Source organism: Rattus norvegicus, chromosome 3 (assembly GCF_021556685.1).
Source record: "Rattus norvegicus strain SHRSP/BbbUtx chromosome 3, alternate assembly SHRSP_T2T, whole genome shotgun sequence".
NCBI classification, from domain to species: domain Eukaryota; kingdom Metazoa; phylum Chordata; class Mammalia; order Rodentia; family Muridae; genus Rattus; species Rattus norvegicus.
Window position 1 is genome coordinate 113,595,285 of NC_141536.1, and position 72,089 is coordinate 113,667,373.

The following is a 72,089-nucleotide window of genomic DNA, read 5'->3' on the forward strand; positions in this document are numbered from 1 at the left end:
ACACCAGGGAGAGTGAATGTAGGCATATATTGTAGAAGTTATTAAGGTTAAAGAAAAATCTGTGGCTCCGGGTAGAGAGCTTAACAGATGGATATATTTTGGGCTAAAGTCCCGAGTTTTAAGTTGTTTGTTGGTTTTAGAATTGATAGGTGTTTAAATTTGTTTTAAGGAGAGTAAAGAGATTACCCGAATCATGTGGTGATTTTCATCTATGGTTCGGAACTTAGGGAAAAATTAGTCACTACCTCCAAGTAGATAGTTGTGATGAAATGTCTGTAACACCAGGGAGAGTGCAGGCATATATTATAGAAGTTATTAAAGTTAAGTAAAAGTCTGTGGCTCCGGGTAGAGAGCTTAACAGATTGAGATATTTTGAGCAAAAGTCCTGGTTTGATATGTTGCTTATTGATACTGGAATTGATAAAAGGTGTTTAGTTTGTTTTATGAATTACCCTGCTAAAGGCCATATGGCTCGTTGATACCGTCTAGTGAGGGTTTGTGGTTACTTTTGATATTTACCACAACAAGAAACTCGAATTCTCTTAACATGGGCTCCACAGGAATTTTGGGTTAATTTCCTGATATCACAGAGTACAAAAGCCTATCATGCTCATTGTTAACTTACTTTCTTTTTAAAAAATTGTTTAGTCTTCATGATGGGTGTGACTTTGAGTTTTATGGTTATATTGTTACTCTGGGAGAGAGTGCAAGATACAAGCTTTTCTGGTTACAGACTAAGGAACACAGTATTTTGGGAGAAAGATTTTGTCTTTGTGCTTTTAAAAAATGTGATTAGGCTCTGGAAACCTCACAGAGTCATACTGATCAGATTTAATAGAGGTAGACCACCTGAAAAATTTATTCAAGAGAATCAAACAAAAAGATACCTTGATTCTAAACTTTTGTTTTGAGAGTTGTATTTTACAGAGTGTGCCTACTTGGAATCCTGGTCTCAAGGACCTCAGCTGGGTCTAGCCAGGACACATCGGCTACAGCATTTGCTTCGTTCTTCCTAATCCCTACCCCCAAGGATAGCTCAACACCCATGTACAGCTTGAAGAAGTTATGGAAGAGTCGTCGCCCCAATTCCCTGGACTTTGGGGGGCTGAAGGTGGTTATTCTAAAGTTGTTTTTATGAGGAATTTAGAAATGGTAATTTAACAGGGAGGAATTAGCTAGATTGAATTGTGCAGTCGTAATCTCATTTGGTAACTAAGCTTAAATCATATCTTTGTTTTGGTATAGAATTTATTTGTCAAAAGAGTTTAAAAGTACAAGGTTTAGAGCCAGTCCTTCTATTGTTGTCATTACAAACTTCTGAGTTGATTACACCTGTGAGTTAAGATTCAAATAGCAAAGTCATGGCTCTGAGTTTGTGAGAGTACTTTCTTTTCTTTTCTTTTCTTTTTTTTCCGGAGCTGGGGACTGAACCCAGGGCCTTTCGCTTGCTAGGCAAGCGCTCTACCACTGAGCTAAATCCCCAGCCCGAGAGTACTTTCAAGATAAAATTTAGGATATGGAGACAACAGTCCAGATTGCCTTATATAGATAGATGGTTTTTAAAAACGTCAGAAATCCACAAAATTTGAGATTTAAAGTTATTTATCTTTTGTTGAGACATATCTGCTCCTAACAGTTCCCTTTGGTGGATTTAATGAAGAATTTCAACATCTCTACCTCCAGGTGAGGCAATACTTTGTGGCTAGGCAGCCACTGGACAAAACTGCCTATTTCATCTGCACACTAATACTGTCCAGAAAAGGGCAAATTATGCAGAATAGTTGACTGATAAACCCTGCCAAGACAGGGTGCTCAGCCCTTCAAAATCTGCATTTCAAGAGTCTGTCAGTTGATTTTGGGCCAGAAGGCTGAAGACTTGCGCTCACATGTTGCTAACAGGGGACTGTGCTAGTGGAGATTTGTCTCAACAACCTCTCAGTTATGGAAGCCGTGTTAGGCTTCCTATGTGTATAAATATTTGGTCATTCCCAGATTTCTGACGGGGTTGAAGACTGATTATAGTCTCATAGCCTATCAGGCTGTATAACTCTGAATATACATTTTTTATTGGATAATTATCAGATAGTATACAAGCTAGCCAAGATATAATATAGATTTTAAGCCTTTCTTAAGCTAGAATGAATAACTAAACATTCTATTTAACTGATATAGTGATGGACTGGGTGTTGAGTATATCATATGCTTTATAAATTGTAGAATGGTAATAATTGTACTCAATTTATATATAAGTGAAAAGGCTTTTTAACTGGACAAAAAGGGGGAAATGTTGTGGTTTGTCCTGAAGTTATCTGTATTTTGATGCTAATTCCACTGCCCCAAGGACAGCTGCCTAGTCGGGTACTCAGGAATCAGGTGACTTCACCAGAACCTTGCCATTGAATTTGTAAAGTGCAGGTGAGGGGCAGGTACAGGATAGAAGGAGGCCTGTCATTGGAGGAGAAGGAAGGATGGGTGGGAGAGAAGTTTGAAGGAGAAGAGGAGAGGGGAGAGAGGGGAGGGAGAGAGGAGCTGAGAAGCCATGGCAGGTGATGTTAAGATTCTGCTCTGTGTATTTACAGGTTGTTATCGATGTTCCTAAGGGATGGATGGTACCGGGCTTTGTATGTTTAAGTGGGCAATTATGTCTTATCAATTGGGTCAAAGATTACTGTGTTGTGTGTTCTTTTATGTGAGGGTTTGAGTGTAGGAAAGTGTGTGGTTGGGATGTGTTTCCACCAAGATATCTAGCAGATATCTTGGGCACCGCTGTGTGGATCTAGCGGGATAAAAGACAACTATACTCTTTTATTTTTTATATTTTTACAACAGAAGGCTGACAATAAAGTTCTTAACTTGCACATACAAAAACCTGAATTTGATCCAGAACCTACATTTAAAAAGTCAAGCGTGGTGGCTGGAGAGAAGGCTCCATGGTTGAGAGCATTTGCTACTTTTCCAGAGGACCTGGGTTCAGTTCCCAGAACTGACACAGCAGCTCACAACAGCCTATATAACTCCAGTTCCAGGTGATTCCATGCCCTCTTCTGGCCTCTCTGGGCAATGCATGCATTTACACACAGAGGCAAAACAGCCATACATGTAAAATGAAAATAAACTTAAAAAATTTAAAACCTAAAAAACCACGTGTGGGCCTGCAAGGTGACTCAAAGAGTGAGAACCCTTGCTACCAAACTTGATGATCGGAGATTCTATATGGTGGGAGAGAGGCAACTTCAGCAAGTTGTCCTCTGACCTCTACACACATACAGTGGCATGAGCATGGACATAGAAGCTTGTGTACACACACACACACACACAGAAGCAGAGGGCCAGGCAGTCTGGCCCACCCTTACCAGTTCCGGGCCAGTGTGTTTAAAAAAAGGAGGGTACACTCTGACCGAGGAATGACACCTGGAATTGTCCTCTGGCCTTTACACATGTGCGCACACACACACACACACACACACACACACACACACACACACACACAAGCCAGTGGAAAGTAAGAACTTGACTAATCTGCCATTTATTCCCAGAAAATGAACGTAAAAAAGCAAGTCGTGTGAACCAAAGTCTACCAACACCATAGGTCTTTAGAAAATGTAAGACATTAATAAAGTTATGGATGAGAATAGCAGTTGGGAAGCAGTCCCTGCAGATGATATTCCTCCAATGAGACTTTCTGAAAGCACACAGACTAACCCTAGACATCCAAACACTAGAGATGTTCTGAAGCCAAGCGTGGTGGGGCACATGGAGGCTCAAGCTGCAGTCACATGCGTCCCCCGGCCCACCCCAACACACACACAGCAAAAAAGCCAGGTCTGATGGTGTGCGCCTGAATCCCACCTGGAAGCAGGAAGCCAGGCTCAACAGCATGTGCGTGTATGTGAGTGTGTGTTCAGTATCTAGAGAATTAAAAAAACATTCTGGGTACACAGCGAAAAATGGAAATAAAGCGAAGAAGTCATTAAACCCTGAAGTTAATGGCTTCATTTTCTACGAGACTCCGGTACAGAAAGGCTGGTCTTGGGCACTTGTTTACACACACATGGACACAGCCAGGGTGTGGCAACTAGACAGCTGCTAATTGCAAACCCAACACTGTGGGCTGAAACCAATTGTAGATTACTCAACATTTTCATTCCATATTTCATCAGTTATTTCAGTTCTCGGTAAGGAACAGCACTGTTAGGAGATGATAAACGAGGGGTGGGGAACCTCATCTTCATTTGATTCCTGTCTAAGGATCGCTTTCTCGACACAGTGAGTCAGATGGAGATTTTAGAGACAACGCTGCCCAGCATGGCTCTGGAGACAATAAACATCTCAAAGCTTCCGGAATATTTGTTACACCACACCCAGTTGTTTTCTTGCATCACTTGGCTTGCTGCTTATCACTGGAGATCACCATCACATCCTGTGCCGCATGGTCTCCAGCAGAACCGATGACCGGAACACCGGAGCGTGGAGCGGCTTTCTCCATTACCACCCTGAGGAGCTAACCTGGTCTGAGAACAAACTGTACTGGCTGCTCCCTGGAGTGAACGGTGGCGCCTCAGTCCCAACGCTGCCCAAGGCATTAAATGCACTCCAGTGTCCTGTTTAATGTCAATCACAGCACAAACCCCAATCACATGCTCTCAGCTACCCGGAGGATCCAATGAATTCAAAAGTTCAAGACTAGCTAGGTCAACACAGCGAGAGATTCCCTGTTTACCAGGTGCTTATTTATGGCCCCAGAACTACCAAGGCTGCAGTGTCAAGGTCACTGGAATTCATGACTTGGGAGACCAGACTGGTAAACAGTGAGGCTGCATTTCAGTGAATGAATTTTAATGTCAAATTTGTGAAAACTGAAAGGAATTCTCTTGTTTGTTTTTCTTTTGTTTTTCTTTTAATATTTGTAGTAGAGCAGAGGTTCTCAACCTGTGGGCCACAACCCCTTGGGGGTCATATACTCTTTCATAGGGGTCATATATCAGATATCCTAGATATCAGATATTTATATAACAATTTATAACGGTTGCAAAGTTACAGTTCTGAAGTAGCAACAAAAGTATTTTCCTACAGCTCCTCACTACATGAACTGTTCTAGAGTTGCAGCCTTAGGAAGTCTGAGAAGCACTGTAGAGGCTTCCTGTGGTCTCCAGAAAGCCAGCTGAGGGCAGGCTAAGGCACAGAACCTTTAATACACTAACCCCTGTAAAGATACTCCAGGGTAAGAACCAGCACAGTCTGAAGGAGTCATGCTGGGGTCCTCACGGCATAAGGAGTCGATGCTTTCCTATGGCAGAACAAGGCTCAGATTATGTGTGCGACAGGATTTGAAGCAGAGTCTCAAGTGTCAAGGACCCGAGTGCTCCACCCCTGAGCTCTGTCATCCACATTTTTATGTGTGAAGATCGTGCAGTCAAATCAGAGTCTGTACCGAGCTATGTGGAAAGTTATTTAATTGTAAAATAGAAAATGAGGCCAGAGTACAGTCTCGAGGGTAACTGGTTCTTTATACAGAGAAGCTAGAAGAGCCTGGGGGTTGGGTGGGGGTAAACATTTCCAAAAAGCAATAAAACAAAACAAAATAATAAAGAGTTCAAAGTTACATTTTACAAAAGAGAGTGGAATAGTCTGTCAAATGTCCATACATTTCGGAACTGACAATATTGTGAGTCGCAGCACAAGCCCGGAGCGTTCACAGGGAACAGCGAAAGTTATGTTATACATACCCATAGCATCACCGAGTACAAAAGGTCCTGCTCTACATACAAAAGCAATTTTCCATAAGAATAATTTCTTAGGGGGAGGGGAGTAAGTCCATGAAATATTTCAGAAACCCAAATGCACTGAGTTTGCTAAAAACATTATCTTAAGATCCAGCGCCTCAAAGTGCTTGTGTGGAAGTCATGATGGAAGGAAGGCACAGAGCAGTCTCACGTCCTCACACTGCAATTGCCAGAAAAGCAATACAAGTGCAGATTGAGTTCTCTTGCAAGCTGCTCCAAGAACATCGTCATGGTCGCCAGTAAAACCAGTCGCGAGCTTACTCACTTTCAATGACCGACAAAATGACAGCGGTGCCTTTGTTTTTCTTGGTAACTTTCATCGTCTTTGTGGGAAACATACCTAAGCAAGTGATGCGTTTTAATATCATAAAACATGCAGACTATGTACAAACAAAATTTTAAAAATATTGGCTTCATATACATGTAAATCTTGTATACTTGCGTGTAGCTGAAATTGAACAAATATAAAATTTCTGCTCCCTAAAAAATGTCTTCAGAGAACCTGAGACAACCTAAAAGCTGTACAAAGTTCCTGGGAGAAATCTCTCTGCAGAGTCTTTCCAGCATCAGTCACCATAATTGTCACACATTTGGTCTAATCGACAACGATCACGCTTAAAACTTCTGTTTCTGAGAAGTTGAGTCTGTACCCAAATCAAAAAGAATTCCCCATAACAGTGGCATACTGTGGTTTTTGGATCTCTGCAACAATCTTTATCAACTCATTTATAACTGTAAAAAAAGAAACAACCAAAAAAACTATTTACAGAATTCAGTTTTAAATACATTTCACAAGTTCTGAAGTTTTATATTACAAGAACTGAGAGCTCATGGCTTAAGTCCCATTATCAATCGGTAGTACTCTTTATCATTTCGTACTCCCAAGGCTGTGTCCTTACTGTGTACAGTTCAAGACTGCATTCTTTCTGGACAAAAGGTAAAAGCAAACAGGTGTTCACGGAGACTAAACGGCTTCTTTGTTGGTCTGGAGGCGTGTCATGGCCTCCAGCTTCTGCCTGTAGGCCTCTGCCTCCTGCTCCTTCTTAAGCAGCTGCTGTCGGTACTTCTGGGCCTCTCGGTTGGCTTCATCCAGCTGTTTCTGAAGCGCTTCTCTCTCCTAATTTAGAAAAGAAAGCCGTGTTTTCAATTTTTGCACAAACACCATCACATAATCATGTGTCCTTCAGAAGAACAGGACTGCTGTGAGCATGGTGGCCCCTCCACGGCACTTTATCCTTCCAATCAGCCCACACCTAAGCCCGCAGTCCTGTTCTCTGAACTATGAGAGGGAGACTATTCATTAATTGCAAGGATGTTTTTCTAATTTAGAAATGTTGATGGTAAACAAGACGTGCACCTGTACTTCTTTATATATTGAGGGAAATCTAGAAGACGCAAAAGGAAACTACGAACACAGCCCTCATCTCTCCTACAGATAAGAACCACACGGCTGGACACCACAGGACTGAGCAACGCCACGACTTGCTTCTCCCGTGCCAGGCTGTGCATGAGAAAAGCGATCCCCAAAGATGATGGATCCTTCCCAAGAGCACCTCGAGGAGTGGGCTAATGGGATTCAAATGTCACTAATTCCAAAATGAGCCCCGCTCCTCTGCATTACCAAGCACAATACGTGAACTCCATCACTAAGGGTGCTGGTCTACACTTGCAAAGTCAAACAGTCGGCAGTCCACAAAAGACTACTCACACAAGCCTCTACCATTAAGTACACAAAGAGGAGATGATCCACAGGGGCCCATTCATTTCCTGCCTCAGGAATGAAGTGATCTCCTCATCCCAAAGACCTATGGTCTCTAGCGAGGTAGGGCCATGAGTCAGAGTATAACGATGAGTTACAGAAAGGCAATGTTTACCCTGAGCAGCACACACATGCCCAGAGGGAGCAAAAGGTAAGGGAGGTCCTAGAGAAGGACCGTCTGGGGTCTCCTACCTAGCCACCGCCTCCTGACACTGATTCATTTTAAATACCTAGAGACTGCCTCTGCTTAGACATGCCTACCAAGAGGAGTACACAGTTCTCCCTCTCTTGCTCCCTCTCCCTCGCCCTCTTCCTCTCTCTTACATACAACACACATACACACCCTTGCCCTAGGATCTCTCTCATTGCCCTATACATTGCTCTTCATTCAGTAGAGAATGAAGTTAAATTTAGTATTTTTCAGATTCCTATGGGTCCACCAAATATAGGAGTGATTGACAAGTCCACTAGAGGAATGGTCTTTATTTCCAGTTTAAGCAATACCCAGGCCCAACCCTAACACCTTATATCCCTGCTGGGCAGTGTGGCCTCTTAGAAACATCCCTACGGCTAGATATACTATCAGCCAGAAAGGTGAAAGTTGGGAACAAGGAAGAACAGGGCCTCGGGGAAGTAATCAAGAGAATTGGCTGTGGCCTTCACAGGCCTCTGGGCCTTCAAGTGATGGAGGGTAGAAGTGAAGTGTAGGATTCTGCAAGGAGGGAGCACAGCCTTTGTAAGTGTCTAAAGTTTACCGAGGTCATGCTCACTTAGACAGCACACACACTAAACCTGGGTGATGCCGAGATTAGCAAGGCTGTTGCACAAGGACGGCATGCAAACTCTTGTTACTCCAGCTCCAACGGGATCTGATACCTGACTTCATCAGGCACAGTACTCCGGATGCACACATACACATAACTAAAAACTAATCAAAGTAACTCTCTTTACGTTTCCATATGTGAAGAAATAAGATCTTTCGGTAGTGAGCGTGTAAATACACATAAACATCTCCCCAGTCACACATGAAGTATTAGAACATACTGCCCGTAAGGGATCATTTAGCATTGGCTACGTATTAACACCTGGCATTTACAAGGGGTTTGCTATCACCGAAGCCAACAGCAAGTGGAGACAAACAGGAAAAGTGAATGGATTACTCCTATCCTCTGTATCTCATGTCAAATACACGTACACACACACACCACCCAACTGGGGAATCAAACACAGAACTCACATATGCTAGACAAGTATTCGACCACTGAGCAGTAAGTAAAGCCCATTCTAATACAATAAAATAACTCTCCTTTTCACCGACTAGGCCAAATAAAGGACTCGTTCCCCTGCATTCACTCTGTCTGAGCGGTAATCTATAAAGACGGAGATACTCAGGATGGGCTGAGTATGTGATTAACACATAAAACCTTTTTGTGTTGTACTTTTGATGTCCCAGAAATACAGGAATACGGAAAAAGAACTTTTTTGCCATCTCACTTTTCAAGTCAAGTAAAACCCTGAAAATGGAAGATGCTAGTATTTTACTTTTGCTTCTGTATCAATGATATACTTCACTCAAGACAGTTTCCGTAAATAACATGTCGCACACTAATGGTATGACAGGCTGACACCTGACATTTTAATTTAAATATAAATGTTAATCCTGTGGATTTAATATTTTGGAGTCAAGTCATACTGGTTGTAATTTTCTGGTTTAATATTTAGTGTGTGTGTGTGTGTGTGTGTGTGTGTGTGTGTGTGTGAGAGAGAGAGAGAGAGAGAGAGAGAGAGAGAGAGAGAGAGAGAGCTCACATGATATGGCACATATGAGCTCAGAGGATAACTTTCTGTGGTCAGTTTTCTTCTTAGACTTGGGGGTCAAATGCAAGACTATAGGCTTGCACAGTGAGCATCTCTATCTGCTGAACCACCTTGTTGGCCCAATTTTGATATATTATTATTATTATTATTATTATTATTATTATTATTATTATTATTATATTTGGGTATTTTATCTGTATTTGTGTCTGTATACCTTCATAGTGTGCAGTGCCCATGGAAGCCAGAAGAGGGCGCCAGATCCCCGGAACTGGAGTTACAGACTATTGTGAGCTTCTATGTAGGTGCTAGGGATTGAACTCTGGAAAAGGAGCCAGTGCTTGGCCTCCGATTCTATGTAGCAATAATCAGTTAAGATGTGAAGCTAAGGTACTGCTCTAGGGGTGCGTTGTGATTGCTCAACAGGCAGGAGCTCAGTGTTCAAGTCCCAGCACCAAAGGAAAAGGAGTTTAACACCAAAGACTTCTAAGAAAACGAAACTCTAGTTAATAATCAAGATCAATGGAGACTAGGCGCGCCAACTATTCTACTAAATTATAATTAACTGAGTCAAGTATCGGGACCATAGGGTAAGGGGTAAGGGGTGACTTCAGCTCCCTTTATTTTCAAAGACGAATCTCTAATTCTGCCTTAAACGCAATGGTGTGGAACAACTTGACCACTTTAATACATGTTTCTAATACTCGACTTTATGTCGTCGTTCTAGCTATTATAAACGGGGGACACAATTACAAAATGTGCTTTAGGTAATCAATCACGTAATAAATAAATTCACTGGGAACTGACTACCTGTTCACCGCTGTACTCGACCTGCATCTGTTCCAACTTCATCTCTTCGTCTTTCGGTCTCACTATGTAGCCCTGGCTGGCCTAGAATCCACCTGTAGACCAGGCTACTCTCAGACTCACAAGAGGGGAGTGAAGACGCCAGGCTTTTCTTTCACTTACTATCAACTGCTGATGTTACTCCTGCTGTTTTGCTGATGGAGAGGCTGTGCCCTGAAAAGTCAAGCTAGCGGGCCCAGGTCATACACTCAAAATATAAGAAAATTCAAACCGACAGCTGGGCCCAGACCCATACTCCTAATGATCAGGAGGTATGCCTTTAAGTTTTCATTATTATTACACTTTATTTTTATTTTTACTATGTGAGTGTCTACAGTGTGTGTATGGGCACATGTGCCATGTATGAGGTCAGAGTACTATGTAGTGGAGCTGATTCCCCCCTTTCACCTGCCTGTGTGTTCCGAGGATCAAACCCAGGTCACCAGGCTTGCAATGGAATCATTACTTGCTGATTCACCATGCTAACCCAACACACACGTGTGCGCGCGCACACACACCCACCTCTTCATGTTTTATTTTTAATTATGTGGTGCTTATGTATCTGTGTAGGGATGTGTGCATGTGGAGTTACAGACAGTTATGAGCTGCTCAACATGGGTGCTGTGAGTAGAATCTGACTGCAACAGCCATGCATGTGCTTAATCCCTGAGCCACCTCTCCCAGCCCCTGGCATAATTTTTTTTATTATTAACTACAGGGGAGACTATTAATACAGTCCCCGACTAACACAACTTATGCCAAGTTTCCCACATTTAAAGGTCAGTACATCCATCCACACTGTAATAGATGAGCCTTGCCCTGGGAAAACCAGATTCATGATCATCTTATGATCATGGTATCTCCCCTAGCAGGTATTAACAATTTATTAAATATTTGTATGTGGTGTGTGTGTGTGTGGTGTGTGGTGTGTATGTGTGTGGTGTGTGTATGTGTGTGTGTGTGGTGTGTGTGTGTGGTGTGTGTATGTGTATGTGTGTGTGGTATGTGTGTGTGTGAGTGGTGTGTGTGTGGTGTGTGTGTGTGGTGTGTGTGTGTATGTGTATGTGGTGTGTGTGGTGTGTGTGGTGTGTGTGTGGTGTGTGTGGTGTGTGGTGTGTGTGTGTATGTGTATGTGGTATGTGTGTGGTGTGTGTGGTGTGTGTGGTGTGTGTGTGGTGTGTGTGTGTGTGGTATGTGTGTGTGTGTGGTGTGTGTGGTGTGTGTGTGGTGTGTGTGTGTAGTGTGTATGTGTGTGTATGTGTGCATGTGTGTTTGTGTGTGTGTGGTGTGTGTATGTGTGTGTGGTGTGTGGTGTGTGTGTGTGTGAGTGGTGTGTGTGTGTGGTGTGTGTGGTGTGTGTGTGTGTGGTGTGTGTGTGTGTGGTGTGTGTGTGTGTGGTGTGTGTGTGTGTGTGTGGTGTGTGTGTGTGTGTGTGTGGTGTGTGTGTGGTGTGTGTGTGTGTGTGTGTGGTGTGTGTGTGTGTGGTGTGTGTGGTGTGTGTGTGTGTGTGGTGTGTGGTCTGTGTGTGTGTGTGGTGTGTGGTCTGTGTGTGTGTGTGGTGTGTGTGTGTGTGTGTGGTGTGTGTGTGTGTGTGTGTGTGTGTGTATGCACCTGCGCGCCTGCATGTACTTGAGTACAGGTTCCTGTGAAGACTAAAAAGGGTCCCAGATCCCCTGGAACTGCAATGACAGCCAGTTGTAAGCTGCCTGTAGGTGCTGAAAAGTGAGTTCAACTCTCTGGAAGAGCAGCCAGTGCTCTTAACTGCTGAGCTGTCTCTTCAGCCTCAAGTCCCAAGATACACTTTTAAAGAAGAAAAGCTAAGCAAGTGTCTGAGCTATTTGCTTGTGCCTGCCTAAACACTATCCAAAGTGATAAATGCTCTAAGTTTTACAAACACAACCACACCCACTCATTTCAAGCTGTCGGTGGCTGCTGTCTCCACCATGACACACTGGGACAGCTACAGAGGAGTCATATGGTCCATAAAGCCAAAATTACCACCATCCAGTCTTTTCCATAAAGATCCCCATTCTTCCCAAACTCTGGAAGAACTTCCTGCTAAAGGACACGTGACTACACAGAACTTTAAATCCTGGCAGAAGCAAGCCAACCCAAGCATAGCTGGAAACTCTGTGATTTCAGCACCTTGGAAGCTGAGGTAGGGAAGACCAATTCAAATTCAAGGCAAGCCTGCGCTACAAAGGTTACTCCCAGACCACCCAGGCCTACACAGCAGAATTCTACCCAAAACAAAACCAAGAAAACAAAATTAAGTAAATAAATAAAAATAATTTTGAAAAATATTTCAAGTAAAACAGTTTAAAATTTACAGAACAATTTTCACTAGAACACTAACCCTAAAGGACCCTTTAGCTCAGACCTAGCTAAATTAAACATATATATACTAATTTACAAAATAAACAACCCTGCTGGGCATCATGATTGTGTACAACTTTGATCCCAGCACTTTGGACACAGAGGCAGACATATCTATTTGAGGCCAGCCTGTTCTATCAAGTGAGGTCTGGGTTAGCCTGATCTACCAAGTGAGGTCTGAGCCAGCTAGAGCTACATAGTGAGGCCCTGTCTCAAAAATCTTAAAAAAAAGAAAAAGCAAAAAGAAAAGAAAAAGAAAGGAAAGGAAAAAGAAGAGGAGGAAGAAGAGGAGGAGGAGGAAGAGAAGGAGGAAGAGGAGGAGGAAGAAGAAGAAGAGGAAGAAAAGGGGGAGGAAGAGGAGGAGAAGGAAGAAGAGGAGCAGGAGGAGGAGGAAAAACAAGGCAGACAGTGAACAGGGGTAGGTAGCTCAGAGGTAGATCTAACACTCACTTAGCATGCACAAGGCTTGTTGTTCTAAGACACCTACCCCCACCTTACACTCCACCCCAAACACACAAAAATCTACTAAAAGAAGTGAGTCTCAAAATAAATAAAACACAAAACTGACTAATGAACAGTCATCCCTAGCTAGAGCTCACATAACTACCTAAGAAGCAGAGACACCTGCTCCCGACATGCTCCTGACAGTCTCCCACATGCACATATTTATTTCCACTGGAACAGGTCAGTGTTGTGTATCCTGGGGAGTATCTGTAAGAGACACACTTCCCCTTAAAGCACCAACAGAGAGCCAGCAAGAAGCAGAAACAGAGTATTATGTGGGAATGCAGCATGGCTGACACCGGGTTTGTTTCTGCCTCTCCAAAAGCGAAGCAAGCTGTCCATTTCCTCCCCATCAACAGACAATCTGCAACATCTACAATTAACCACTGACAACTTAAAGATTGTTTCCAGAGATTACTGGGAAATTTATTACAGACAGCCACTCTAACAAGTGTGGGCACAAATACAGAGAAAGACTTGTAAAAATTGTGCACCAGCTGACTTTTACATCAGTTCATGGGATTTTCTTAATCTAAGCATTATTAGTGTGCAGTGCTGACACTGTGAAATATCCTTTAGGGTCAAAATCTCCCCACTTGAGATCAGTTTTACAAAAACTTTTGGGGTTAAAGTTTGGTCAAAGTGTCATCTAAGCAAACTACAAAAAGGCTTGCTCCGAGGATAATCTGATGGTCATCTAAGAATACACGTGTGTAAGGGACAATGGTCACTTGGTCTGACGTAAACACTTGACATCACATCCTCATCCTGTGACTCCAGCTGCCACACCATGACCTATTCTCTCTGTGGCAAAGTCTCTGTGAAACCATAAGTGGTTCCGGAGTTATTTGCAGTGATGGAAAGTATGACTTCCATTACCAGAAAGTTCTATTGAAAACAAATGTAAAACTCCAGTGTTCTTTTTTTCTTAAGATTTATTTTATGTATATAAGTACACTGTAGCTGTCTTCAGACACACCAGAAGAGGGCATCAGATCCCATTACAGATGGTTGTGAGCCACCATGTGGTTGCTGGGAATTGAACTCAGGACCTCTGGAAGAGCAGTCAGTGCTCTTAACCACTGAGCTATCTCTCCAGCCCTCCACTGTTCTTTACACCAAGCTAAACCTGATCTCCCTAAAGCTTCCTTCTCCTTGGGTCTGCTTAATTACTTAATCTTACTCCTGTGTACTTGAAATCACTTTCCCTCACCTCAGGACGACCAGAAGAGGAATCAGGCTGGACTTTGTAGGAAACAGGCTTACCAGTCATTAATAATAAAAGAATGGACTAAGGTCACTATTGTTTAAAAATTAAAATTATTAAATAAACTTACATTTAATGAAATCCAAATAATAAGTGTTTTATTATATAGTGAAAATAAAGTACTAATTTTTTTCACTTTCTATGCCCTATGCCTATGTCTAGACTACCTGACAATCAGAAAAAGACAATGAAGAGAACCTTATGGGTGGAGAGATGGCTCTGTCAGAAAAGCACTTCCTGCACAACTGTAAGAACCTGAGTTCTGGGGCTGGGGATTTAGCTCAGTGGTAGAGCGCTTACCTAGGAAGCGCAAGGCCCTGGGTTCAGTCCCCAGCTCCGAAAAAAGAACCAAAAAAAAAAAAAAAGAACCTGAGTTTGACTCTCCAGGGCCCATGTAAAAAAGCTGGGCATGTGCATATTACAAGTGCCAGGAGGCAGAGACAGAAGGACCCAAGAGACTTCCTGCTCTCCCCAAGCCACTCCCCCTCTGGCTGCACTTGTAAGTTCCAGGTTCAGTGAGGAACCATGTTTCAAAAACCAAGACGGAGGGCTGGGGGGATGGCTCAGCAGTTAAGTGCACCTGCTCTTACAGAAGATGGGGTTTAGTTTCCAGCACTCACATGGCAGCTCACAACCAGGTTTAACTCCAGTTTCTGGAGATCCAAAGACCCTGGCCTCTGCAGGCACCAGGAACACACATGATACATGCAAGCAAAGAACTCATGCACATAAATTAAAATTAACAGTGAAAACAAGACAGAGGGGTTGAGACGCCCAACATCAACCTCTGGCCTCCACATGCACGCACACACAGGGGTTAAGTGAGGATGTAAATAAGATACTGCTTACTGAAGTAAGTCAGTTTGTAACCCAGAGCTTCAATGTCCTGTAGGTGCCACTTTAAATTTTGAGAAATAAAACATCACACTCAATAGTTAAAACTTAAAATTTTACTAGACATCCTGGTCAAAGCATTAGCCATAGATTTCTTTTGTGGTTTTGTGTGTGTGTGTGTGTGTGCATTCTTAAGACAGGCTTTATTTATATAAGGTCTGGTTAATTAGATTCTGTTTAGTTTAATGCTTGTGATTAAGCCCTAAGATGTACTTGTCTGTTGTTTAAATAAGTATGAGAACATACTCGTCTAATAAGGAATGTGCTGTCATTCATGTAACAAATAGAAACAAACCCCCTTTCTATGACAACCAGCGCCTTTTACAAGAACAGCTAGGCAGTGGTCAACTGTCTCCACATCAGAGGCAGCCAAGACAAAGGCGGGGGGGGGGGGGGGGGGCAAAGGCTTTACCACTCTCATGGAACCCTAACATGAGGTGAGACCCGTCCAATTCCAGCCTGGGAGGAAATGAAATCCAGACTCAGAGAGGCCAAGAGCTCACGGTCTCAGTTCAGAGCGCTTCTACTCCATTTGCCCTTCAACATAATTTAAGAATCATGTTTATAGGAGACGTTACCAATGCAGTAGATGGAGATCATGCTTTGTTACACCAACAAATGAGTGTGGAAGAGGAAGGATACATGTTATCAACAGTCTAAATAAATTCGGTTTCCTCACAAGAAAAGAAGCAGTTATCCTTTTACATTTACAAACACAGCCTGTTTAGGAAACATCAGCTTTCTGTGCAAGAATCCCCAGGCCAATTAAGGAGCAGCACTTTTGATAGAAAAGAATTTTCGGTGACTTGTGAGAATGATATGCGTAAGTTTAACAAAAAATAAAAGATGGAGTTTAAAAACCAAAGACAGACAAAGTGTTACCAAGATAACAAACTTTGTTACAAACAAATTCTTCACTCATTCAATATCATTCATTCAATATTTATTTATTGAGGGCTTGCCATATGTTTAAGGCCAAAAACAAAATGATGACACTATTCACTTTCATTCTTTATCAAAACACGGCCAGTAATAAATATAAATGACAAATTAATAATAATAATAGTAATAATAATAATAACGAAACAAAATTTATTTTGGATGGCTGCGGCAAAACACACCGGGTAAAAGGCTCCTTACTTCAATCTCTGCAGATTCCACCCGGTTCTCAATTATTTCCATACACTGTCTCTTAGCTGGTGGCTCTTCACTGATGACAGTTTCTTCAGCAATGTCTGTGGCTGGCACTGTCAATACTAAAATGAAAAGGAGCCACAGGTTACTCACACACAGTATCAGTCACTTCCAAACACTGCTCCTCTATGATGTCCCTGCTGGTCACCTTCATGTCCTCACTGGTGCCCACTTACTCAAGTGGCTGCGATGACATTCTTACACATAAGATACTCATCCAGACAACTGGAAGGTCAAAGTACTAGCAAAGATGCACATCTTAAGAGTGCCTTGGGCACCTGCTAACAGAATTACTTGTATTAGTTCCTTGTACATTATTCTTATAATAATCTATGTAAAAACAACAAATATGCATGGGAGGCACACATAAGGTACATCCATCCAAGCACATACGTCACTCTGCATCTTCTTTACCATCTCCATCTAGAGTGTCTTTTCTCAGCACACAGCTTTCTACTGCCCCTGAATGCACACAGCTGTGAACACGGTGGGCGTTGTTTATACCTTGGATGTTTTCATATAAACATGAGCATACAGAAGGTACATATGCTTGCTTTGCACAGCAGTGTGGAACATATTTGACAGCCATGAAGAAAACAATTAATCCATGTTTTTAAGTCTCGAGGAAAATCACAGTTGTTTTCTAAGACTACCAAAACGTTTGTCAGCGTGGAGCAGTGGAGCATGGCAGGAGGCAGAGCCAGGCAGACCTCTGTGAGCGCAAAGCCAGCCTGGTCTACACAGGGAGACCCTGTCTCACTCCTTATTAACATGGCCAGCAAGACAGCTCTACAGGTAAGGGCATTTGCTACCAAGCTAGAGCGAGCTCAATACCTGGGATCCATGTGGTAGAAGAAAAGAATTGTCTCTTCCGCATGTCCTCCCAACAAGTAAATAAAGGTATGCACTTTTAAAATTTTGTCAAAACGTTAAAATTTATGTTAGTAGCAAAGTTAACAAATTTTTTTTTTTTCCGGAGTCAAGGACTGAACCCAGGGCCTTGCGCTTGCTAGGCAAGCGCTCTACCACTGAGCTAAATCCTCAACCTAAAGTTAACAACTTTAAGAGTAGTGAAACTTGCATTAATTTAGTACAATGCATGGAAACATGAAACATCAGAAACGGGACTAAGAGGTGGCTCAGCAGTTAAGAGCCCCGGCTGCTCTTCCTGGGGACCTGGCTCAATTCCTAGCATCACATGGCAGCTTCCAACTATCTGTAATTCCAGTTCTGAGCGATATGACACCCTCTTCTGCCCTCCATAGGCACTGCATGCATGTAGTACACATAAATATGCAGGAAGATTGCCATACACATAAAATAAATGTTTAAAATATTAACTATGTCAAGGAAACGTTACTATATTTTATTCATATCACATTATTTATAACAAGAATGGAGAAATCCTCTTCCACTGGATATAATACAGGGCATGGTATACATTTTAAATTATAGAGGCTTTAACAGTCTACTATTTTTCTTTTTCATAGTTTTTCTAATTTTCTGCTCTATCAACTTAGAATCCATTTGACTAGTTACAGAATTAAATCATGTCCCTCTTATCCCCCAATTTGTATATAGAAGTTGTAGTGTTCAGTGACCTAAAATGATTATATTTGGAAATAGGGCCCTTCAATGTAACTAAGGTAAAATCATGAGCTATTCTATCTCTGTGTCCATTTGAAGGAGATGGGTCACAGCTAGAAGGCAGCCATCAACAAGCCTAAGTAAGAAACCTGCTGATACTTGACGGTGGACCTCCAACTTCCAGGACCATAAGAAATTAAGACTATTGTCTAAATTACAATTTCTGATACCGTGTTACTAATGCACTAACATTTTTTAATGACAATTACATTTACTCAGAAAGACTTGAATGTTCCTTGACTTTGAACCTCCCATTCACAAAACATGAGTTGACGTGCATCTGCTCATAAATAAAACTTAGTGCATATAACGTCTGGTCTGAGAGACCGTTTTGTTTAATGCAGTTTGTATGTGTACATGTTCATAATCATGGTACTGTGTGTGGCGCATGTAAATGTTAATGTGGGTGTGTGCATAAGTATGCCTGAACATTTGGAGACAAGAGAGTGACGTCATTTGTCTTTGTTCATTCACCATCTAAAAACTTTAAAAAACGATGTGTGTGGTGGCACATGCCTTTAATCCCAGCAGCCAGGCAGAGGCTGTTGAATCTCTGTGAGTTCCAGACCAGCCTGTGCACATAGAGAGACCCTGTTTCAAAAACAAACGAACGAAATAATAAAGTGGGTGTAGGGGAGGAGGAGGTGTGAGGTGGTGTGTGGAGTTCTATTCTATGGTACATGGAGTGGAGATCAGAGAACAGCTCTGTGGAGCTCCGTGAGGCAGCCAGGCTGGCTGGTCAGTGAGCGTCAGTCAGGGATCCATCTGTCTGTCTCTGTTCCCCAATGTGATGGTTGGTATATGCTCAGCCCAGGGAGTGGCACTGTTGAGAGGTGTGGCCCTGTTGAAGTAGGTGTGGCCTTGTGGGTGTGGGCTTTAATACTCTTGTCCTAGCTGCCTGGGAGCAAGTGTTCTGCTAGCAGCCTTCAGATGAAGATGTAGAGCTCTCAGCTCCTCCTGCACCATGCCTGCCTGGATGCTGCCATGTTCCTGACTTGATGATAATGGACTGAACCTCTGAACTGTAAGCCAGCCTCCAGTTAAATACTGTCCTTATAAGACTTGGCTTGGTCACGGTCTCTGTTCACAGGAGTATAACCCTAAGACACCTGCCCTTACCTGAGCAACAGGATCTCAGATGTATGCTACCAGGTTCAGACCCACACACACCCCTTTTTGGCACAGGGTCTCACTGTGTAGTACTGGCTTGGAACTTGGTATGTAGAACAGGCTAGCCTTGAACAGAGATCTGCCAGCTTCTACCTGAGTGCTGGGACTAAAGGCGTTTGCCACTACACCGGCCCGACAGCACTTGAGAGGAGGAGCTTTCTGCATGCTTGTGTTCAGGCATGCTTTTGGTTACACTAGAGCTGTGCCTGCTGCTTCATCTACCTTGTAAGTGTTTGTGGTTTCCACAGTAGCAGGTAGGGAAAGTGTATGTCCCCGTGAAGCCTCTAATAGTCCTGCTCTACATAAGCCCCGGGTCAGCTTTGGGGATTTTTGTTTTTTGAACTAAAAGGTTAATTTCAGACACCAAGCTAACTGTGAACTTACCAACGCACTAAGGAGCAGTCCCTGAAAGTGAGGCTGATACATTATCAAAGCACCAACTTTTCTACAGCACTATAGGTGAGTGAAAGGTCTGCCCTACACAGAGCAGTTAAGTGATCTGAAGTGAGAAAATCAATACTATTTAAAAACTTAAAGCAAAAAAAATAAATAAAAAAAAAAAATAAAATCCGGCAACTGCTTTTTCAGTCTTTAGGGATCTAAAATAGTCATGAGGGCTCAATCTTTCCTATGCATCTGGGTGTGGTAGTCCTGGTATAGAACTGAACTCAGATATGTGGATGTAGGAAAATCAGTAATTCAAGAGCAGCCTCAGCTACACACTAAGTTTGAGGGCAGACTCAGCTCCATGAGACCCTGTCTCCACGGAGGGAGGCAGTGTCTGCACAAGCCTTCCACAGACCACTAGATGCTGCGTCAGAGGCAGAGACGGAGCAGCCGACTGCTGCGAACCGGCCACTGCGGAACACAGGGATTTATAAACCTAACTCTATTGCTAAGAGCTTATGATACTGAGCTTTTGTTGAATTAACTGACCACATAAAGCCTAAAATGGGAACTTTATCATGACCAATTAAGCACATAATCAATACTTGAATATCTAAGCTCAGTTTCATTTTCAAATTCTTTGTCTGTTGTCATCAGCTTTTAGCTTCCAGGATGCTCTCTACTGACTGATACACCAAAAACCTGTACACTCCATGCAGCTCGGTCTCCACCTGCTATTTACAGATTTTGCCTGATGGCCACTTAAAGCAATGTTAGCAGGATTTGCTTTGTGGTTCTTACACAATTGAATAAAAAAGCCTCTCATAGCTTCTCTCTAATCTATTAAAAAGTAATTTGTATCCCCTACTTGAAAATAGTTGATAGTTATGAATTACCCTCCCCAATCTGCCTCTCAGTGGACACTGCCAGTGCCTGAGGGAGAGGAGGGGACTGGTCCAGCACAGCACCCAGTACCATGAAAAGCACCAACATCAGACAGCTCCTTCATAAGCTCACGACTAAAAACAGATCAATGGAAGATCTGCTTTCAGTGAGTTTTAAAAATGTTTACATCAAGCCTGGGTTAACCAAAGCTACTGCCCCCACACGTACAGCAAACAACTTTCCAAGATAAGGTACTTCAGGCAAAGCCCAAAATCAAATGGCCAAGGTCAACAGCCCAGGTAAGGTGACGGCCGGACATTCCAGTAGGGAAGCAGAAAGGTGTGCTCCAGCACCTCTTTCCTGACACACACTAACACTAACAGGTCTTCACCTGGGTCACCAATGACCACAGGCACTTGCTTTTGTCAGTCTTCCCGGGGAAACCCTGGGTCACAGTCACTGGAAGCATCCATGTCCTAAGAAGTAAAATTCAGTTCTTTTAGCTTCTGGAGAAAGTTTTGCAGATACTGCCCTGCTTCTTCCTCCTCTGTACATAGGAAGGCTTTGTAGCAAGAGTCCAGCAGTACGGCAAAGCCTTGCCTGGCTCATTAAAGCTTGTCACAGCTTCCTTCAGCAACTTTGCACAGTACTGGTATGATTTTGCCACCATTGCTCTCCAAAGTGAATCTCACCTTTCCTAGCGAGGCTGTGGATCATGGAGACAATCTAGTTCAACAGACACACAGGTGCTCACCTCCCAGCTCACTAGATCCAAGGGTCTCAGTGTGTAAAAGAGGCTGCATGGTTCCTCCCTACTGGACACCAGTTTATTCAACTAGCACTGCTAACTGCTCTCGAGTCTCACTGCACGCTCAGGCCTGTGGCATGTATTCCTCCTGGGTGCCATCAGCATCCAACTGGATCAGCTGCTGTGGCAGCTCACTCTCTTGCAGTTCTGCTGCTCTCACTTGCACTCTTGATGTCTGGTGGACCTGCTGGCATAGCTTCCACACACTACTCACCAGTTCTGTACTAGGCTTGTGATTGTCTTGTTCAGTCAGGTGCTTCCCGTAACTGAAGCACTGACTCATGCTTGAGTGCTGCCCTCATTCTTCATCTCCCCTCTATGCAGGTGGTTGGTGACCATGATGACAATCTGGACCCTGACAGAGGTCACCTAGGCATCCCAACATTCTAACTGCCTCTGAAGGCTGCCACTGCTGCAGTCAGTCAGTCTGCAACACGTCTAAAAGTACTTCACTCTGATGGCACATGCAACAAGCTTAGACCACGGATAGGGTCAGGTGCTAACAGGTCTGAGTACTTAACCACAATATTCCACAGATGTAACAGACCACACCACAGTCTTCCTCCTTCATAATTATGGGTTCCACACTACCACACATACCTCATACCTGGAAAAGCTGTGCCAGAAGTAGAATCAAGAACTCAAGCAACCTATTAAAGCCAACACTGCCTACAAAGATTAGAAGGCAGAAGAACTCTCTAGGAAGTTTTCCTAGAGCCAGCAAGGCAGGAATCCCCTTCAGAAGCATGGTACACATGTGTGCATGAGCATGCCCAAGGAACAGCATGTACACACAGGATTCCTCCTGTAGCCTATAGAGAACTGTGCTGTCAAATGTGTCCATATCCTGCATGTGCCTCCCTCTACTGTTTGTTCATACTGATCTTGGAGGTGCCAAGGGCAACAGTAGAAGTGCTTTGATTGGTCAATCTATTCCTGAATCCAGATGTGTCCATTTTCCAAAAGGGACACAGACCTTTCCATTATTGCTCAAGGGACAGACATTAGGAGTACTTCCTAGAGCCCAATGGGTTAACAGTGTGGTGCTAGAGCCTCTCACATGCAGGCTGCAGTGGCAGGAAGAGTGCGAGGAGGAAGAGAAGGCTCTGATGATTCCTTCCCTTCCCTTGACTGGGCTGATGGGGTGCATCACTTCATGTGTATGAGACAACTTGTCCCCAACCCTGTCCATGTTCCAACTAAGTCTCCATGTAGCATGCACATATGCTTTGGTGCTCTTGAAGAAATGCTCTAATGTTAAGGCGTTCTTTCTGGGGTTCAGTGCTGGCGAGTAGGAGTCACCGAGCCATGGCTTCCACAGCTGTATAGTGTGCTGACATACCAAGAGCACAGCACCCCGGTCACCCTGTGGTCAGCAGACTGGTGTTTCCAAATGCCTGCCTGTCTCATTTCCTCAGGCTTGGTTTTAATGTTCTTTCTTTTCCATCCTGTTGTCTAGAAATATGACCAGTATTTCCTTCCTGTTTTTTGGAAATTTACATCATCAAAACACGCTTCCTAGTTACCCACCAGTGACCAGCCACATCTTGGCTGCTCCGCAATGTTAACATCTTGGACTAAAATGCCATGTGTGCACCCAAACACGTCTTAAGTTGGAATGTGGTTAATCGTAAGTGCCACTGGGAAGAAAGTACAGCTTACGGAAGCACACCCAGCAGTTCTCTCCAGTTCCACTCAACACTGCGGCTTGGATCTATGTGCAGTGCAGGCTTCTGCTCTTACTGACCAGACCTCTGCCACCTTGGCAGCAAGAGCATCCTCTCGCATTTCTGTCTCCAAACTTCCAGAGCTCTGCCTCCCAGCTCCCGCAGTTCTCAAGCTCTGCACCCTCGACTTGTCCTTTTAGTAGCTTCTCTTACCTGGCATTTTTGAAATTCTCATGATATCTGAATTGCACAAAATATTCTAGAAAATTGCCCACTGCTTATCCTCAATAATTGATGTGTTGTCTGTGGCGATATTTAAAGTTCATTTTTCAAACAGGATCATTGAGGTTAATTCACTAAGTGCTCATAGTAAGCTAATTTTGACTAGCCCAAATAAATAAAATCAGAGAATTATAACCATTGTAAAAGTCTATACAAGTAAAATTCAGCGCATACATAAGTACGTTTTAAATACGGTGTCCTGAGGACTGAATACAAACAGACTCCATGCAGACATCTAGTACTCACCTTGCTGTCCATCGGGCATGGTCACAATGATGGGCTGACCCATCCCACTGGTTGGAATGGAGTGCAGGTTTCCCAGCTGGATTCCATCTGTGACTATCGTGATGACTTGCTGACCCCCTGAGCTAACTACTTGCTGAATTGCACCATCCACAGATTCTGCGGTAACCACTTCCTCTGTGGCCACTACTAGAGGAGGGGAAAAGGTAAAGAAGAAATCACTGAATATGAACAGATATTCATTTTGCTTTGTGTCTGTCAGACAGGACAAGTTTACATGGTTTTAAATGTCACCACCAATGGTAATGTAGACATCTATATAAGTAGCTGATTGCAAGTCTCACAACTTAAAGTTGAGTTCCAGCCATCTTTCTATGACTATATTTTAGTAACCTTTCTTCTTCACTTCTCTGTATCTTCTTTACATGAAGTACAATATAAGATCACTGAAGGTAAAGGTTATATCTACTTAATAAAATTACACAATTCAAACAAGAACTTTATGATTATACTCTAGACATATTTAAGAGCAAACAGGATTCCCTTTTGGACTGAATGACAAGGTCACTTTAGTAAGCAGCAAACAGATCTGGCAATATATAGCAACGTGTAATTCAAATTTGATCTGGCAATATAGGGCAATGTGTAATGCAAAATTTACATAAACCAAGCCCCAAAATATGCTCTCTAAGAGGTACACAGAGAATTCTAACAGTTAAAAACTTTGCTTTTGCGTTGCCTAAGTAAAAAAACCCACAAGTTAATATTGTCAAAAATTCTTTCCACTAAGCAATCCTACACCTATCTCTAAAAAAAAAATGAGTGCATAAAGACATGGTCATTAACATCCTAACAGCTTTACTGTGGCTACTAAAAAGTAAAACTAGAGATAACCAAATACTCATTGGCAGTAAATAAACTGTGGTCATCACACAATGGAATAAAAGTCACTAAAACACCTATGTGTAAAACATGAGTGTAAGTAACAGAACATCTGTAAGCCATGGAAAACACACGCACTGTCTGCCTTCCGCTGTGAACTGAGCAATGACTCCATGAGTGAACATTTCAAAACTCCGTAATAACAACACACCTAAAAGGAATGGAAGGTTTTGCTTACAGAAGAGTGGTACTAATTAACACAGAGGGCGGAAAGACTAAGAAATCATGGTTATAACAGCATCACTAATAGGTGCCATCGCACTGCTGAAATGTTTTGGTGCTCAGGATACTGAAACAAGTACCACAGCAAAGATTGAAGTGAGAGATGTATTTGTCCACTGGTTTTCAAAGCAGATCTGACAAAATGCCTGGCTTCAATCTTGCAACAGTGTTATTTGCTCAAAGGATGACAAAACAAACCGGGGAAAACCCAAAATGCAAATAAACCTTTGAGAGTGTTCTCGTGATTTTGTTTGCCTTAAGCAATAATTATGCTTTGTTGCCAAGCACATCAAGATGATTTCAGAAGCTAGTCACAGAACAAAGTAGAGAGCACAAACTAGCAATACATTCAATAGAATAACTATTAGTGCCTTCAGTGCACTAACTGCTGCTTTGATTATTTTTTAAATATCCATATGAAAAAGGAGCACTCGCTGGTTGAACACTAACTACAAGCACTGCTATTTAAAAGCTGCGGCATACATAAGAGACTTCAGAGATCACACAGTCAAGGCTCAACCCAGGGACTTTCATCTTTGCACTGTTAGCAGTGATGCCATTAGGAGAATAGCTCCTGCCTTTCATCTAAAAAGCGCTTTTAAGTTGTGTGATGGTAAAGTATTTATGAAAAAATTAAAAGGAAGACAATTATAGAAGACAAGCACACATCCCAAACCTAAAGAGCAATCTAATAGCCAAATGTTGAATACGTAAGACAAGAGCAACCTTAAGACTTGAGAAGATGTTGATATGAGTGTGTGCATGTGTGCACCAATGGACTTAATCAAAGGAGCTGTAACCTCATAACTACTCGCTGATGTTGTACAAAGTCAGGCTGGAAGGAGGGAAGCAGACAGTGGCAGTGCCTTTGAGGCTAAATTACCATACGACAAGCTGAAATATGGTTAGGAAGAAAACATTCCTTGTAAAGTACCAAGGCTGAATACGTTCATGTAGAAATATGTACAAGAAACAGAAACTACATTCCAGAAAAACCTACCAGTTTGAAGGTAGAGTCCTATGATCTAACCTGAGATTAAGAACAAAAAAAGCAAAACCAAAAGAGACTCACGTGACCCAGTCACTTATTCCTAAGACTGAAGTCTCATTATCACATTTTGGAACAGACCAAAAATATAATAATGTAAAAGTTCCCTGGTCCAAACCTCACTTTGAGAAACAGAATTTTCTTTTTTTTTTTGGAGCTGAGGACCGAACCCAGGGCCTTGCGCTTGCTAGGCAAGCGCTCTACCACTGAGGAGAAACAGAATTTTCAACCACTACTAGACACTTCATATCTTCCAATACATCTAATAATTTTAAATACAGAAAGAAGGGAAATCATAGATTTCTATTTGATCAAAGTATTCTATAATTGGGCCACAGAGAAGAATACAAGTAAACAAAGAGAAGCTGTAGGTTACAGGCTAGAGCTACAAACTAAAACTCCCTGATAAACTTGTGGGGGTGGTGTGTGCACACTCATATGTCTGCATGCAAAGAAAGAGGCTAAGGCAGGGTGGCAGGGCGTCCACCTTATTGGCTTACAAACAAGATCTTACACTGAACTGAGTTTACCCTTCTGGCTGGACTGGCTGGCAAGCCAGCTCTAGGAATCTATCTATCTCTGCCCTCCCAGTGCTGGGGTGACAGGCACATGCAGCCCTACCTGGCTTTTCATATGGGTGCTGAGGCTTCAAATTCAGGTCCTCATGCTTGCAGAGCAAATGCTGTTACCCAAGGAGGTAGCCCATGAAAAGCTGCTTTTATGTCAAACTCTCGACCTCAGAGAAACTGAGCATGAGCCAACTAAGCCAGAGACTGCATTTCTTTAACTCTTATGCACCTCAGGGACATATCTCCTGAACTTCTGTTTCATACGTGGTACCTCCCCACTGGCAACTCTCCAAATATTTCATTATAATTCCTCTTGCTCATGTAAACCCACAATCTAGCAAGACAGAACAACTGACTAGACTCGGGGAGAGCTAAGCAGTAGATGCACCTTCCCCACTTCACTTTAGGTGAGCACAATTTTAATCCACCTTAGTCCTCTGTTCCTTCCTCGCCTCTGGAAGCACTTGGACCTGCAGTTTCCTTATTTATTCTTAATAAGAATGGGATCAAGACATTGCCTCATACTGGTGGCTGATACAAAAATAAAAATCAGAAATAGCAACTTTAATTAATAAGAAATAATCAAGTAGGGGCTGGGGATTTAGCTCAGTGGTAGAGCGCTTACCTAGGAAGCGCAAGGCCCTGGGTTCGGTCCCCAGCTCCGAAAAAAAGAACCACAAAAAAAAAAAAAAAGAAATAATCAGGTAACATAAAGTGTAGCTAACCAATTCTGAGGGAAACACAAATTATAAATAGGACTCTTGAAGAAAATAAAACATTGCAATAAACTCTGAAGAGATTTCGTAAACAGGAATCAGAAGGACTAACCCCTGTGTCACAGAGTGAAATAGTCAGTGTATAGACCTCACTTGCTTTCTAACCTGGAGTCTCTGAAGAATTGGACAATGGGGCAGATGCTTCCGCTAAGGCAGCTAATGTAGCTAATACTGACGTAGAGGAGTTTCCAAACTGAACAGCAGATACTCCTGTTTCATCTAGGAGAGAAGAAAACAGAATTCATGTTTTAGGGTGCTTAACTCCATGGACCCCACTCACCTCACTAAAATCGTAACTGATACCGGATAGCACCAGTTTGGTAACAGTAATACTGTCATGCACTGTGTAGGACCGCCTTTCTTTAGATTCCTTTACCTTAGAACAATGTTTTTGTAAATAACTAGGAGACCGAGAGGGTGGATATTACTCTTACCCTCATTCTCTAACAGTCCTTCCTTAAACTGATGAATACCGACTGTTTAACATCCTAACCCTATCCTACATGCATCTCAATACCTGTTGCCTTAGATACCACACCTGTAAGGTTCACCACCCCTCCGGGTCCAATGATGAACTGCGGCGTGGCAGCATGTATTGTCACAGTGTCAGGGCTCTCCGGGTTGGTGTTGATTTGGTTCTGCATAGCAATCTAGGGAACAAATTATCACAGCATTTTAAGAATTACAGGCAGCACATCTGGGACAGATTCTCAATGCAGTGTATAAATACACACACGAAGAAACAGTCTCTCAGGAAAGCCACACAGTACAATGGGAAGACTTGATAATCAGGTACTGAGAGTACAGCAGTAGGTACAGGTATGACTTATACCCTAAGGCCTTCTGTGCAGTGACGGCAAACCTTACTGAAATTAGTAGGATAGACTCTTACAGAACACAGAAAAAGGAGGAAATTCAAGATAGTCTCCTGTTCTGTAGAAGTATTTAAATTAGTTCTACCACATTAGGTACTGCATAACATGGCATATTAAAGTATGGCCTTCCCATTTAATTGTTCTCAATCTTTATATCTCACCCCTTAAATCTTATTCCCAGATGCAAAAAGGACAGTCAAGGTAGACTCATTACTTCTCAGCACATAACATTATCTCACAAGAAAGTTGTGAACATTTAATTAAGTCAGGTGATCTTAGAGAGTTCTACTAAGAACAGAACAAGAAGACAAGTGAGAAGAAATTCCGGTTACATAACTATGCCTACAAATAGTTGTTTGTTTTGTTTTTATAGATGATGAAAAAAAGAAAGAAACCAGAATAATAGATTCTATCACTTAGATCACAAAACCTTGGAAAGTTTTGCCACTTTTAGTCACATGTGTCTGCCTTGGTTATCTACTGTTTTTGCCCATGAAGGCTTCAGCTATATTCAAGATGCTGAGGGAAGAGGAGACAGGGTCAGGAGGAGGAGGAGGGGGCTGCCTGGGGAAACTCCCAAAAGTTGCACCACTGGAAAAAGATGAAAGGGAAAAGGTTCATCTTGGCAGGATGGAAACCAAGCTGTCAAATCAGCTTAGGCCTTGAAACAGACTGTTAAAGCTTTGCACTCGCATTCCTGGGCATCAGACACCCAACAAATGAATGTTCTGCTCAGCGAAACACCACTTGCTACATGCCAACTAACACTGTCTAAACTGTGACATGTAAACACACCCGTGTCAAACAAAGTAGGTTTAAAATGAAGAGGGGATTCAGGATAGTCCAGTAGTCAAAAGCGCTTGTCACAGAAGCTTGAAGACCTTAGTTCAGTCCCCAGAACCCACGTGAACATGAAGAGAGAAGTGACTCCACCCAGCTACTCGCTGGCCCACATGCACATGCCGCCCCCACTCCCACACATCATGCACACACACATACAGTAAACTTTAATTAAAAAAAAAAAAAACAACAAAATTTAAAAAACAAACTATCACACATCCAAGGATATTAATTTCTTTATAAAGTAATTTACAATTGTTTTGATAAAACATGATATCCAAATGTGCAACAAAATAATTAAATGTCCAGAAAGGGAGCTCAGAAACTGAAAGCTCTTCCTTAACCTTCTCTAACCATCCAGTGAACAGACAGTAATGAGCAGAGGAAGGAGAAAACATGGCCACTCAAGAGAGCCGAGCCCAGGAGGAAGAGCTAGAAGACAGAGCATCTGGCTGCGAGCTGCCTTTCACGTTTTCTTAAACTCAAAGCCAAGTTACCTGTAATATCTCTGCTAAATCTTCATTTCCATTGTCTATTGAAATATCAAATGCAGTTTTACAAAATTTACTCTGCGTGTGTACATCAGCACCATATTTGATTAAAAGCTCCACCACCTCTTGATGATTATGTTCTGTCGCCCAATGCAGAGCTGTCATCTTTAACATATCCTTTGCATTGACGTCAGCACCATGCTAAAAGATATTTCAAAATCAGTAATATTTCAAGGTAGAAAATATAAAGAATCCCTGATATGAAAATATCAGCCACAATGCTTTTAAGCAAGAAAAAGCACCTTTAATTTTGGGGAGGGGGAGGTATTAAATACATGTTCAGTAATCTTCAGTTATGTGTTCATTAATCAATTTTCTACCATGCTGATTTTTCTAGCTACTTTTCTTCTAAGTTCCTGAAATAAGGGCTGAAGTCTATCAGGTGAAGGGCAACACTGAGTTTTTCTCCAGAGCTCCTTAATGGTTTATGGTGAGTGATCCCTTATAATTAAATATACCCTTTGCTTTCAAAACAAGCTCGAATCAGAAGGCACTGTCTACGGCGCCGTCTCCCAGGGCAGGCTGGGGGGTGGCTATTCAGCAGCCAGTGAGGGTACAGGGGGGCTTTATGTAAATAAGCACTGGGGTTCAATAGAAAACAGAATATGAAGGAGCTCAGTAAGGATTCCTAGTCTGCTCTCATGTTAAGATAAGAATGTTTCAATGCACTGGGCTAATTAAATAGTAACATGAGTTTGTACTTTTCAGTGTGGCTTTAAAACAGCTAGGAGTACGTGTGATGTGTACTCCAGACTTCTGTGCACTTCTTTCACCTGAGGCTAGGACGAAAGGGGTCAAGAATAATGGCTATCACTCTACTTCAGCATCTTCTGTGTGACCTTTTGACATTTAGAGGACTGGAGATTAAACCCACACTTAATTACTTGTTAATCTGTTTGCTAACATCCAACACTAATCTTCCCTGCACAGGGGTTCTGACTGTATTATGGCAAAGCTGTAGTTCTTCACCCACAAGGCTGACTCCCAATGGTTGACTCTTAACTGAGAACACGCCTGTGGAAAACCTTAAGGCAATACTCATTTGACAGACTTACAGGCATCTAAAACAAATGCTCTATCAAAGGTCAAAGAGTGGGCACTTAGCAAAACTCATCTCCTTTCTCATCTTAAAACGTTTTTGTGGGGTTTAGATTTAAAACCTCGGTCCAAAGAGAAAAGACATACCTTAAGCAAAACCTCTACTATACTGGCATGGCCCTCAGAAGCTGCCATGTGCAGTGGTGTCCGGTCCACTTTGGTCCTGGCATCTCTACTTACACCGGCTCGGAGAAGCACCTCTGTGGTAGAGTAATGCCCATACTGTGCGGCCAGATGAAGTGGAGAAGTTCCCAGCTGTAACACAGAGACATGCACACACAGGCGCACACACACACATACACAAAAAGGAAGTCCAGTTTTTTAGCTGCTTTTAATATAATTCTACTATAAACGATTCTATATTTTTAAACAGTGAAAAAATTACATTGTATACAGTCATTCAAACATCAAAAAAAAAAAAAAAAACCTCTTATCTTCACAGAAGTAGGAAAGAAGTCCCATACATGCATTAGCATGGAGAAAGTCAGTGATTCCTGTCATTCAAAATCTCTTCTTGGGGGTTGGGGATTTAGCTCAGTGGTAGAGCGCTTGCCTAGGAAGCGCAAGGCCCTGGGTTCGGTCCCCAGCTCCAAAAAAAAAAAAAAAAAAAAAAAAAAAAAAAAAAAAAAAAAAAAAAAAATCTCTTCTTGCTCCTTTCCCTTCCTCTACTTTTAGACAAGGTGTCAGGCCTCAAACTTGAGATCATACCTCAGCCTCCTAAGTGCTGGGATTATACCATGCCTAACTCTTTGTTACTAACAGAAAAACAACTGGAATTAATTTTCTTTTTTATGTGCCCTAGGCATGAAACAGCTTTGGCCACCAAGCCAGGCACCAAGCTAGGATGAGCAAAGGCCATCTGCCCTGCCCTGACCTATGGAGGAACACCTCCACCACCACCACCAAGGTGTCTCTGCCCATTGCCAGGGGGTGGGAATTAATGTTATTAATAATTAGAGATAATGGAACTGGAGAGATGGCTCAGTGACTAAAATAGGTGTTCTTCCAAAGGACCTGGGTTCAATTCTCAGCACCCACATCCACAACCCCAGTTCCAGAGGATCTGATACACTTACACAGACATGCAAAACACCAATGCACATAAATAATAAATCGTTTAAATAATTAGAAATAATTATGACCTGAAAATAAATAAGTTTGCATCAGAGGCATATATCTAAATGGGTAAAATTTAGCTTACATTATATTATATGGATTAAGAACAAAAAACCCACTAACTGAATGCCAGTCAGTAATGTTAAAAGAGATATTTCACCAGATCATGGTGTTTGTGAATTCAGGCTTCAAATGTACAAGATGTGCTTGTGATTCCAAATTCTCTTCAATAAACCTTCCCCTCTCTCCCTCATTCACATCAAGTCATTTTTTTGCAGGGCCTTACACAAGAGCACAGAGAAGAGGTGGGGAGAGCGCCTAGTATTTAGAGACAGCTGGAAGTGTCCTACAGAGTTAGCCCTGAGGCACTCTGTCTTCAGTACCCCATGCCAGTGAGCGGGGATGCTAACAAAACAATCTACACATGGCAAACTTTTAGAGAACAAATTCTCTGGATCCCAGTTTACATTCGGTGCTCTAGGTTCACTAGTTTTTGGTCAGTTGGTTTAGGGTGTGTGTGTGGAGGGGGGGGTAGTTTTTTAAGACAGGGGTTTCTCTGTATAGCTCTTGCTATCCTGGTATTGCTCTGGAGACCAGGCTGGCCTTGAACTCACTGAGCCCCCACCACTGGGATCAAAGGCGTGCCTCTGCCCTCACTTCCTTAGCTCTGCACTCTGATGAACACTCAAGATCTCCTTGAAATTCTTTACTAAAAGCATCTTATCTGATACAAATGTTGTGCTATTTATAGATGAAATGCCAGTTCCTGGGATTTGCTTTAAAATAATACAAAGAAAGTTCACAGAGGAATAAGATTTACCATGATAAGTTTTCGAAGGTACATGAAAGGCATGTAGGAGTTGATGTATGCATAAAATTCTTTAAAAATTTACATGAAAAAAAAATTTTTTTTTTTTTGTTCTTTTTTTCAGAGCTGGGGACCGAACCCAGGGCCTTGCGCTTCCTAGGCAAGCGCTCTACCACTGAGCTAAATCTCCAACCCCGAAAAATTTAAAAACAAGGAATAAAGCCAAAAAAATAAAAATCAGAAATTTCTGGTGGTGTACACCTTTAATGTCAGTACTTGGAAGGCAGAGGCAGATCTCTAAGTTTGACACAGTCTGGTCTACAGAGCAAGTTCCAGGCCAGCCAAGGCTACACAGAAACCCTGATGGGAGGGGGGTATGTGTGTGTCAGACTTTTGTGTTGTTGTGAGTAGAGAGTGAATGTAGATTCCTAGCCCTCCAAGCTCCTAAGCCCAGCCCTTTTGCTTTACCCCAGGAAATGAACAGGTGTGTCTTATGCCTCGTCCATACTACCTTCTACATTCCTATTGGTTTGGTAATATTTCTTCTCTCCCTGTCTTTTCTTTCTTTGTTTTTGTTTTTGTTTTTTGTTTTTGTGAGACAGAGTCTCACTGTGTAGCCTTGGATGTCCTGAAATTTACTATACAGATCTACCTGCCTCTGTCTCCATGGTCACATTTCTTACAATTTTACAAGTAGCAAACTCTTTTTTTCCCCTTTTTTCAGGAGCAACCTGAGGCTCCATCTTTGTTACTCTGTGAATTATCAAGTCTCTCCCTGGCAACTAGATATTACAATCACACCAAACTAGGAGAGGCCAAAGTCTTTAAAACAAACAACTTGTAGTCATAGAGTACATAATGTCTATCATTAAGAAAATAAAATGATGGGAAGGGGATAAAAAAAGAAAATGAGCCATTAATTAAAAAGACAGCTTAATTAGGGGCTGAATAAATGGCTCAGCATAAATAATGGATAACTAACTTTATCAAGGAGGAAGAGAGGAGCAGAAGAGTAGACACAAAAGCGACCTTACAACATTAAGATCACTCTCACCCAGTCTGTGGTAAAAGGAGCTCCATTTGCCATCAAAATACGGACTTCGTCATCTTGGCCTGCCCGTGCCGCTTCCAAAAGCTTCTTCCCCAAATCTACCAGGGACATCTAAATGAAACACACGAACTGACATCACAATTTCCATTACAAACAGTGACATGACTTCCCCTCATTCGTCCGTCCATTCTCGGTTATCCCTTCAAAAGTGGTACTGTTAATCTAAAACTATTGATCACACAAAGCAATTTATATTTGGATTCCTGAAATGTATTTATTTCTCTTCTCACTAAAATTTTGCCTGGGTAAATTTGGTTTAAACTCTTCACATATGGCCAGCAAAGACAGACGAGGAAAGGAGGCAGGTACCATGAATCTAAGAATGAACATTGGCAACTGTTCTTATTGGAGCCTAATACCATTATCAAAGTAGAATTAAAGCATAAGACACTGTCCTGTCACTGATATAAGCTGCTCTACCATACCCTTCTCTGAAACAGCAAGTGTGCTCAAATTCTGAAACAAATTTCTTCTACCCTTCAAATCTTCCAGAAAGCACAATGCACACTCCATGCAAGCTCTAAAAGGGCGTCGAATGGTCTTATGAATAGTTCATGTGTATCATAAAGAATCTATAAGAGGTTTAATCTCGAATCTAAGAGTTCTGTAAAGACTAATGTCCCAGCCAAGGGTGGGAGGAAGGAGGCAGCGAGGACAATCATGCATGTGTCAGGAGAGACCATGGCAGGACTCTACAGGTGAGCAAAGACCTGAGGTGCTCAGCAGTGCTCAGATTTCAGACACAGTTGTGCTATGGAATAATAAAGTTTCCAAATCCAGAAAGCCTTCGAGCTTGAAGCTCAATCTGTGGTACTGTATAAAAGGAGGACTGCAGGCCTGTAGGGGAGTGAAAACATGGAATCTTTTTGAGATTTAGTAAGAAAAAGATACAGCTAGGATTCAAATTTGTCTAAAAAGGAATGCGCTCACAAGGTTAAAGTCATGAAGGAGGAGTAACTGGTGGACGAGAGTAGCCAAACTCAGGTGAAAGAGCTGTCACTCAAGAAAAGCCAATGAGAAACTGACAGGGCTTGGAAGAGTTATTTCTTCCAGGAAGGAATAAAATATTCTACAAACTTGGAAGAAATGTTAGTAGGTACAAAACTACAAGAGAAAATGCCCACACACCAAGCCCAGGAAGAACCACAGAAAGCCATGAACACTCAGTGGTGCACACACACAGATGAGACTTTGTAAGTGCTATTCTGTGTGTGACAGTAAGAGTCGGTACTGGAGCCTGTGCTCGGGTTTTCATTTGTGTGCTTTGTCTGTCTGAATGTGACACTCATGATATTTCTTTTACCTTTGTCCTTCTGGGAGATTTTCACCTTTCCCTCTCTCCCATTTCCTGTGTAACTCAAGGTCTTTAATCTCTGCAAACACTAAACTTCTGACCTCTGATAAATGTCTTTCCTAGAGATGATGCAAGGCCTTATCAGTAACCATCACACCAAAAGGCAAAAGAACCTTAAACAGTCATTTTCGATTAAAGACTACATAATCTGTAGAAGAAAAGCTGACCCCTCTCCTAAAAGCAGAGCAAAATCCCCGTTCCTGAACTTGTGTCTGTAGAGTAGGCGAGCCAGACGTCACTTACGTGTCTCCAAAGTAAGACACCCTTAGGTAAGAACCTGTAACCGCTGTATACAAAGCAAGCATCTTGCAGTGTTTTAGCCAGGCAAACCCATTTGGCATGTACAGTGCCAGACAGAATCTGGAGAGCCATTACAGAGCGCCAGACTAGGTTTTCTCCTTCTGAAATTAGTCTCTTTTTCCATTTTGATTCATGTACATTCTGGACAGTAGGCCCTTGGCTAAATACAAAATTATCAGGGACTCAGCTTCAAGTCCTGATTTCTTGACTCTCTACCCCATTTTCTTTGATGTCGTGCTATCTTCTATGCACAGGTACACGTTGTTGAAAGTGACTTGTAAAGCATTTAGCATATCTGAAATCTGCCCTCTTCACAGACTCCTACACATATTCCACTTCAGATTAGTGTTGCAAATTATACAGAGGCAGAAAAGCATTTTAATAAGATAAATTTCATTTATAAATGACCTGTATTAGAATATAATAAATCTCTAGTTATAGACAATTACTACCCACACTATACAACAGATACCTTCTATTTTAGCTACTGATTAAAAGAAAGAGGTCTAACTCAAAATAAATATGGGGAGAAAACATAAACAAGAATCTATAGTAGTGGTAAAAGAACATGGTGACCATGTAGTCTTCAAAATGAAAGAACAGCTGACTATCACCAGCAGATGTCAAATGATTTTAAAGTAATTTCTACTGTATTGGAGGGTGATTGAAACTCACACTTTTATACACTGCTCTATTATGTATGCCAACAATGGTAAAAGTTAACCAGTGTTAACTTAATTTAGCAAACTTATTAAAAGTTCTAAGAATGTAAAAAAAATCCATTAATTAAATTATTACCCTTCTATTAACCTACTCAAAGGGGGAAAGATAGGTAAGTTATAATGAGAATAATCTAAAGAAAGAAAAGTAGTTCAATTAGAGAACCTAATACTACTGGAGGCAACCATTTAATTAGTCTTATGCTATATAACAAAATTTATGTGATGCTTAGCCAATAGGCATAGTTTGAACATCAAAGAACAAAATATAATCGGATAGGCTGACACACAGATGTAATCTCAGAGACTTTGAGGCTGAAGTAGATAAAAGTATCCTAAGTTTAAGACCAGCCTGGGCTATACAGCCTGCCTTGAGATATATTTCTATTGTACTATTGAACCATTTGTTAATATTTTTATTATATATTACTAAGTGTATATGTGTGTATATATAGTACTAAAATTATATGTATATATATGTTATATATAGTACTTAACTATTAACAAGTGATCTAATAGTAAGGTTATAGGGAAGTTCCCCATTTTATAGTAATTTTTTTCTGTAATTTTTAGGGACCAGATTACACTGTGGAGCTGTCAAGTAAGTGAACGCACACTGAAGAGGTCTCACATGCCTGCCTTACTAAACAGGAGGAGTTTTATGGAACATGTGAGTAAATTCTCCCCCATAACCCCATGCTTCAGGTATTCAAAACCTACCGTTTTAAGGCCCTGGCACTGAAGCTACTGTTGACTTTTTAAACCATAAACAATGTAACAGATTAATGTCACTAGACTAAGAAATCAGTGGGTCTCAAAAGTATCAATATTGTCCCCAGATGCCCTTTGTTTACACAGGGAAATATTGGAAAGATTAAAAGGTGGGGAAGGCTCTAGCATGTAATAATGGTCCTGTCAGAAATACTAGAAGTCTCACACTGGGGACAAGAGCAACTGGCAAGGAACTGTCACACGTTCTGGGTCCTGCACTGGAACGGTACATACTCTTAACCACCAAACCATCTCTCCAGCACCAAAACTGTGATTTTCATTTCAACTTAAGAAAAGGAATTAAACACTTTTAAAGATAGCAATGGATCTAACAGGAAGAAAATACATAAGCTCAACATCAAAATCAAAGATGCTCTCATTTTCTTGTCCAGATAAAAATAAAAAAAAGCTTTAAATAATGAAAAATACCAAAATGTAACAAACATTTTTTCTATGCTCACCTGAAAACACAATGAAGTAATTCTGACTGGGACAAATTTAGTTGCATCCAGACAATGAAAATGACCAGGAGGCTGGGGGCTGGTTCAGCAGGTAATGGGGCTGCTGTGAAACGTAAGGACCACAGTTCAGATTCCCAGAACCCACAGAACACCAGATGGTTGGGATAGCCTAGCACCTAGAAGATGGAGACAAGGCTAGCCAAATTCATAGTGCTCTGAGTTCAATGAGAGACCATGCCTCCAATAAATAAAATGGCGAGCAACTAAAGACATTTCATTTCATATGCACACATGTATGTGAACCCATGTATGTGCCATATACACACATACCTAATGGGTCAAGTCTTCAGTTCATTCAGACTGTTTACTACATGTTAAAGCCTCAGGAAAAATTAGTATTAAAAAATAAGGGTTAGCAATTAAAATATATAGCTCATCATTTGATTTTCTCCAATAGAAGAAAATAAGTAAATTTTACTGGCGGCCAATATACCCAGAATCTACTGCAAGTGACGTGTCACACCACTTAGTTTAATACTCCTTTCTCCTCAAGATACAAAAATATCCACTGCGATAGGTTCCACCTTGAATTTATTTACTATTTATGAAATGCTTATCACAGTCTAATATAAACCATTGCTTTACTTAAATTAAAACATAAGATCCTTCTAGAAACTTAAATTTCTCAAGAGCTACTTCAGCTCACAAGAATTATAGGTGCTGAGTGCCATCTAGTGGTTACAAGAGCAGCTTACACAAGCATACATGCTTTAATGGCATCTTTAATACTTTTACTTAAAAACATTTACAATAGCATGTAATGTGTCAAGAATCAAGACCCCAAATTGTATATACAACATAAACTGAACTATGTAAAAAAAATGCACAGAAAAAAAACTCAAAACAATAAAGCATGATAATTAAAAATAAAAAATGCCCCATTATTATGTAAGTTTTGTGCAAGGAACACATATTACTCATGCAATTAAAAACACTTCCGGGGTTGGGGAGGAAAAAAAAAACCAAAAAACAAAAAAACACTTCCACGGCTCAGGGTTAGGAGCACTGACTGCTCTTCCAGAGGTCCTGGGTTCAATCCCCAGCAACCACATGGTGGCTCACATCCATCTGAAATGGGATCCGATGCCCTCTTCTGGTGTGTCTGAAGACAGCGACAGTGTACTCATATGCATAAAATAAAATCTTTTTTAAAAAAAATCTTTACTGGGCTGGAGAGATGGCTCAGTGGTTAAGAGCCCCGACTGCTCTTCCAGAGGTCCTGAGTTCAAATCCCAGCAACCACATGGTGGCTCACAACCATCTGTAAAGAGATCGGATGCCCTCTTCTGGTGTGTCTGAAGACAGCTACAGTGTACTTATATACAATAAATAAATAAATCTTAAAAAAAAAAATCTTTACATTAAAACTAGGTTACAGGTAAGCTTAAAAACTTCAATATATGTTAAATGATGAAAGCATTTGTTTTAAATAGTGAAAAGATGTAAAATATTAACATGTATATAGCTGTATGAATGAAATACTCTTGGCAATCAGTGTTTAACTGTCAACATTCTCATGAGACAACCTCAGCGGCTGAAGACCTGGCTCAAGAGTTAAGAGCACGCGTTGCTGTGTTCAGTACCTGCATGGGAGCTCACAACTACCTGTAATTACAGCTCCAGGGGACCTAGTACCTTCTTCCTCTGGGCTCCATGGGCACTGCACACACTTGGTGCACACACACGCACACGTGCAGGCAAATACTCTTACACATAAAACAAAACAGAAAGGAATTTCACTAATACAGTCCTCAGAATCTTGTCACCTCTCACTGCTGTCCCCAACATACAAAGAGAGGAAGGATAAAAGGATTTATTAAGAACACCCGTTTTCAAATGAACTTCCATATCCTTGACTTTGTCTTCTACTTTAAGAGAACACAGAGAAGCTTCTGAAATTAAAGGCAGTATGTCATCTGAAGATCTGCTTGTGGTCTCTGCTCCCTGTCTAATTCTTTAGAAGGGAAAAATGATCACCATACCCCCTTTTCTGAAAAGGCCTTCTATGTAGCCAAGGCTGGCCTCATACTCAGTACCCTCTTACCTCAGGCTCCTGAATGCTAGCTAAATGTGCTACCATTTAATTATCCAACCCACATTTATCTTAAAAACAAAATAAATGCTAGAGATGCAAATCCGGGATGAAGGCCCTGCATTCAATCCTCCACCCCCCCTAGCATTCTCGCTCGCACGCACACACACACACATCCAATCAAAATCTCCCTCTCCCTCTCTCTCTCTCACACCCTCTCTCTCCCCTTGTATTTTCTCTCCCCCCTCTATCCCTGCTCCCCCACCCAATCTCTCTTTCCTGTTAGCCATTTTGAAGTAGACACAGTAGAGAGCTGAGGCAGGGAAAAAATGACCAGGAGTTCAAAGCTTGTTTGGGTTACATAGTGAACTTCAAGTCATTCAAGACTATACAGCAAAACTTTGTCTCAAAAATTTTAAAACCAAAAGCTAATGATTTCCTTTGGTTATAAAAAATCACTGGAATAGGGGTTGGGGATTTAGCTCAGTGGTAGAGCACTTGCCTAGCAAGCGCAAGGCCCTGGGTTCGGTCCCCAGCTCCGGGGGAAAAAAAGAAAAGAGTTCTAAAAATCACTGGAATATCCGTTCTAACCAAAGCAGAGTAAAGGGAGAGAATGGATAGCCTGGAAAATAAGGACCCAAAATAAATGCAATGGAAAGGAATTCAGAAAATTGATGGCCTCAAGGCAACAGCTGTGCCAACCATGGAAGGCAAATCCGACTGGAGCATTAGGGCAGAGGTTGCAGGAAGGCAGCCTCCAACACAAGCCTTCTGCAAAGGAACTGCAATTTTTAATGTAGAGTATGGGGCACATGACGATAGATATGAGGCAGCTAAGTAAAATATTAAAAGGGGGCTTAATTTCTCAGAGAAAAGCAAAAATAGTAAGTTTTTCAGTCACACTGTATATAAGCATAAATCACAAAATGTAGGCTGAGCAATAGTCCCCAATAGTCTACACCCATAATCTCTGAGTGTTGACTTACACTAGAAAAAGAATATAGATATGGATTACCCAGCAGAGCCCAATACAAAGGAAGCAGGAGGGAGTGAGATGTGATGAATTATGATCCTGACAGTAGATGTGAGAGACAGACAAATGAGGTGTGCTGGAACATGAGAGGGGAGGCAGGAAAGGGAGAGAGGAAAAGACTGGATTGAGATTAGTTTGAAGATACTAGAAGGATCACCATTCAAATATTCAAGAAAGATCATGTAATAAGCCGTGGCCATGATGTTTTCTCACAGCCACATACAAGTCATTAACATAAAAGTTGGCACCAAGACTGGACTGGGGCTGTGAAGAACCCATGTTTGTTCTTTATTTACACACACACTCTTTAATTTTTTGAGGAATGTGGAAGGCTTTGGAACTTTGGACTAGAAAAGCAGCTAAATGCTGTAATCAAAAGTTTAAAGAGCCACTCTCAGAAAAACCTGGAAGATAGTAGTTGTGAAGGAAGTGCAGTCTGTGTTGGCCCAGTTCAACAGGTCTCAGAGGGGACAAGACTAACAACTGTGTTAGAGGCAAAAATAATTTCAGCAAAACAACTTGCCTGGAGCTAATGAAAAAGTAATGAAATACTTTCTTGGGCAGACCAAACACCAAGACTTCAGTGTTGAGTCTATGTCATGGTTATTGACAAGCTATACAGATTTACAATGAAAAAGAACATGTGGGCAGAATTATGGTTTGGAAAGAAAAGGACCATTGAGAAGTTTAATGCTATACAGTCAAGGCATGTGCTAGAAGAAAGGCTACTACTGTTAAGATTAGCACTGGTAAGAAGGGATCTGCTCTGCACTACGGTCAAAATGGGGAAAGAAAGGAAAGAGGGAGGGGTGGAAGGAAGGAATGTATGGATTATAACAAAAACTCAGTGTATAGTTCAGACTTTAAAAATAAACTTTATTTAATAGTGTGGTAGTCTGAATAAAAGTGGACCCCATAGGCTCATAAGAAGAAGTATTTAAAAGGATTAGGACATGTGGCCTTGCTGGAGAAGTGTCACTGAGGGAGGGTTTGGAGGTTCCAGCTCAAGCCAGGCCCAGTAGCTCACACTCTTCTTCCTGCTGCCTGCTGATCCAGATGTAGAACTCTCAGCTCCTGCTCCAGCACCATGTCCACCGTCATCATCATAATGAACTAAAATCTCAGTAAGCCAGCCCCCAATTAAATATTCTCCTTTATAAGAGTTGCTAGTCGTGGAATTTCTTCACAGCAACAGAAAGACAAGTAGATACATATCAGATTTCAATTTCTCATGAACCATGACACATTCTAGTGAGTTAGAGCCAGTACTTTTAAAAATCTGGGCATAGAACATAGTTACACATACACATATGCACAAAACCACAGTAATGAGTACAAATAACCACCATATTTCCCACTGTGGGCTACTATAGAGTATTAGGGACTGAAACGGTAGCTCAATAGTACCTCTCCTTTGGTATGTGAGGCCTAGCAGAGTTTTTAACAGCTTGAATATAGTTTTCTAACACCAAGTAGGCACACCCTACCCAACCCACTTAGGGTGGAGTTTCTTCAATCCAGAATAGTCTCTCACTCTGGCACCCAGGTACCAAGTTTCTCTAACCACTCAAGTGAAAGCCACATCACAGCACTCCTTCCCTTACCTAGCTCTGTTCCTTTCATTTCTGTTCATACCCAACACCAGAAACTGCTTACTACACCCTCCATTCAAATGACAGCTCCCACAACAAGGACTTGGTCTTAGTTTTGCTTTTTTTTAAAACAGGGCTTCTATGTGGCCCTGGCTGTCCTGGAACTTGCTCCAACTCAAGATCCACCTGCCTCTGCACCACCCCTCCTTACCCTCCAATGCTGGGATTAAAGGAGTGCACCAACACCGCCTCACTGGTTTATTTTACTTATTACCATGAGATCTGAACAGAGATCAACATGGCTAAGAGCTTCTGAGTAAGAAGCCATGATGCCTCGGAGTAAGGAGTGAGGTCAAAGCCGCAAATGTAATATGAAAAGTGTGAGTATCAGAAAGTAGACTTTACCCTGCAGACTACTGGGGTTATTCAAAGTGTTGACTATTCAAACATTTATTGGGCACAGGCTCAGTCCATGTTGCTTGGCACAGTGGTGAGTATAAAGGTTAACGGTGTAGTGGAGTACACAGGCCAAAGCCAAACTCTCAGGAGCTTTCAGGAGCACGGACTGGGAAGTTGTGGGAAATTATTCTGGCAGCCACATGCAGGATGAACTCAAGGAGAATCTCAAAAAAAAAAAAAAAAAAAAAAAAAAAAAAAACCTGATTGGTAGAAAGCATGTATCATAGACAACTTCAAGATCCAAGGTGGAGAAAAACTACAAACTTATAAGAAGCCAGGAAATAATATAGCTAAAGGTGATGGAAATGGAAATCCCTTAGCTTCTACTAAACCCTGAGCCTTCACACTCTCAGACCTTAGCAGTCCCAAGTTTCTGGGGAAAAAAGCGGGGGGGTGGGACTGGGGATGGGGGTTTGTTTGTGCAGATGCTCTACCTTATTGGCAAGAATGATGATACTGGGGTTGGGGATTTAGCTCAGTGGTAGAGCGCTTGCCTAGCAAGCGCAAGGCCCTGGGTTCGGTCCCCAGCTCTGAAAAAAAGAAAAAAAAAATGATGATACTGGTAACAGTATCACACACACAAAAGGACAATAATGAAAAGGGGTAAAGAGTAGAATATTAATATTAAATAAAGAGAAATAAATGTAAGCACCTTTTTGAAATCAAGCAACAGGGGCTGCAGTATGGCTCAGTAGTCAAAAGCACTTGTTCTTGTAGAGGACAGGAATTTGATTCCCAGCACCCTCATGATGGTACACAGCCCAATTCCAGGGCATCTAATGCCCTCTTCTGATCTCTGCAGAAACCAGGCACACACACAATGCACATACATACATGTAGGCAAAGCACACATACATATAAATCTAAAGATTTCCTAAAGAAAATCAAGCAAATATCCACACTGGCTCCCTATAATTAAGATAAAGACAGTCATTACTGACAAAAAAGTCCTCTTAAGCAGACGAACCTGGAACAAAAACTGTAGCTGGGCTCTTTTTTTTTTTTTTTTTTTTTTCCCGGAGCTGGGGACCGAACCCAGGGCCTTGCGCTCCCTAGGCAAGCGCTCTACCTCTGAGCTAAATCCCCAACCAGCTGGGCTCTTAACAATAATGAAATAATAGGAATGAGACACATAACTAGGAGACTCGAGTTTATTTTCTTCTCCCATTTTATGTCTGTACATCTGAAAGCAAGGGGAATAAACTTTTACAGACAATGAAGTAATGAGAGAGAAAAAAAGGTTTTATGTAGCAGCCAGATTCCTGAAAATACAAGACACCTCTTTCATTTAGTCCACAAAGTGGCAGAGCTGACATGCACTGTGACAGTATTTTTCCAGTAAATAGAAGTCATCAGAATCAACTGAGTTAAAGAGGAACAGAAGAAATCAGGGAAAAAACATGATACAAATGTATTCCCAAGTAGCATGGGACTACTTGAAATTGTTCACCATCAGTTTAAAGAGGTCAAGAAATCCTAACCATATGCTGACTTGTGAGGCAATGCTGAAGAAATAAGTGATGGAAGTTCTGATAAAGGGAACACAGAAATACGAACAGGACTAATGTCAAAATGCACCCGACAAAACTGTCTTCAGTCTGAGCCAAAAACAAAATGCTCACAAATGACTGCCTTATAGACATGAGGAATATCTCTCTCATAGTTCTAGAGAACAAAGTCTCAGATCATGGTGGTATGAACAGATAGCATTCTTTTTGCTGTGCCTTCACATAGAAGGGGGAAACTAGTTGTCTGCAGTCTCTTTTTAAGGGCACTAATGTCATACAAAAGAGCTTTATATTTGCCCAGTTGGTAGCATATACCTTTATTCCCAGCATTCTGGAGGCAGAAGCAGGTGGATCTCTGGGAGTTCTAGGTCAGCTGGTCTTCAGAGCAAGTTCCAGGACACAACAAGGGTTACACAGGGAACAGGGCTACCCGGAGAAACTTGTCTCCAAAGGGGGAAAAAAAAAAAAACTTCGCATTTATCATCTACCCAAAACACTCATCTTGAAGATTTAGAGGTCAACATGAATTTCAGGAGGACATATTCAGATCACAGTATTAAGAGAAAGATTGGGGGTGGGAGGCCCTACAAATGAAAAGGATTAACCAATCAGCCATATGGGTAAAAGTCAAAGACTTTGCATAAGCCATTTTGAATACAAAGGTAAACTTTTTTTATCACTGTGAGCTTTATACACCAAATGCTTGGATATAAGTGACACAGACACAAAGGAGATAACAGCATTTAAGAAACTACACATCCAATACTTTTATTTCTTGTTTCTTGGGGTTTTTATCTGGAAGGTAAGACAAGGTTTCTTTGTGTAACCCTGGCTCTCCAGGAACTTGTTCTGTAGATCAGGCTGGCCTTGAACTTGAGATCTCGGCTCCCCAGTGTTGGGAATAGAACATGTACCACCACACCCAGCAAATAGTTTTCATTATAAAAGAAAATAACTTCAGTCTAGTGTTCAATATTGTAATTTTATGGTCTTAATCACTTCTCTCCATCTACCAAATAGGAGGGGGCTATGTTAGAAAGAGGTGTACCCCTCACTATGGTAACACACCACTCACTTCTTTTAAAGAATCACTGCTATAGTATATTACATGATTAGTAAGTAGTAGCCTACCTCTCCAGTGTAATGAGACTGAAACACCTAATAATAGACACTCAAAATTCTTCTAGAAAAAGGCACCACATTGTATAATTACAGTATCAGTGGACTTAGCATAATTTAAAAAATAGATTCACAGTGGCTGGTGAGTTGGCTCAGGAGGAAAGGGGTATTTTCATGTGTGTGATGCACAAGAACGGGATGCCACAAATGTGCAGGAGTGGAGTGGAGTGGGGTCACATACCCCAGAACTGAAATTACAAGCAGTCATACGCTGTCTGACAAGGGGCTAACAACTGAACTAGAATGCTCTGGAGCCAGCAGCGAGTGCTCTCAAGCAGGCGTCTCTCCAGCCCCAGGACAAAGATCTTTGCAACCAAGCCTGTCCTGTCCTGACTGATCCTAGGCCCCACATAGTGAAGAAAGAACCAGCTCTCAAAATGTCCTTTAACCTCTAGTTAAAGTGTGCCATGGCCCTCTTGCACTCATGCACAATAAATAAAAATACAAAAACCTTACCAGAACCAAAAGCAGGCCATTTAGTATATCCCACTTAGCCTAAAAACTTGAATAATTTCCAGCTAAGATATGTTTGAAAGAGGACACTGCATTGAACTCCTTCCAAAGGTTACATAACATTAATTTGCATATGTGTGTATATAAATGCGTATGTACACACATTCCATCCAAGATTATTGATTACAAGGGTCTGGATAGTGGGGCTGAGACCCCATAACAACTATGTACTAGGTTGGGCATGGTGGCTCATGACTGTAAGCCCAGCCTGTTAAGCTGAAGCAAGGGAATAATTACTCCAAGTTTAAGATCAGCCTGACTACACGATGAATATGGAGAAAACTGGAGCTATACAGAAACAAAATCAACAACAACAAATCTATCAATTATTTAAAGCAGTAGTTCTCAACCTATAGGTTGTGATCCCTTGGGGGTAGTTGTAGGGGTGTGGTGTATTAAACAATGCTTTCACAGGGGTTACCCAAGACTACTGGAAACAGATATTTACATTACAATTCATGTACTTACAGTTACAAAGTAGCAATGAAATAATTTATGGTTAGGGGGTCACCACAACATAAGAACTGTATTAAAAAGTGGCAGCATATAAAGAAAAAAAAAAGGGGTTGGGGATTTAGCTCAGCGGTAGAGCACTTGCCTAGCAAGCGCAAGGCCCTGGGTTCAGTCCCCAGCTCCAAAAAAAAGAAAAAAAAAAAAAAATAAAAGTGGCAGCATTAGGATGGTTGAGAAGTGCTACTCTAAGGCATCATTGTAACCACTTTATATGTAAGAACTTATTTAATTGTCCCCACCACGATTCTAGAATGATCCCTACTTACAAATGAGACAACTACAGTACGTAGGAGTGTCCTGTGACCAAAAAGTTCCAACTGGCATCCTTTGCCTTTTTAGTCCATCGAGATAAATCCAGACTTATCTTTGGAGGAGAAATCCCTTTCTGCCTAAAACCCTACTGCGATGTCATAGCATCTGCAGTCCAAATAAAGATGCACTAACCTTTGTGGACAACACCACAGTGCTGAGAAACAGGCCCTACTTCTAACTTCTTCTGGCACTGGATTTATCTTTTACAGGGACAAAGGAACAGTCATCCTCAGATAAGAAAAGGCTAATTACTGACCCAAAGTTGAGATACTAATGCTACAGAAATGTAATGTTTAGTTGAAAAGCCATGGGGTCCCTGGAAAGCTTTCCCTACTCACATTAAGTTTGCAATTATGTATTTATAAACTAGAGCAAAGGGAGTGAATGGTTCCCAACACATAAGAAGTTTAGGAGACAAATAGTAACAACCGTAATTTGTACACTACATGACATATATACAGATGTCAAATTCTCATATTTGTCAATCTATAAACAAGTTCCTAGATGTCCAAGAACCTGACTTGGCATGAGTCTCTAATATCTCCAGTGAGGTAAGGACTGGACCCCATCAGTGCACTTAACGACAAGACAACTTGCCAGAAACTTGCTCACTCAAAACTTGAATCTCTGACTTAAAATTTCATGCGACAAATTTTGACTTTGTAATGTTTGCCTTACCTACACTTAAAGAGATACTACAGGTTTTTTAAATGCCAGGAGTGGGGGTAGGATTAAAAAAAAAAAATCAAGTTAAAATTAAGATCCAATTTTTACATGAATAGCAGCAAACATTAAAAATGCACCTGGCACTCACGTTCTGACAACTACATGAAGAATGGCCAGATGCTTCCTGTTGATGGAACAGCAGAAAGGCCGACTGACAGATCAGACTGGGGTCACACAAAAACCACCACTGAAAACTCAGCTTCCTTCCAAAGCCATTAACCACAAACTCATCAACTCATCTTGAAATATTACAGATTAATCACCCACATCCAAGAAGGCCAGAGTCAGGGAAGAGGCTAAGGCTTACACATGCAAATTATATATGCATTTTGTTTCGGCAAACATCTCACTTTCCACGGAAGTCTGAAGCTCCTACCTAAGGTGCATGTGTCCTCTTGAAAAAAGCTAACACCACGCAGGTCTTTACAAGCTTGTTATATGCGCACATCATTAAGCATAAGGACTGGAACTTAAAGTATCTTGTCACTTGAACTATTTCCAGATTTCAAGACTCGAGGTACATTAAATCTTTGTAAGGCTTAGACATCTAAATGCCCATCTTTTAGAAAGTTAGAGCCTTCTCCCTCAAAATACACTCTTTTAAGTTTGTCTTGCACAATATCCTGATTGTATTTAACATGCTGAACACAAGGATGGGATGTCATTTAAATAAAAAAAAAAGCATGATATACTTCGTTTTCCACTGGTTATGTGTAAATTATCACAAGACTGCCTGCAAAAAGAGATTCAATCTGTTTTCTGTTCAACTAGGCATTAAAAAGATTTGCAAAAGTGTAAGACAGTGTGACTCTTGCCTAAGTCATGAGTTAACACATAAAATAACTTGATTTTTCACAAAATAAGAAAAATGAATAAAGGAATAAGAGCCATCAGTTTCCTTAAAACTTAGAGTCCGAGTCTGAAGGCCTAGGAGTCAAAATCTATCAGTTAAATTTAAATTAATCCGGGTGAATCTCTGCGACATAAACTATCTTCTGCATACCAAATTCGGTGCGTTTTCAATTCTGGGAAGGCAAATACTTCACAAGAAAAAGCACACCAACGTTCTCTTCCCCACCCCCACCCCCCCCGGTAAAAATTACACTTCTGAAAGTAACTTGCCTGAATAGACAGAAAACCAGTGTCTGGAGAAAGAACTCTTTAAAATTATTTCCACGTTATGAAGCTCCCATTCGGAAGTACTATGGGTCTCGCTCCCTGCTTTAAACAAATGTCTATTAGACACAGTGGAAATGGGCTTAAAGCAAGAGTTCCAAGGGAAAAACACAACAAGTAGGCCCGCTTAACTTCGCTTTCATTTTGGAGATGCACACTTCAAGCTAGGCACGCGGCTTCAACACCGTGGGAGACGTTCACAACAGCACACACAACACCGATCTGTGCCCTGGCAAGACATGACCGACGAAACTCGCGGCTTCTTTTCTGCACCCGCGCTCGCGTGGGTTCCGGCGGCGAAGTCTCCGGGGCAAATCTCGGCTACTGAGAATGGCAGGCTCTCTCCCTTCGAGAGTGTCCGGTCTACCCTGCCCGGGCCCGGCTGTTATCGCCGAAACCCGAGCGCCCCCGGTCCTTGGGCTCCAGCGGGGAGGCGCAACCCGGCCTTCCCTCCCTCTTGTCGTCGGCCGGGCCCGGCCGGGCCTTCAGGCCGCCAAGACAAAGGAGCGGGCGGGGGCCGCGACGCCTGTCCGGCCGCTCGCCCCACCGGCCCGTACCCCCACGGCCATGGCGACCCCACGGAAACCCGGGCCCGTGGGGCCCGCAGGAGGCCGCGGCGCCTGGCCGAGGAGGGGGCGGCGGCCGCCACCATGTCTGCCGCCCCTCCCAGAAGCCAAGCGCCGGGCGGACAAAGCGCGGCGGCGGCGGCGCGGACACCCAGGCCGACCCCGCCGACCCCCGCCAAACAAGCGGGGCCAGGAGCCCCGGAAACCCGGCGCCTTAATGCAATAAACAGGAAATCGCGGGGATGATCTGGGTTCCGGGGGAAGTGGAATTATTTTTTACCAGCGAAGAGATCAACTTCCACATCCGGTGGTAACAGGGCCCTACACAGACCCGCACTGACCTGGAAAAGCTTCGGGAGCGGCGGCGGGGGAGCAGCGGGAGGAGGTGCGGGGACCGCGGCGCCTCGGAGCCGGCAGGGCTGACGCGGCCCCGCCACACACAGAGCGCTTCGCTGCACAGGGCGCTATTTTCCGAAAATGCCGCGTCTGGTCGGCGCCCAAAATCCCCACCGAAAAGTCCCCGTCGGCGCGGAGGGACACGGCGGGCGAGCTCCCAGCATGCCTGCGGCGGCCTCGCCAACCGCGCCGGTTTCCGCCCCACTGGCCCAGGAGCAAGCCTGCCGCCGCCCTCCCCGAGCCCTGTTCCGGCGGGAAAGAGGGACGAAAGGGTCTGGTTTTGACTTTAAACAGAGAGAAAGGAAATAAGCCATTTCTAGCGTTCCGCCACACAAAGGCTGCGGCGGAATGATCCACTGGGTGACCGCGAGTCCCGGCTCGCCCGGCGCCTGCGCGGCAGCGGGGTGAGCGCTGCGGTGGCCATGTGCGCGGCCGGGTATTCGCGCCGCGTCGTGGGGCGGGATGTGTGGGAGTTGGGGTGCGTGTGCTAAGTTCTCCCCGGCGTGATACGTAAAGCGCAGGCACTTCGGGACGCTTGGACTTGACTGCGGGGTATTCTAAGAGATTCTCGGCAGGCGGAAGGGCAGCCAGGAACCTAAGAGTTAGCTTACCGTGGTCTTAGAAGGTACCCGGAATCGCTGGTTTGTGGGGCCAGTGCAGGAACAAAGGATGTGTCCTCTTGCATCTGGTGTTAACTGGTCCTGTGTGACGAGGATGTTTCTGCGGTTTTGGTTTTTTTTTTTTTCTAATGTAATAGTGACACTTTTCTCCTGTTTGTAGTGTCAGGATTTTTGTTTTCGAGGCAAGATTTTTTTTTTTTCTTTTAACAGCCCTGCCTGTCCCGGAACTCGCTTTGTAGACCAGGGTAGCCCTCAAACTCAAAAGAATCTGCCTTCCTCTGCTTCTTTATTGTTGGGATTAAAGGCGTGTACCCCCATGCCTGGTGTTGTATTTCATTTTTAATGTACCAAGAATTCATTGGGAGATGGTGATTTGTGAAGAAAAAGCCTTATAAATTTACTTCACATGTGATTTTCAAAGTTCCACTTTGGTATATTTAACAGAGAACTCCACTACCCGTGGAACTTTTGGCATCAGGTATCTAGGAATGAGAATGTCTGAGACACAACCAAGAATTTAACCAAGGAATGAAAGGCTTAAATGAGGTCCAAGTTGTTTACTGATTTGATTTGTGTGTGTGTGCCTGACCTCAGATAAAGACACTTGCCTTACTTATATAGTGAAAGTTTGTAGTCAGTGTGACTAAAACATAGCAAAGTAAACAATATGGGGAGAGCATCGTTCGTCTTTTTTCTTTTGATTTAATATTTTATTTCAGGGGCTTTTGTCATTGGGGTTTTGGGGTTTGTTTTTTGTTTGTTTTGTTTTTGAGACAGGTCTCACTGTATGAAGCTCTGGGTGGCCTGGAATTCACTATGTAGACCTGCTGGGCTTGAAATCACAGAGATCCACCTGCCTCTGCCTCCCAGGTGCTGGGATTAGAGCTGTGCACCAATACCTCCAGCTCTTACGAATTTGTTTTGTTTTTAATATGTCTTTAAGATTTGTTTATTTTATGAGTAAACTGTAGCTGTCTTCAGACACACTAGAAGAGTGCATCAGATCTCATTACAGATGGTCGTAAACTACCATGTGGTTGCTGGGAATTGACTCAGGACCTCCAGAAAAGTATTCAGTGCTCTTAACCTCTGAGCCATCTCTCCAGCTCCTATGAATTTTTTTAAATCGTTATTCCTTTCCATAATATTTTGAGTGAATATTCAGTTAATTGCTGCAAAATTCTTGCCTTCGTTGTGCTATAGCAGCTAAACAAGTATACATCATCGGGGTTATGCCAGAAAAGCTGAATATGGTGTCATCTCAGAGGAAGATTCCCCTGCCACAGACAGGCACACGCACGCACACTCGCACGCTTACCTGACAGGGGAATCAGATAGCCCCATAAAAGTGACTCGATTTAATACAGGAGTTGGTGAAGGCCTTCCAGTCGAAGGAAACAATAATGCAAAGGTTTAGTAGACAGGCACTGGGGAGAGGCATCCCAAAAATGTGCCTGTGGAGGTTGCATGACTGCCACAAATGTCACCTTAATCAATAGATTGCTGTTTATGACTGGTAACTTCAGTAAAACACCCCAGGCATAGAGAAGCAGTAGTTTGTAAAACTGACTACACAGGTTGAGGTAGTCACAAGTAGGATTCAAGAAAATCAGAACTCGGGGCTGGGGATTTAGCTCAGTGGTAGAGCGCTTACCTAGGAATCGCAAGGCCCTGGGTTCGGTCCCCAGCTCCAAAAAAAAAGAACCCCCCCCAAAAAAAAAAAAAAAGAAAATCAGAACTCCTTGCTGGGAATTCAGAGAATGTGCTTGACAATGTGAGAATTACTGGAGGAGATGTCAAAGGTGACTGTCAAGTCTGTCAGAGTAGCTGAGGGATGGTAGCGTGTTCACTGAAAAAAGCAAAGGGAGGACTGTGCTAGGGAAGGGGAAGCTTCTGTCTGACCATGTAAGGACTGCAAACCTGTCAATCAGCTGTTGTGTTCCTTCAGCATTTGCTAGAGCACCCATTCCTTCTAACCCTGTGTGGGATAGCAAAGATAAAAGCAGCAGCAAAGAACTTGGCTTCAGCTACTATTGCTGGTGGAAGGGAGAACAACTAGAGTTTTAAAACAGACAGATAATGTCCCATAATAATTTCACAAAGAAAACCAAAGGGTAACTGTGTGAAGCAGTTCTCCAGGTGAAAAAACTGACAAAATATTGGCACTTGGTTCCAGGTAGTCTTCCCCTGAGGTGGTGTCTGAGCTAAGCCCTGACTGGGAAGAAGGCAGTTTGTGAACTTTAAGGCCAGTAAATCTAGGGGAGCAAAGGGAAGGAGGTAAGGAATACGAGTCTGCAGCTTCAGGAAGATGAAGTCACCACTGAAAGCCTCAGGAGTGGAGTAACACAGACAGCAGTCGGGATGGAGAAAGATGGATCCATGAGAGTTGTTAGACAGAACCTGTGTCGTCTAGTGTGAGTGAGGGAAGGAATCAGTAGTGCTCACTAAGCTTTGAGTGTGGTTGCCTGGGCTACTGCCGTCGGGTAAAGGTATAAGCTACTCACAATTTTGTAGTGGCTTCGTTAAAAATAAATATGAGCCAGGCAGTGGAGGCTCCACCTTTAATCCGGCTGTTCTGGAAGTGAAGGCAGTTAGATCAAGGCCAGCCTGGACTATATAGTCCAGGACAATCAAAGCTATACAGAGAAACCCTGTCTCAAAAAGCCAAAAAAGAAAAGAGAGAAAAATTGGTGTCTTTGGTCTATATAAAAAATAGTTTTATTTTTTCCTCAGTATTTGAAATCTTGTATATAAATTATTTTAAAAGCATACTTCTTTTAAAAGCATTCATAAAATTGAAACGTTGATTTACCTGTCCACCTGGCTCCAGTTATTAAAAAGTTTGGTGGTGACTAAGCCATGCTCTTTTTAACTTTACCTTAAAGTCTAGGTTTTAAAAGTAAATTTCTAGATTAAAAATATTTCGGTTGGGGCTGGAGAGATGGCTCAGCGGTTAAGAGCACTGACTGCTCTTCCAGAGGTCCTGAGTTCAATTCCCAGCAACCACATGGTGGCTCACAACCATCTGTAAAGAGATTCGATGCCCTCTTCTGGTGTATCTGAAGACAGCTACAGTGTACTTATATATAATAAATGAATAAATCTTTTTTTAAAAAAAAGAATATTTCGGTTGGATAACCCTAGCACTTGGAAGGCAGAGGCAGGTGAATCTAGATAGACTCTGTATCAGAAAGAGAAAAACACAAAGGAGAGAAAAGTTGTAATGGCTGAGTATATATAGCTCAGCAGTAGAGGGCCTGCCTGTCTTAGCAATGCCCTGAGTATGCCTAGCACTGCCCCGCTACCACCCCTCCCCAAAAGTTTGAGAATAGACATGAAAGTCTGATGTGCTAAACTAAAGGACTGTGAATTTGACCCTAGGAACTCGGAGTGTTTAAAGCTAGAAGGATACCACTAGGTGGCTGTGTGCTACGCCTACCTATGGCAGTGCTTCCTTCCATCCCTGTGACTATGACACTCAGTTTTAATTTTAGTTATTCTAGAAGAATGCAACCAAAAGTCTGGCTCATTAGTGCAGTCCTCAGACCCTTTGTCACTAGACAAGCCATTTAAGAAAGAGTGTGAGGATTGGGGATTTAGCTCAGTGGAAGAGCGCTTGCTAGGCGCAAGGCCCTGGGTTCAGTCCCCAGCTCCGGAAAAAAAAAAGAAAGAAAGAAAGAGAGAGTGAGAATTTAGAAGCACGGGACAATTTAACAGATGAGTATCTATAAATAGACCATCCAAAGCTATGTTTTTTGTTTTTGTTTTTTTCTTTTCTTTTTTCCGGAGCTGGGGACCGAACCCAGGGCCTTGCGCTTCCTAGGCAAGCGCTCTACCACTGAGCTAAATCTCCAACCCCTAAAGCTATGTTTTTTAAATTCCCATTTTCTTGTAATTTTTGTTTTATAAAACAATTTCTTTGGTTGGGTTTTTTTCTCTTTTAAGGGTCTTACGTAGCCGAGGTTGGCCTCTGTGTAACTATTACCTCCAGTTCCTGATCTTCTAGTCTCCCTTCCCAAGCAGATAACTGGTACAGGGGATCAAATCCAGGACCTGGGGCATGCCAGACTGGGTCTCTGTTAACCCAGCTACACCCCAGCCTTTCAAATCATGTTTGTAAAGCTGCTCTAGAGTTATAAAGAATCAGAAGGACCAAGTTTTCAGAAGATACCAATTGAACTTGGGTCCTCTGACAGAACACACTATTGCTCTCAACTGAGCCTTCTCTCTCCGGCCTCCCAGCCCCTGTTTATTAAATGCCACCCACTGAGCATATCTTGTTAACAGTTTCTCACTCAGTGCTCAAAATAATAATTGAAACAGGTATTACTGTATTAGCCTTGTCGTTCCCAATGAGTTGTGTTGAATAACTTGCCTCAAATTACCAAAAACCTAAGTGTTAGAAGCAGAATTCCAAACAGGCCTCTTAATTCTGAACTGGCATCTAGTGAATTCCTTGGCACAAAGACACAGTGCATTATTTAAGAGAGAATATGTAAAATTGTTTTCTCGAAAAATTTGTTAGAGAATTTAGGGGAACAAATAGTATTCAATTTTTTTCAGATACAAATAGTTAGAGCTGCTTGCTTCTGGTGACATTTGATTGGAACGCCTTTTCTGTCTTTTTACCCTAAGGCAGTATCTGTTATTGATAGGGAGGCGTGTTTCTGACAGGCAGCAGAACAATGGACTCCGGTTTCTAATCCAGTCTACCAGAAAGTTTAAACCATTACTATGAAGTCTTGTTTAACAGTGTTTATTAATTCCTGTTATTCTGTTGTAGCAATAGTATTTTCTTAAACTTGCGTTGATTAACTTCTGAAATTGTGTGTGCCCCCTTGGGTATGTTGAATCCTCTCTTCAGTCTGAAGTCTTCCTACTTGTATCCTTTATACAGCTGGCTTGATGGATATAAATTCCTTAAATCTGTTTTCATCATAGAAATTTTCTTTCTCCTTTGATTATGCCTGATAGTTTTACTTATATAGTAGTCTTGACTGGCATCTGTGGTGCGAGAGCTTGTAGAACCAGAAACTTTCAAAGCTTCCATCAAAGTCAGGCATTAATCTGGTATGCCTGCCTTTATATGTGACTTGACCTCATATTTTTTTTTGTTTTGTTTTGTTTCCTTTTTCAATATCCCTAGCTCTGTATATTAAGTGTTTTTATTATGTGACTGGGTAGTTTTATTTCTGGTTCTGGTATTCCGTCTGCCTCTTGCACCTTAATAAACAACTCCCTATATTTCTTCTGTAATTTTGTTGAAAATATTTTCTGGGTCTTTGACCTGCATTTCCTCCTTTTTTTATACTTATTATTCATAGATTTGACCTTTTTGTTTTTGTTTTTTTTTTTCTTTTCAAGACAGGGTTTCTCTATGTAGGCCTGGCTCTCCTGGAATTCACTCTTTAGACCAGGCTGGGCTCAAACTCAGAGATCCTGTGTTTTCCTCTGGAATACTGGGATTAAAGGTGAGTACCACTAGTGCCCAGCCATTGGTCTTTTTATGATATTTCAGATTTCCTACATAATTATTTTGTTGTTTTTTATGTTTTTTTGTCTTTAACATTTTCCTTGGCTGTTAAATTTATTTCCTCTGCTTGTCTGTAACCTCACCTTCTCTTTTCCACCCAACCCATGCTGTCTGGAATACTTCCTTCTGAGCTTTTTGACATCCCAAGTTTATTTCCTTTCAGCATTTCTTCAGAAATTCTGTCTTTTTATTAAATATTTTCATCTCTTGAATTGTTGCATTTTTTTTTGTACAACTGTTTACATTTATGGGAACCGACTCCCATATCCCAGTAATATAGTGTTGAGGTTTAGATGTAAAATGCACCCAACAAGTTCAAATGTGTGAACGCTTGGTCCTCAGCTGGTATGCTGCTTTGAGAAATTGTGGAACATTTAGAATGCAGGGCTTACCTAGAGGAAGTACTGGTTGAGGGGGTGGAGCAAGCCTTAATATTTATAGCCCAGCCTGCTTCCTGTCCTGTCCACTTCCTAAACTGCTTAGAAATGAGCCAGTAGCCTCCCATTCCTGCTGCAGCCAAGAGTAGCTCCCACTACCTTGCCTTCCCTGCCAAGATGTTACCACAATGAACCTCATTTCCATTAATTTGCCTCTTGTCACAATCACAATGACTAAAGAAAGCAATAACAGTGGGTTTATTTGGTATTATAAGCCTTTCGGTATCATTCTGATAGTATCCATAGTGCCTTCACCTGAGGCAGAGTCCACTTTAAGAAACAACTTTCTGGGATGGTGTTGTGTGACTTCTCCTGGGGAGAAACGGGAACAAATGTCTGCTGATAGATGGTGAACATAATAGTCCAAATAAGGAGACCAAGAAATTCCAAGGTGGTGAACAATAGTTTTATTAGGATTGTTTACAGAGCAGAAATGACATTACCAAAATCCCACTCCAGTGTGGGTGACAGTTCACAGGGCTGGGAACCTGGGTCACACTGTTGAACCCATTGGCAGCTCAACAACTCAGAGAATTTCTTTTCTAGGTAGTTGAATTGTTCTGAGCATCTTCGAGGCAGCTTGCCAGGTCTGCCTCTTCTAAGCAGTATGGCTTGTCTGATACTCTTCTAGCCTACCAGTTTTCAACCTGTGGGTCATGATCACTGAAAACACATATCTCAATGGTCTTAGGAACTCCCAACCATAAATTTACTTTCATTGCTACTTCATAACTGATTTTGCTGAGTCCTAAGACTGCTGTTCTAGGCAGCTCGGCTTGTCTGACAGTGCCTTTCAAACAGTCTCTACTGCTTATCTACACAATGGAGAGGGAGGAGTGTAGTGAATCTTTTTGTTGGTTTCAGGGACTTCTTGGAGCTATTTTGAGTTGTTTCCTTCCTGAGATTAATGATTACTGAGCTTCCCTGATGGATGGATTATTTCACCTCCCTATAGACATCCTGTGTCTGAATGAGCTGCCTCTTTTGATGGGAGTTTTTAACCGTGGAGGAAACTGCTAAAGAGCAGATTCTGATATGGTTCAGCAGGTAAAGGTGCTTGCCACCAAGCCTGATGACCTGAATTTGATCCCCATGCCCTACATGGTACAAGAGGGGAGCTGACTCTTGTGAGTTGTCCTCAGACTGCCACATGTGTACCACAGCATGTGCATGTCCACCACCACCCCCCCCAAAAATGTAATTTTTTTTTTTTTGGTTCTTTTTTTTTTTTTTTTTTTTTTTTTTTCCGGAGCTGGGGACCAAACCCAGGGCCTTGCGCTTCCTAGGTAAGCGCTCTACCACTGAGCTAAATCCCCAGCCCCCAAAAATGTAATTTTTAAAGTGTTTTTTTCATAAGGGACAGTGTAAAGTCCGCACTGCCACAGGTTATAAACGCAGTTGTACAGAAATAAACTGCTTTCTTAGCTAATCTGTTAGTGGTAATTTTGTCCAATCCTCAAACTCCGCTGCTAGCTCCCTTACTGCTTAGCCACACCAGCGGCTACTGGGTGATGAAAATTTGAAACCCTCAAACAGAGACACGATGATTAGAATTAACTTCTCTTGAAATTTCTTACATATTTATAGCTTCTCCTGAGAATATTGGGTTTTTGTTTTGTTTGGAGGGGAGTTGGTTTTCAAGACAGGATTTCTGGGTATAGCCTGGTTATTCTAGAATTCACTCTAGCCCAGGTTAGCCTTGGATTCAGACATTTGACTGCCTGTTCCACCTGAATGATGGGGTTAAAGGTATGTACTCCCATACCCAATTTAAGACTTCTTTAGTAGGGAAAAGTGAATGCTGGGCGTGGTGGGCCAAGGATTTAATCCCAGCATTCAGGAGGCAGAAGCAGGTGGATCTTTTATGAGTTAGAAGCCAGCCAGAACCACACTATAACACCCTGTCTCAGAGGGGTTTTAAAAAAAAGTCTTCGATTTATGGCTTCCTTTGATCTATTACTGTAAAAACTTCATAAACTGATACCATGTTGAAATGTGGACATGAGGCAATTTGAATCTGTGTTTCCAGGCCATGATCACTATATGATTTCAGAATAAACTGTTTAATTGAGACAAGATCTGTGTGTGTGTGTTGGGGTTTTGTTTTGGTTGGAGGGTGGCAGTGACCCAGCCATGTTCTCAGCACTAATATTTTGAAATGAATCCTTTTGTTTTGAGTAGTCCCAACAATCAGCTTAAACTTTTCAGTAAACTATGTTATAAACAAATGTGCCATTATCTACACTTTGTCATTTAATTTATAAAACATAGAGCAAGTAGATTTCTCCAAGGATCACTGTGTTAGTTACCTTCCTACTGACATAATAAAACACCATGACTGCTGGGCAGTGGTGGCACAGGGAGGCACGGTAGGTGGGTCTTTGAGTTCTGGGACAACCAAGGCTACAGGAAGGGGGGGGGGGGAGAGGTAAGAAGGAAGAAGAAGGGAAAAAACCCACCATGACAAAGCAACTTAGAGAAAGCATGTATTTGAGTTTAGTTAGCATCCAGAGGGACAAGGGTCAATGGCCATCATGGTGGGGAAGTGTTCTGGTTTGTCCTGGAGTTTGCCATGACAGGCAGGCATGAGGACTGCAGCAGGAAATCTAGAGGTTACATCTTAATCCACAAACAGGAAGCAGAGAACATGAACTGGGAATGTCAGTTGGCTTGAAATGTCAAAACAAGTCCAGTAATCCACTCCCTCCAGCAAGGCCACAACTCCTACACAGACCCAAACAGTGCCATCAACTGGGGACTCAGTATTCAAGTACCTGAGCCTATGGATGACGTTCTCAGCACACTTACCTAGGATTGTCAAAGTAATAAGCAATGATTTCATCCTGAAGCCATTGATGGTTAATCTTGAGTATCAGTTGCATTGGCTTTGGAGTCAACTAAGACATACCGAAGTCTGTAAAGGTATTTCCTAGAGATTAACTGGGAGCTGGGGGGGTGGGGGTGCCGGCTAATTTTATTTCAACTTGACACAAACCAGAGTCATCTAAGAGGAGGGAACATCGATTGAGAAAATGACTCCATAAGATCCAGCTGTAGTGCATTTTCTTAATTAGTGATTGATGGGAGAAGGCCCAGCCCTCTGAGGGCGATGCTACCCTTGAGCTGGGTGGTCTTGGGTGCTATAAGATAGCATATGGAGGGGCTGGGGATTTAGCTCAGTGGTAGAGTGCTTACCTAGGAAGCGCAAGGCCCTGGGTTCGGTCCCCAGCTCCGAAAAAAAAAAAAAAAAAAGATAGCATATGGATTAAGTCATAGAGAGAAAGTAAGCAAGCACCCACCCTGCTTGAGATCTTCCATGACTGCTTTTTTACATTTTTTATGATTGATTAATTTAGTTTTACTTGCACTGGTGCTTTGCCTGTGTCTGTGGCATGTATGTTTGGCATGTATGTATGGCTGTAGGAGGGTGTTGGATGCTCTGGAACTGGAGTTACAGTGTAAGCTACCATGTGGGTGCTGAAAATTGAACCAGGGTTTTCCGGAAAATCAGTGCTCTTAAACACTGAGCCCCATCTCTCCATCCCAGCCATGACTGCTAAGCATGAGTGTAAAAGACCCTTTCCTCCCCAACTTGCTTTGGTCATGTTTTTTCATCACGTCAATAGAAACCCTAACTAAAATGGAGCAAAACCCTTCCCCAGAATGGTGACAAGATCATATACATGAGAGGCTTTAAAATGAACAAGATGTAAAATGTAGAGACAAATCCTAGTTTTTGTTGAGGAAAAAAGACATGTATTGCAATTCAGGAATCTTGAGACATAGATGACGTTTCCTACTGATTACTCAGCAAGTGGGGGAAAGGAAGAAGGGACTGGCTTTGGAGTTTAAAATCTGGCCTCTGATAGCCAGGCATGGCGCACTCAGTGTGCCTTCCGTTCTAGGCTGCTGCCTGGCTTGCCTCACTTCCACTACTCTTTTGAGTGCTCCAGGGCTCTTATAAAGAAAGAATCTTTGCCTCTCTCTGTTTCCCAGGCATTTCCTCAAAGACATCTTTGATGCAAATTTGATGTTGGTCCTAAAGGGTTATGCTCCCCTCAAGGCTCAAGATACTCTGTTTCTGTGGAAACATGAGTGTATTAAAGATGAGGTAGAAAGAGCTTGTGCTTGAGACTCAGACGTACTTTCAAGTTTTGGTTATTACAGCACCACCCATGATACTGAATAACTAGCATCTTCCTTCTTCTCTACAAAGCAGTCTACAAACCAATGAAGAAATAGGTGACAGCTCATTGTCCTGTCAGTGGCAGGTCCACTGTGTGCGCCATGCCTGGCTGCCAAGCAGCAGTCTTACTCACAGAAACCTACGTTACCAGTTTCTGAGGACGGGAGCAGAGCTGATCTTCCAGCTGCGTTCTTGGGCCTGTCTCTAGCACTCTAGCCTTGGAACATTGTGCTCTTGAGATGTGGCAATTTGACCTGACAAAAAGCCAAGCCCTGGTGTGCAGATGATGTAGGCACCCTGTGGACAAGGCCCTTGGTGACAAGTTCAAGTCTCTAGTTGTTCAGTGATTGCCATCTGTTATGATTTGAATGTGGCTTCCAAGAGTTCCGATGCTGGACCTTAGAACCAGTTAGGCAATGTTGAGAGGTACTTGAAGGGGTAGGGCCCACGAGAAGCTGATGAGGTAAGTGGCCCTGTCCTTAGAAAGAAATAGTGTAGTTTTTCCAGGACCCTGAGTAGCTCCCAAGAGAGGAGGTAATTATACATTGAGGTAAGCCTCACACGTGCTCTGTCCTCCATGCAGCTGTTGGCATTGTCCTTACTCTGCCATGGTGCAACACCGGAAGCCTCCCACTGGAAACAAAGCATAGGTTTCCCGATTTGGGGCTTTCAGGCTCCAAAACTACAATGAATGAACATCTTTCTTTATAAAGTACTCAATTTCAGGTATGTTGTTATACTAGGAAATGGGTGCTACACACTGACCAATAGTACATGCTGGAATTCCAGCTCTTGGGAAGTGAGAACAGACGGAACAAAGAATTCAGGCTGCTCTCTGCCTCACAGTAGTTTGGGGATTAGCCTGGACTACTTGCACTCAAATTATAGATGTCTCTGTGCAAGGTATTATGATAAACACCAGAGTTGCAAGGATGAACGTTATTTTGATGCTTGCTTTTGAGACTAAAAAGATTTTTAAAGACTTATTTATTTATATGTCAGTACACTGTAGTTGTCTTCAGACACTTCAGAAGAGAGCACCCCATTACAGATGGTTGTGAGCCACCACGTGGTTGCTGGGAATTGAACTCAGGACCTCTAGAACAGCAGTCAGTGCTCTTAACCACTGAGCCACCTTTCCAGCCCGAGACTAAAAATTTAATAGGGAAGACGGTCTCAGGAAGTATATTCATATTTATTACTGGTAAAGACTGTTATAATGGTATGTTCATGATGTTGCAGAAACAGAAATTGACTGAGCACTGGACTAGGAAAGCCCTGGATTCCACCCCCAGCCCATCACCACAGCAATAAAATACAAGAAGAATAAAAGGAAGGACTGAATAAACGTGTTACAGACATGAGTCATTGCTATTGACAACCTGAGTATCTCTTTAACAAAAATAAGAAATGAGAGTTAAGGCATGGGAGAAATGAAAAAAAAAAAAAAAAACCAAAAACACATTTGGGACATACTGGTTCTTGGGATCATTAAAAGCACAGTTTTTAATACATTGGTAGAAACGAGACAAATAAGATCACTTATTGGCTTTTTGTCCAGTTTGCTAAGAGCAAATGTACAATGAACAACTTGGCCAATTAGTTTGAATAGGTACGGTCCCAAAGACTCACGTGTTTGAATGTTTGGCCTGTAGGGAGTGGTACTATTAGGAGGTGTGGCCTTGTGGGAGTGGGTGTGGCCTTGTGGGAGTGGGTGTGGCCTTGTCAGAATGAGTGTCACGGCAGGGGTGGGCTTTGAGGTCTCAGATGCTCAAGCTAGGCTAGTGTGGTTCAGTCTCTCCTGATGCCTGTGGATCAAGATGTAGAGCTCTCAGTTCCTTCTCCCACACCATGCTTCCCTGCACACTGCCATGCTTCTCACCAGGATAATGGACTGAACCTCTGAACTGTAAGCCAGCCCCGATTAAATGTTTGCCTTCATAGGACTTGTCATGGTCATCGTGTCCCCTCACAGCAATGGAAACCCTAAGACACAGCAGATGATTGTCCCTTATGGACTTTGGCAGTGAAGGAAGAGTTCATGAGGACAGTAACTGAGGATTTCCGTGGCAAAATGAATTGGCGAGTTTTGTTTACAGGTTGAAAGAGAAACTGTGGAGAAGATTTAAGAACTGTAGGTAGAAAGGAGGAAATAAACGACGGGAAACTCACGGTATCAGAGTTACCGAGGAAGGAATGTCATTAGGGACTTTGTGGCTATGACCAAATATCTGACAAGTTAGTTTAGAGAGGAATGACTTGTTTTCATGTATAGCCTGGGTGCATTATGTCGGGTAAGGCATGGTTACAGTAGCCTGACATGGAAGGTCGCATCACCATCTCAGTCAGGAATCAGAGTAGACAGGAAGTAGGGCCAGCTATAATACCACAAGGCCTGACCTACTTCCTCCAGCAAGGCTCCTACCTCCTAAAGGCTCCATACCTTCTAACCCATTGTCATCAGCTGAGAATCAGCTCAAACACATGGCCCTATACGCAGCATTTCACAATTAAATGGAAAGGAAAGATTAGCCTCAAAAAGACTAAATGTTTCTGTACCAGGGTTTTCTAGACATAGGAGATAGGTGATGATGATGATGATGATGGTGATGATGATGGTGGTGATGGTGATGATGACGATGATTTTAAAAAAACCTCACATGCTAATTCAGATTGTCTCACTTTTCCTGCAAGTCATTTGGTTACAGTCACATGTATTCCAGGCTGGCCTCCAACTCACTATGCACCTCCCAAATGCTAGGATTAGAGATGTGCAGCACATCCATTTCATGCAGTGTTGGATGAAGCCGGGGCTCTGTGTATGATATGCAGGCACTCTGCCACCTGAGTTACGTTCCTAGCCCTGCGTTTTTTTTTTTTTAATTTTTTTTTCGGAGCTGGGAACCGAACCCAGGGCCTTGCGCTTGCTAGGCAAGCGCTCTACCACTGAGCCAAATCCCCAACCCTAGCCCTGCGTTTTATAGGCTCTCCTGGTTATTCCAGAAGCTGACTTCAGAATAGTTTGTTGCTCCATGGCCTTTTTAGCAGGATGGCTTAGCTGAAGTAGATTGAGAGTCATGTAATTGTCTACCCTGGCTTTCCTGCTATAGAGCACTGCTCGTAAGACTCCCTCAGATTTCATACCACAGAACACAGTGTTCCTTCTTTAAACTTTAAGCCAGGATGGGAGGTGGCAGAGGCAGGTGGATGTTTGGGAGTTTGAGGCCAGATTGATCTACCTAGTAACTTTCATAATTTCTAACTCAGGCATTTTAAAAATCACAGGAAAAGGCTGGAGAGATGGCTCAGTGGTTAAGAGCACCGACTGCTGTTCCAGAGGTCCTGAGTTCAATTCCCAGCACCACATGGTGGCTCATCTGTGATGGGATCTGATGCCCTCTTCTGGTGTGTCTGAAGATAGGGACAGTGTACTCATATAAAATAAATAAATAAATCTTTTTAAAAAATCACAAGTAAAGCAATAAAGTCTGTAGAAAAAAACTATCAAAGTATTTCTTCATGACTTGAAATAGGCAAGATTTTCTTAAATAGGACACACACAAAAAACATAAAGGGGAAGTATGTGATCATTGAAATTATTAAATAATCACATTTTGTACATAAAAATTCATCTATAAGGGTTGGGGATTTAGCTCAGTGATAGAGCGCTTGCCTAGCAAGTGCAAGGCCCTGGGTTCGGTCCCTAGCTCCGAAAAAAAGAAAAAAAAAATTCGGAGTTGGGGATTTAGCTCAGTGGTAGAGCGCTTGCCTAGGAAGCGCAAGGCCCTGGGTTCGGTCCCCAGCTCCGGAAAAAAGAACCAAAAAAAAAAAATAATAATAATACATTATTGCTTCCAAGACTGTACAATTTGATGGATATTCCCTTCCACTGAAAATGTGATTTGGAGAGAAATGATATTCCAATAACATTGCATTTCTCACCCAAGAACACAGTGTATCTTTCCAACTATTCCTTTATTTTAATAAAAATATTTATTTATTTATTTGTGTGTGTGTGTGTGTGTGTGTGTGTGTGTGTGTATAGATCGTGTGTATGTGTGTGTGCAGGAGCACACAAAGGTCAGAACTGGAGTTATGGAAGTGGAGTTATGGGCAATTTCGAGCTGCCATGTGGGTTCTGGGAACTGACTGGATCCTCTGTAACATCAGCAAGTGCTAGATCCACTGAACCATCTCTGCACCCCCTCATTCCTGTCCCCTATATAAAGTTTGGAAGATTCTCTCTCTAGCTATTATTTATAGGCATTCCTGACACTCAGCCTTCCTAAAGGAGCCCAAAGGGAAAAACTGGGTCCTTCTCAGTATTCATTCCCTAGTTCAACTCAAGTGTAAATTTTCCAGCATAACTCAAGAACAAAATCTTCCATTCTTGCTACCTCAAGAAAATTAATCTTTTATTTGAACTGGGGCAAAGGAAATACAAGGATCAGAAGGTTGTGTCTCACTATGTTCTCACTAAAGTACAAATCTTAACATGTATGATTAACTGTCTAATTTTCTCATTAGTATTGGCCTTCTACAGTATTGTATTGTCAAAAAGCCTTTGGAAAGATCTTCACATCAGATCTTGTGCTGTAGAGGGTCCTGTGTTATTGCATGTGTAACACACACACACACACACACACACACACACACACACACACCCCTCTTTTAAGTGTGTGGTGGCTCGTCCTCTGATCCTAACACTGCAGCAGGAGTTTAGAGCCTGCTTGGGCTACACAGTGAGTTCCAGGCAGCCGTGACCACATAGTTTGTGCTTACCTGGCCTTAAAATGCTGGATGTAGGTACAAATGCCTCACTATGTTACCTAGGATAGCCTTGAGCTCACAGTTCTTCTGCCTCAGCCTTGCAAATGTTGAGGCACCAACATGCCTGGCTTAGACCATTCTTAACATGAGAGTGCTTTGGACACTTGGGACCTAGTAAAAACTGCAACAATCATTCCCATAATTAAGTACGTTCAGCCCCCAGGAAGTAATTCTGCCTCCATATCTCTTCATCTGTCTTGAGATTAAAAAACTCACTTCAAATGACTCAAAGCAAAGTTGCTTAAGCTTTTCAACTTAAGATTTTTACACTCTTAAAAACTGAGAGTACTCAGTAGAAGGAAAACAGTCACAGACTAGGAGAAAACACTTCTAAAGGCATGTGTGTTAAAGGGTGTTATCTAAAATAAACAAAGAACATTACAATGTCCAAAACCTGGTTTAAAAAGTTATCTAGGCCTAGTTGACCACAGCCCTATAGTCCAAGCTACTCAGGAGACCCAGGCAGGAAGATCACAAGTTCAAGGCCTTCCTGAGCTACAGAATGCGCACAGAATCGGCTCAGTGTCCATGTCTCAGATAGAATATAAGAAGGCGGGTTGGGGATTTGGCTCAGTGGTAGAGCACTTGCCTAGTAACCGCAAAGCCCTGGGTTCAGTCCCCAGCTCCGAAAAAAAGAAAAAAAAAAGAATATAAGAAGGCTGGGGATAGGGTTGGGGATTTAGCTCAGTGGTAGAGCGCTTGCCTAGGAAGCACAAGGCCCTGGGTTCAGTCCCCAGCTCCAGGGGAAAAAAGAAGGCTGGGGATATAGCTTAGTGATAGAGAACTTGCCTTGCTTGCAAAAGACCCTGCGTTCAATCCTCAATACTATAAATTGAATAAACTAAAAATAATTAACCAAAGATCTTAACAGATACCTCATTGTGCTGGTTAGACTTTTGTCATCTTGACACAAACTAAAGTCATCTGAAAAGAGGGGGCTTCAGTTGAGAAGCTGCCTCCCTCAGATTGGCTTCTAGGCAAGCCTGTTGGGGTACATTTTCTTGAGTAATGATGGATATAGAAGGGCCCAGCTCACTAGGGGCAGTGCCACCCCTGGGCAGCTGGTGATGGGCTGCATAAGAAAGCAAGCTGAGCAAGCCACGGAGATCAAGCCATAGGCAGCATCCTTCCACATCCCTTGCTTCCGTTCCTGCTGTGACTTCTTTCTGTGATGGACTGATCCGGACTTGTAAGCCTATCCTCCCCGAGTTGGTTTGGGTCAGTGTGTTATCATAACAATAGTGAGTAAGACAGGATGCCCTCTAAAGAGGCGAACTAATGTATTAAAAAGATGTTCTACATCATATGTTGCGATGACTGAACTTGGTTGTTTAATTGATTGAGTTGAGAGACCTTAAAATTGGTATACTTCTAGGTATGTTTCTGAGGATAATTCTTCTGTATATGTTTGGCATGCAGGTCTGTGAAGTGAGTAAGAAAGGCACTGTCAAGGTGAACAGCATGCCTGACAGGCTGAGACGTGCATAGCATGACAGAATAGAAGAAGGAGAGACCGACAGTTGTGTTCAAGCTTGACTCCACTTGGGCAGGTCTGTTGTTTGTAGCTGCTGTTGCCCATAGATGTCAGATGCCAACATTCTTTAGCCTTTGCATGCAGATTTGAAACTCTCCCGGCTTCCGGATCCTCAGGCTTGGACTGGGACTGCCCAATCCATTCCCCTTGTTTCAGAGCATATAGCTTCTTGGACTAAGGAGCTACTGGTTCCAGCAGGCTCCCCAGCCAGCAGATTGTCATTGTGTGGCTATGCTTTCTCCAATAGTCAGCCACTCTGAAATCATTCTTCTACAAACCACTATTCCTGAAGCCACTGATTCTGTTCTTGAAGCTAACTAATATCCTAGTTTGTTTTCTGTGATTAAGAGCATGTCCAAAAGTGACTTGGAGAGGAAAGGGTTAATTTCATCTTAGAACGGAAGTTAGGGCAAGAATTCTAGGCAGAAACTGATGCAGAGAACATGGAGGGACATTGCTTATTGGCTTACTTTCCAAGCCTTGCTCCACTTTCTTTGGGGGGTGGGAGATGGGGGTTGTGAAGGTTGTTGTTTGAGACAGAGTCTCTCTATGTAGTCCTGGCTGGTCTGTAACTTTCCATGTAAGCCAGACTGTCCTCACTCACAGAGGTCTACCTGTCTCTGCCTCCTAAGTGCTGGGACTAAGGGTTTGTGCCACCAAGCCTACCTGTCAGTTTGCTAGGCAGCTCTTATATTCCCAGGACTATGTGTCCAGAGTATGCTAGGCTCTCCCACATCAATCATTCATCAAGAAAATGTCTCCACAGGCTTGCCTACAGGCCAATAGGATAGAGGCATTTTCTCAACAGGAGGCTCTCTCTTCAGAGACAACTTTAGTTTGTGTCAAGTAGAGAAAAAATTAACCAGCACAGTTGATCCCTTGTTATCTTTTTTTTTCTTTCTTTTTGAGCTGAGGACGGAACCCAGGACCTTGCGCTTGCTAGGCAAGCGCTCTACCACTGAGCTAAATCCCCAACCCCGATCCCTTGTTATCTTAACAAATATATTACTATTAAACCATGACCTTTTAGTCCAGCTTTGTGATGCACACCTTAATCCTAGCCATTAGGAAACAGAGTCAAGCAGATCTCTGTCAGTCAAAGTGACATAATGAAACACTGTTTCAAAAACAAAACAAGGGCTGGAGAGATGGCTCAGTGGTTAAGAACACTGACAGCTCTTCCAGAGGTCCTGAGTTCAATTTCCAGCAACCACATGGTGGCTCACAACCATCTGTAATGAGATCTGATGCCCTCTTCTGGTGTGTCTGAAGACAGCTACAGTGTACTCACATACATGAAATAAATCTTTAAAAACAACAACAAAAAAAAAATAGACAAAGCACTATCCTCAAGAGCTCATATTAATATCATAACATAAAAGACTATTCAACTTTACACTCACATGGTGGCTCCAAACCCATCTGTAACGGGATCTTATCCTTCTTTTGGTGTGTGGGAAGACAGAGCACTTATATACATAAAATAAACACATTAAAAATAAATAAATAAATACATAAATGGAGATGACTTCAATTCCTTCCTCCCAAACTCAACTTTGGAATCACAAGGTTCCTAAAGATAGCTCGGGGGTTGTTTTGTTTTGTTTTGTTGAGTCAGGGTTCCCTGTCATAACCCTGGATGGTGTGGAGCACATTATGTAAACCAGGCTGGTTTCAGATTTTCAGAGATCTGACTGCTTCTGCTTCCAGCTTGGAGGATTAAATGCGTGTGCCACCACACCCTGCTTACAGATCATGACTTTAAAAGTCTTTCCATCTGTTGTAACTTTGATTTCAGCAGGTGATTTCACAATCCTGAGGCTTACGAAACCTTGCTGGATCGCTGGGAGATAATTAGCACTGTTGGGAAAAAGTATTTGCTGAGCACTTCAGTTAAGCCAAACTCTCTTTTGTAGAGTACCGGCCCATGAGGCTGAAGTTGAGCAAAATGATTTCTTTCCAGCAGAGCCTTCCAGTCCTTCCACTCATGCTGACCCCGTATCCCCTGATTCTGTTTGAACACTGCCAGAATCCACTGGTAGAAGTGGGACTGCACGAGCTGCAGAAAAGAAGGGGAAGATAGATTAATTTATACACTGTGGTAAACAATTAAGTACACAATACTCAGGGGACACGGAGAAGACAACAAGAAGAGATAGGAGATGGGACTGAGGGGGGAGAGAAAACTTAAGAGAATGATTACACGGTTGAGAGAAATTACAAGGCTGCTTGAGGGGAGAAATGCTGCAGCTGGACAGTGAGACAAGGATCTCATGCAGGGAGAGGTTTGTACCTGTGATCAGAGATCCATACCTGTGATCAGAGATCCATACCTGTGATCAGAGATCCATACCTGTGATCAGAGATCCATACCTGTGATCAGAGATCCATACCTGTGATCAGTGTATAAGGTACGAAAGGAATTCATGAGGAGCTGCTTGCTGAGTCTGCCTCATAGTGTGGGAGTGAAGCTTAACTTACAGTCTGAAGGACAAAAGATTTTCCAGACAATGCAAAGGCACAGAAATATAATAAAGTGGCAAGCTTGCTGCAAACAGTGACAGGAAAAGTTGTTGAGAGACAGCAGATCATACAGAGCTTTATGGAAATGCTAGCAAAGTGGGCCTGTCAGGTGCATAAGAGGCATTTAGTGAGAAACAAACCGAAGTACAGAGAGAATCTCTTTCAGAGATGGATGTAGATTGCTCAAGGGACCAGGTTTGATCACCCAGTAGTGCAAACACATTAAGCATATAATACCCAACTCTTGATACATTAAATAGAAATTTAATTTATATACAAAATACATATCAAGTTATAAATAGTGTATACTAAATATAAAACACATATACAAACCTCTATTTGGAAGGAGAAGAAATTTTTTTAATTGGGTTATGCAATTATTAGAGCTAGCAAGCTCGAATCACATAAAACAAGCCAGCATCCTGGAAATTCAGGTAAGAGTTGATGATAAGGAGCTGGAGAGATGGTTTTGCGGTTAAGAGCGCTTGCTGCGCTTTCAGATAACTCAGGAAAACTGAAGGAATGAATTCCCAGCTGCCACTAAAGTGCAGTCTCAGAGGCAGAGGCAAGAATGGTGGAGGCTGAAGGCTGGTTCAAGTAGTGCCCTGTCTAGTGACAGGGAACTCTGTGAGTCTTTCTCCAGGAGCTAACCGAGAGCTGAGCTCCGAGTCTTCATTCAAACATCTTCCCCTGAAGACACCAGGAGCACTGGGACAGATTGCCCAGTCAGAGGCAGGAGCCACATTCATACGTCTTTCTGCCTCTTCTTCTGCCTGCAGTTCTACCACCTTTTGTGTTCTGGAGTCCAAATGTACAGAGTGCCAGCTACGCCTAGTTGTCCCTGGTGGAGAAGGTAGGTATGCCAACAACGGGAAAGGGCAGGATCACTCAGGGAAGAGCTGACAGACAGGTAGGGGAGAGGAAGAACCCTGAGCCTGTGGAAGGTTGACTAAAATTTCATAATCCAGTGTCTGTCTCTGCAGAGGGAGGAAACCTGCAGAAGTTGCTCTGTGCCAGTTGCTACAGCTGCCTTTGCGGGCCTCTTACTCCTTCCCTGCTTTCTTCTGCTGGGGCATTTCACTTGGCTGCAGGACTCTGTAGCTGCTTCTTTTGCAGTAGGTGCATCTCTAGCTGGCCTTGGGGTTTAGTCACCAGCCCCAGACGGCTGTCAGAAAGCTCTAAATCAAAGGGGACTCACCTCTCCCCTAACACTAGAGAAGGAAAAATTTAAATTTTTTTTTTTCAGAGCTGGGGACCGAACCCAGGGCCTTGTGCTTGCTAGGCAAGCGCTCTACCACTGAGCTAAATCCCCAACCCCGAGAAGGAGAAATTTAAGACTGAGTCAATGGTCTCTCGAGAACTAGAGTCCCACAAGTAAGACATGAATCCCTTCTGTAAGCAGTGTTCTCTCTAACTTCCACCTCATAAAGGGTCTGCACCATCTCTCAACACTGCCACCCTGAGAACAAGCTTCCAACACATAAACATGACCAACTCATGCAGCCCAGATGTAGTCACAGCAAAGAAAGAGTACACATCACTTGATCTTCTTCATATGCTCCAATCATGAAGCAGTGGGCAAGTCTACTTATGAATTTCTCTTATATCCTAAATCACTACCTACTTCTACATGCAGGTGCAAGCTGACCCATCCAGTCATCTTATCTTTTCATGTCCACACAGACAGGCACTCTATTTCTACAGAGGAAAGAAGCAGATGTGCAGAGAGGTACAGAACCTGCCTGGTTCTAGCTCCTTCCATCCAAAGGCGCCCTATTACATTCTAAAATAACTAAGAGTTACTGTGTTAAGATGGTCTTCATCAGCTTGAAGGGGCTCGAGACCCCATATGAACAACAATGCCAACCAACCAGAGCTTCCAGGGACTAAGCCACTACCCAAAGATTATACATGGACTGACCCTGGGCTCCAACTGCATAGGTAGCAATGAATATCCTAGTAAGAGCACCAGTGGAAGGGGAAGCCCTTAGTCCTGCCAAGACTGAACCCCCAGTGAACGTGATTGTTGGGGGAGGGCGGCAATGGGGGAGGATGGGGAGGGGAACACCCATAAAGAAGGGGAGAGAGAGGGGATAGGGGGATGTTGGCCCAGAAACTGGGAAAGGGAATAACAATCGAAATGTAAATAGGAAATACTCAAGTTAATAAAGATAAAAAATTTAAAAAAAAGATGGTCTTCATCAAGATATGACACATGGATGACACACTGACATATACTCATGTTCTGTCTTTGTGTGTACATATACACATGTACATACACACAAACGTATATATGTTGTATGAGACAACACACACACACACACACACACACACACACACACACACACACACACCTATTTGTCCCAAAAAAGGAAACCCACAACAGAGCAAAGTAACAATTGTGCAATTAATTAAAATCCTGGAAAGCATATACAAAGGCTGACTGACTAATTAAAACCTCAGTGACGAGTCGACACTGTCGGTCTTCCTATGGAGTTGCCATCCCCTTCAGCTCCTTCAATCCTTCCCCTAATTCTTCCATAGGCTGAAGAACTCTGGGAGCGGGGACCTGGAGTGAAGGGCAACATTTGGGATGTAGAGTGTGGATTGTTGCAGGTCCATAACCAAATTACAATTAGATGTCGGTTTTCCCCATCTTTCATTGAAAGTAGTTTCCCCCTCACATAATATATCCTAATTATGGTTTCTTCTCCCTCTACTCCCACTTCCTCCAGTCCTTCCCTCCCATCTGGTTCCACTCCCCTTTTAATCTCTCATAAGTAAACAAACAGGTTTGCAAGGGATAGTAATAAAATAAAACAAAAACTAACACCATCAGAATAGGGTAAAAGAAACAAAGAGCCCAAGAAAAAGCACAAGAAACAGCACCCCACAAAAGCACTAAACTGGAAGTCATAATAAATACACAAAGGACCTGGAGGGTTAAAAAGAAAGAAGAAATAAAATAAAAATTAGATAATTTTTTTGAATAAAGGTAAAGTCCTGACGCAGCATTATGAGACAAGGAGAGTCCAAAGATGCCCTTGAGTTCGTTTTCTTTCTTTTTTTTTTTTTTTCCGGAGCTGGGGACCGAACCCAGAGCCTTGTGCTTGCTAGGCAAGCGCTCTACCACTGAGCTAAATCCCCAACCCCTTGAGTTCGTTTTCTGCTGGCATCTACTGCTGGGCGTTCAGCCCACTCCTGAGTGCAACTCACTTGGAAAAACTTCACTTGCAAGTACTTCTGGGTTAGGAATGAGGACCTGTGTCCACT

At 42.4% G+C, this 72,089-nt stretch overlaps 1 protein-coding gene across 19 annotated transcripts; it reads right to left on the reverse strand.

Annotated features, from left to right (window-relative positions):
• Positions 1–5,436: 5,436 nt before the first annotated feature.
• On the reverse strand, positions 5,437–50,358 carry Gabpb1 (GA binding protein transcription factor subunit beta 1). 19 transcript variants are annotated; one of them, XM_087653873.1, is made up of 10 exons: positions 49,099–49,245; positions 37,089–37,191; positions 33,427–33,534; positions 30,536–30,703; positions 29,297–29,491; positions 27,623–27,734; positions 27,190–27,303; positions 23,531–23,713; positions 16,385–16,500; positions 5,437–6,900 (listed from the first exon to the last, which is right to left on the reverse strand). In XM_087653873.1, the coding sequence occupies exons 3-10, from the start codon at positions 33,532–33,534 to the stop codon at positions 6,748–6,750; spliced, it is 1,149 nt and encodes a 382-aa protein (XP_087509999.1). In that variant the 5' UTR covers positions 37,089–37,191; positions 49,099–49,245; the 3' UTR covers positions 5,437–6,747.
• Positions 50,359–72,089: the final 21,731 nt, after the last annotated feature.

What these genes read in the sequence shown, in the direction of transcription:
- Gabpb1 (XM_087653867.1), bottom strand. Translation starts at nt 33,534, where the DNA reads ATGTCCCTGGTAGATTTGGGGAAGAAGCTTTTGGAAGCGGCACGGGCA. An exon ending in AGGGGTGGTGAACCTTACAG is followed by an intron (nt 27,304 to 27,622) that starts GTGTGGTATCTA and finishes CTTCTCTCCTAG; the next exon opens with ATGAAACAGGAGTATCTGCT. An exon ending in TGGAATCTGCAGAGATTGAA is followed by an intron (nt 6,901 to 16,384) that starts GTAAGGAGCCTT and finishes TTTCTAAATTAG; the next exon opens with GAGAGAGAAGCGCTTCAGAA.